The 62,482-nt window shown below is 48.0% G+C and overlaps 1 protein-coding gene across 1 annotated transcript; it reads left to right on the top strand.

The window, feature by feature from the left end:
- The first annotated feature begins 2,304 nt into the window (after window positions 1-2,304).
- LOC140398029 (cyclin-dependent kinase 6-like) lies at window positions 2,305-28,427 on the top strand. The gene is made up of 7 exons (XM_072486253.1): window positions 2,305-2,525; window positions 5,963-6,098; window positions 11,427-11,594; window positions 13,834-13,943; window positions 15,773-15,823; window positions 18,747-18,882; window positions 28,014-28,427. Exons 1-7 carry the CDS (start codon window positions 2,305-2,307, stop codon window positions 28,098-28,100), a joined length of 909 nt encoding a protein of 302 aa, XP_072342354.1. The 3' UTR covers window positions 28,101-28,427.
- The last annotated feature ends 34,055 nt before the right edge of the window (window positions 28,428-62,482 follow it).

The following is a 62,482-nucleotide window of genomic DNA, read 5'->3' as shown; positions in this document are numbered from 1 at the left end:
TGGACCAGAGAAAGTTAAAACTTGTGGCTTTGGGGTTGCTGAACAATAAATGAATAAAACAAGGCGGAAAGTCAAAGGGATATTGTCCCTTTGACAAAATTCCACAGTTTGAATTGGGATGCGGCTGACCTACCATCCGGATTTAAATGTTTCAACAATGTACACAGCTATGCAGCAGAATTCTCTGTCGGTGCGATCCATCTAGCATCGAAGAGCTACACGAGGATGGATGCAAGTTTGAAACAATTCTCGCCGGTCACCGAAACTTACAGGTCCAAAATATAATTCCAATTGTTGTAACCCACTTAGTAGAACACCTAAACCTCGCAAAGCATGTGGAAAGTGTGGCCTTCTGCATGCACCAAGAGAATGCCAAGCTTTCCATTAATTCTGCAAAGCATGTGGCAAAAAGGGCCGTTGACAGCAGCAATGCACGAGAGCAATAGCTGATGTAGCTACAGCGAGCTGTAGGCAAAAGCAAGTGCCAATGTACTAACGCTGCGTATTCTAAAAGACCTGTCCAAAGGCATGGAAGGCCATGACAAAATCCACTATTGCGCAACTTTCAGTGTACCAATTGATCACCGATTCACAGAGATCAGGGCCACCATGCTTGCCGGCATCAGCTCCTATCCCCAAAGATCACTGGCTTCGGGGACCTCCGAAGGGTCTCCTTTCAGCATCTCCGCTCCCCCACCTTCTCACCAGCATCGGGGCTCCCTAATCTCCGGCACCAGCTGTCTCCGCCCCTCCTCCCACCCCACCCCTAGGTGAGTGACACCCTGCTATGGGGTCACCAGATTCCCCTCCCGTGCCCATCCCATAATACTCCCCCTTTCAGCACCCTCACCATGCCCCCTTTCAGGCTCTGCCCCTTGGCAGTACTGACCTCTCACTGCCTCTGACACCCTGGCAGTACCAACTTAGCAGTACCAGGTTGGCACTGCCCTGATCGTGAGGGCTTCAATGTCCTCGGAGCCTCTCCCCAGCATGGCCATCACGTCTGGTCCCCAGTGGTGGAGACCAGTAGTGATTCCCGTCAGCCTCACGCTGCGCCGGCAGGTGGGAGAACACCAGGAGCCATAAGACCACAAGACATAGGAGCAGAATTAGGCCCCTCGGCCCATCGAGTCTGCTCCGCCATTCAATCATGGCTGATATTTTTGTCATCCCCATTCTCTTGCCTTCTCCCCATAACCCCGGATCACCTTATTAATCAAGAACCTATCTATCTCTGTCTTAAAGACACTCCGTGATTTGGCCTCCACAGCCTTCTGCGGCAAAGAGTTCCACAGATTCACCACCCTCTGGCTGAAGAAATTCCTCCGCTCTGTTCTAAAGGATTGTCTCTTCCCTTTAGTCTGAGATGGTGTCCTCTGGTTGTAGTTTTTCCTACAGGTGGAAACATCCTCTCCACGTCCACTCTATCCAGGCCTCGCAGAATCCTGTACGTTTCAATAAGTTCCCCCCTCAGCCTTCTAAACTCCCAACGAGTACAGACCCAGAGTCTTCAACTATTCCTCGTACGACAAGCTCTTCATTCCAGGAAACATTCTTGTGAACCTCCTCTGGACCCTTTCCAAGGCCAGCACATCTTTCCTTAGATTGTCCGGCTTCAAACAACCCCAGCATTATGATTTACACATGCTAATCTGGCTCTGGACCAGTGAGAGCGTGAACCAGATTACATCGGCTGCGCGGGCCGGGAGCATCGCGCGCTGTTCGCCGTCCATCGCAAATCCCATTTTGCGGCTCTCCCGCTATTCTCACTTACAGAGATTTGCGCCGGTCACAACCAGGCCAGAGAATCGCCCCTATTGTTTTTTGGGAAGAATGAAAAATAAATTTGAAGGATCCCACTGTCTCCCATACTTGGAGTTTTTTGTCAATTAACCCTTTATATGTAGAGATTATATTTCTTCAATAGGAATTGTACATATCCTGACTCACCTCCTCTCTTGATTTTTTTGAATAAAACAAGGAGGAACGTCAAAGGGATATTGTCCAAATGTCCACAAAATTCCTCAGTTCATTTTCCTAGAAAAATAGACTTACGCCGCTTGGCTGTTAGAATGTGATTAGTAATTGCCTGTGTAATACAGGCACAGCTATCAAAGATAAACCAATATCTTAAGACAATGTTGATATAGCATATAGATAATCTGATATCACTAATATTTCAATGTCGTTCATACCATTTTCAGAGTTTGACATGAAAGTACACATTTGTCAGGACTTTGCTGCTAACAACGTTTGTTAACACCAGGTGGTGCTGTTCAGTCTTGGGACTAATTACCAGTCCGAATGGAGAATAGTCCTCCTGTGCGATACGAGCTGATAGCCGAGATTGGAGAAGGAGCTTATGGAAAAGTGTACAAAGCAAGAGACCTGGAAAATAATGGGAGGTTTGTGGCACTGAAAAGAATTGAGATTCCCAGAACACAAGAAGGCATCCCTTTCATAGTAATTCGGGAGGTGGCCTGGTTAAAACAGTTAGAAGTCTTTGACCATCCAAATGTCATCAGGTGAGATTACTCATGCATTCAATCCGATGAGGTTTTGCTCCTGTGTATTCCCCCACCCCCCCGAAGTGTTTATCCTTTGTCCAACGTTTTTGATCAATAAGATTGGACAAGCAAGCTTGAGATCAGCCATACACTAGAATATAGAATTGAATTTACAGTGCAGAAGGAGGCCATTTGGCCCATCGAGTCTGCACCGGCCCTTGGAAAGAGCACCCTACTTTTAAAAACAATAAATTTAGAGTGCCCAATTATTTTTTCCAATTAAGGGGCAATTTAGCATGTCCAATCCGCCTACCCTGCACATCTTTTGGGGTTCTGGGGGGCGAGACCCACATAGACATAGGGAGAATGTGTACCGCATGGATGGTGACCCAAGGCCAGGATCGAACCCGGGTCCTCGGCGCCGTGAGACAGCAGTGCTAACCACTGCACCATCGTGCCGCCCTTAAGAGCACCCGACTTAAGCTCACACCTCCACCCCATCCCCGTAACCCTGTAATCGCCCCCTAACCTTTTTGGACAATAAGGGTAATTTAGCGTGGCTGTTCTCAACCCATCTGGAGCTATTTTTGAGAAGAGAGGAGAGGGCCTTCAACTGATTTATAGAATCCTTAAAAGTGCAGAAGGAAGGCCCATCGAGTCTGCACCAACCATCCAAAAGAGCAGCCTATCTAGATGCGCACCTTACCCAACCTGCCCTGTCCCGTAACCTAATCTGCACATCCCTGGCCACTGAGGGGCAATTTAACATGGCCAATCCACCTAAACTGCATATCTTTTTGGACTGTGGGAGGAAACCGGAGCACCCGGAGGAAACCCACGCAGGCACGGGGAGAACGTACAAACTCCATCCAGACAGTGACCCACCGCTGGAAACGAACCCGGGTATCTGGTGCTGTGAGTCAGAAATGCTAAACCGCTCTGCCGCCCATATTTGTAATGTTTCCTGCATATAATTTAGCAGAGACAAGTGCAACTTAATCTTTGAAGAAGGATGAGGGTCATGGATTCGTGAAAGGATAAACATCTTTAAAGAAACCAACATCACAGTAGTAAATATGGGTAGGAGTTTATGGCCATGTCGTGGTGGGGTCGGGCTAAAATATGCGGTGCTTAAAAGTCCATTGACTTTGACGGGGCTGGAACGTCCTGGTAGAGGGGGGGCGGGGTGGGGGGGGGGGGGGTGCGGTGCTGTAAAATTCCATCTTTTGCCTCTGATTTGCATATGAGTTTAATAGTATGTCGAAAAGTTCATGATTTGAAAACCCAAGTTTGTTGTCTGGATTTTTTTTTTAGAATTGAAGGGGAGGATCTCCTGAAATTATAGAAACCTATTTGATTTGCTGAAAAATTGCTAAAATCAGACCTCAGTTCTTCCTTAATCTTTCATGCTATGTCCAGCCCAGCAAGGGGGAAAATTGATCTGATCTCTGGACTAATCCACTGTTTGTCTTCAAAGCATTGACCGAGGTTATGCAACAATGGCTTAAAAGTAGCAGTTCTTCCATAATTTTGTTCATCCCGATGGAATGGTCAACCTCAGAGTTTCAGTCATAAACTGTGGGTCCACACTTGTACTGCCACACCTCCGTACAATGATTATTCAGCTACCAATCACTGCCAGTGTTAAAATGTCAGTTCTCCACTAGTTACTCATTTTCAAGTAGGTCAAGTGTTACCTGATGAAGCCCAATGATGCACTGTTCTGCAGAGTACTGCTAGTTATCCAGTTCATCAAGTTGCTATCGTATCTACTTTATCATTACTACATCTACTACTACATCTACATCATCTACTTTATCATTACCACAGCGTAGTCCGTTCATCGTGAACAATTTTTTTTTTCTGCAAGCTTTACGACTTTTACTGAAACAAACGAGAAAGAACATAGATTAAAACATTTTTTTCCGGAAACTAGTACCTTGAACTACAAAACAAAACTTTCCCCTCTCAATTTTACAGAACCAAAAATCCCATTCCTGATTATACTTCACTCTTTCCTGGAAGTGGACACTCCATTCTCCCAGAACCAGTTCAGAATAATTCTTTGCTCCCAGTTGTTCACTTCCATTCTTTTCCTTTGGGGGCCCTGAGCCCGAGAACTGACTTTCACAGTGAAGGTTCTCCAGGAGATCCTCCCTCCATCTCAAGCAATGTGAATCATCTGGTCTTGTTTTAAATCCTCATGATTTGGGCCTTTAAAAAAAATAAATTTAGAGTACCCAATTATTTTTTTCCAATTAAGGGGCAATTTAGCATGGCCAATCCACCTAACCTGCACATCTTTTGGGTTGTGGGGTGAGCCCCACACAGACACGGGAAGAATGTGCAAACCCAACACGGACAGTGACCCGGGGCCGAGATTGAACTTGGGTCCTCGGTGCTGTGAGGCAGCAGTGCTAACCACTGCGCACTGTGTCACCCGATTTTGGTCTTTTCTAAGCACAGGGTCCCACCCAGATTCGTGAAAGAATGCAGTGGCCTGCCAAGTTTCTCAGCCCACTCCTCCCCCTTTCATTGCGAACAGGTTTTGCAAACTTTGTACTAATGGACAAGTTTCATGGGTTCTCAGGGAGACGTATTGACCTCCTCGACTTGAACTCATTGCAGATGCAGGAAACAAAGTTTTGCTGCCTAAAAGGAAATGGATGACATTATTCCTTCTCAACCTTGAAGTGCTACCCTGCGTCTGTTGCCAGTAATCGGCAGTTTATGAATAAACACCCTAGGTCAGTGGTTTTTCCGCCATCTCATCCCCCCAAAATGGGGAAACATTTACATGGGTGCATTTTAAAGGTTCAGAATAACTGCTGTTGGCCTTTGGAGCACTTGACCCAGTTATAACAGACATCAGTTAAACCAAGTCAATGCAGATCAGTCCGTTGTATGAGGCTTGAGTGATACCATCCCATTCATTTGGTTAGCTGGTTTTGGTGATGACCGTTGCAATTCACCCTGCATGACCCTGATTTCAGTAGGTCATCAGAAGCTCACAGGCTCTGTTGAACACAACAGAATGTTAAGCAGAAGTTGGATAAGCACATGCGAGTTAACGCAATAAAGGGTTTGCTGATAGAGTTAGAAATAAGAGTGGGAAGAAGCTCGTGTGCAGCATAAACAGTTCAGGCAAAATGGCCCGTGTTTGTCATCTGAATTCTACAAAACTGAATTTTTGGTCGTTCCCCTCAAAGCCACTCACCACCCCGACTTAGAAATGTATCGTCGTTCCTTCGCTGTCGATGGGCCAAAATTCTGGAACCCGCTCCAGAATTTGGGCCACGAATTTCCAAAATCAGGCACTTTCCTAACTTTGGTTTGTTTCTTCACAGTGACAACTTGTATGTGATGCACCTTTGACATAATAAGGCCTCTCAAGAAGTGTTATCAAACAAAATGGAACATTGCTGCAGTGAAGACCTTTTCCTCTTGTCTTTCAGGTTATTTAACGTAGATCTTGGAGCTCAGACCGATCAACTAATGAAATTGACACTTGTGTTTGAACTCATTGAGCAAGATTTATCAACTTTTTTGACGAAAGTTCACAAGCCAGGGCTTCCGCATAATAAAGTGAAGGTAGGCCTGGGTATAATACACTTTGGAACAGTTTTGTCCTTGAGCTCTCCTATATGTTGGAAGGCAGTGAGGAATGATTGAAAGTGATGATTATTGTTCAAGGAAACAAAACCTTCACATGCCTTCTCAGGTTTAAGTGACCCCAATTTGGAGGAGATCGGGGCTGGATTCTCCGTCGGCAGGATCCTCTGCTTCGCCGGCAGTGCAGTCGCGCCCTCGGATTTCCTGACGGCGTGGGGGTGCCCATAATTGGAACCCCTATTGGCCGGCTGCCAGGATAGAGGATCTCCCTGCCGGCGGGGGCGCATCGCACCTGAAGACGGGTGCGGCAGGACACAGAATCCCCCGCCTCCGGATCTTTCTGAATGTGTCAGTCACAGGTGACTGTGGACTATTGCTCATAGTAAACTGTGCTGGCTTTCCAGTGCGCTTATGAGCACAAGGGTTTTGTCCCCCACATTTTATGAGTAGACAGACAGGCCCAACAAATCTACATGACTTGAAAGATCGCGGGATTTGTGCGGGTTCTCTGCAAAAATGGAATGTACGTACACCTAGCAAACTCTGCGACCAAACAGAACTCCACCTGCAAAGTTGGCCACGCACCCAACTCCTAAGTGTTTCCCTCCTGGCTGTACTTGTGAAGGAAGGGATGGAGGGGGAGGTTGGAGGAGTGATGGGCTCATGGTTCCCAGATTTTTAGGTGCACTGGCAGCTGACTGAGGTCCGTGCAGATCAGTTGTCCAGCATGGCAGCACAGTGACTAGCACAGTTGCTTCACACCACCAGGGTCCCACGTTCGATTCCCGGCTTGGATCACTGTCTGTGTGGAGTCTGCACGTTCCCCCCGTGTCTGCATGGGTTTCCTCTGGGTGTTCTGGTTTCCTCCCACAAGTTCCGAAAGACGTTCTTGTCAGGTGAATTGGATATTCTGAATTCTTCCTCAGTGTACCCGGGATGTACTTCCTCAGACGCCGGAATGTGACGACTAGGGGATTTTCACAGTAACTTCATTGCAGTGTTAACATAAACCTACTTGTGACAATAAAGATTATTATTATGATTATTATCTGGTGTTGCTGCAGGGAGCGGACCAGAGAAAGGAGGCCCAAAGAGTGAAGGAGACCGGGTGAGGCTGCAGTCCAGTCGCAGGCAGCCTGTTCGGAAGGCAGGCCTCGACTGATGTATCCGTCAGATGTCTGAAGGACTGTACCCTATTCATTTCTCAGGGGGTGCCATCGGACAACGCCACGACGTACTACGAGGTGGCCTGAAGCCTCGGTTCAGGTGCTGCAGAGCCTTCACTGTTGAAATAAAGATGAGGCCCTCGACATTCAAGAGTCTGTCTGCCTTCCAGACATCCCTGGGAGATCTGCGAGGAACAACGTTCGGCAAGTTACTGACACTTAGTGCCAGAGCTGGAGAGCTCTTCAAATTTGGAAAGTTTGCGGTGGAGCAAAGGCACCAAATATCTTGAGAATTTTTCTAAAACGCTTGGTGTAGCCGGCGTGCGTGTGGCTGTGAAGATGATCTCTTCGGGACCTGAATGGGCTACCTCCCCTTTGCTGCCTGGCGATTTGTCACTCTGGCGTGCGAATGAGCAGCACAATGGAAGCCTACCACAGCTCATCTTGGTAAAACCAATCACTGCGTGCTGACTGGAGGATGGTACCCCAGTGGACGGAGATATGATCAGTGCCAAGGCCTACCCCAGTCCTGCTGTAGCTGACGGTGCCATTTTGAAACGATCAAGTCCATGCTCTGAAAAGTTCACGGTAGCCAGGCTTCGGTTTGTGGTTTTGTGAAAGGGAAATCGGGTTTAATCAATTTATTGGAGTTCTTTGAAGAACATATGCTGTGGATAAAGGGTAACCAGTGGATGTACTGTACTCACATTTTCAAAAGGCATTAGATAAAGTGCTGCACAACAGACTTGTGAGAAAATTTAGATCTAATGGAATAATAAAAGGGTAGTAGGAACACAGATATGAAATTGGTTGACTGGCAGGAAACAGAGCAGTGGTTAATGGTTATCTTTTCAACACTGGAGGAGGATATATAGTGGAGTTGCCCAGGGATCAGTTTTAAGACCCTTGTTCTTCCTCAAGGACCACGACCTGGACCTTGGAGCACAATTTCAAAATATGCAAACAAAACAAAACATGGAAGTGTAGTGAACCATGAGAGCGATAGTGCAGAAGTTAAAAAAGACATAGCCAGCTTGGTGGAATGGACAGAGAAGTGTGGTGATTCATTTTTAGTAGAAAGATTGTGGTACCGTGGTTGCACTGCTGCCTCACAGTGTCAGGGACCCGGTTTCAATTCCGGCCTTGGGTGACTATCTGTGTGGAGTTTGCACATTCTCCATGTGTCTGCGTGGGTTTCCTCCGGTTGCTCTGGTTTCCCCCCACAGTCCAAAGATGTGCAGGTTTGGTGGATTGGCCATGTTAAATTGCCCCTTAAGTGTCTAAAGATCTGTAGGTTAGATGGGGTTGTGAGGATAGGGCGGGGGCTTGGGCTATGTAGCGTCCTCTATCAGAGGGTTGGTGCAGACTCAATGGGTCGATGGCGCCCTTGTGCACTGTAGTTACTCTGGAAAGATCACGGAGAGAGAATGTAAAGTAATGGGGCAACTCTAAAGGGAGCATGAGAGCAGATGGACCTGGATGTATCTGTGCATAAATCATTGAGGGTGACAGGATGAATTTGGAGCAGGGTGAATAAAAGGATACGGCACCCGAGGCTTTCTCCATAGGGGCGTAGGGTAGAAAAGCAAGGGAGTTAACTTTGTTTAAAACACTGGTTGAACCTCGGATTGGAGTATTGCACCCACTGGAATTCTGGGATTATTCTTTCGGAAACCGTAAAGGCATGAGGAAAAGGTGCAGAAGAGATTCACAAGAATGGTTCCTGGGATGAGGAACTTCAGTTAAGAAGATCGATAGCAGAAGCTGGGACTATTTTCCTTGGAAGGAGAAGATTGAATGAGATTTGATAGAGGTATTCAAATCATGAGCTACCGAGCAGGTTGGAAGAAACCATTCCCATTGATGGAAGTATCGAGTACCAGAGGGCACCGATTGAAGGCAAATGACAAAAGGAACAACAGCAACATGAGGAAACCCTTCTTCGCGCAGCGAGTAGTTCGGATCTGGAATGCGCCCCCTCAGAGTAATGTGGAGGCAGGATCAGTCGAGGCATTTAATTGGACATTTCTCTGAAGAGGAAGGATGTACAGGGACAGGGGGAACAAGGATGTGTGGCACTGGGTGGATTTCTCCATCAAAGGGTCAATAGAACATAGAAAATACAGCACAGAACAGGCCCTTCGGCCCACGATGTTGTGCCGAACCTTTGTCCTAGATTAATCATAGATTATCATTGAATTTACAGTGCAGAAGGAGGCCATTCGGCCCACTGAGTCTGCACCAGCTCTTGGAAAGAGCACCCTACCCAAACTCAACACCTCCACCCAACACCAAGGGCAATTTGGACATTAAGGGCAATTTATCATGGCCAATCCACCTACCCTGCACATCTTTGGACTGTGGGAGGAAACCGGAGCACCCGGAGGAAACCCACGCAGACACGGGGAGGACGTGCAGACTCCGCACAGACAGTGACCCAAGCCAGAATCGAACCTGGGACCCTGGAGCTGTGAAGCAATTGTGCTATCCACGATGCTACCGTGCTGCCCTTAAGAACAAATAAATCTACACTATATCATTTTACCGTAAAATGCGGACACATTGAGCGGTATTTACCGGCTGTTCACATCGGTGGGAAATTCCGGTGCCACATCGTCACGCTGGCCTCCGGGTGACGAGGGGCACTGTCACCGGGAAATCCCGTTGACAACGGCGGGGTCGGTAGATCCCGCTGGCGGACCGCCTCCGCTGGCGGAAAACACACAGCGGGGTGGTCAGTAAATCGCCCCCAAAGTGTTGAAAGACCTCCTTCTGTGCTATAACCATTCTATAATTCTATATTGAGAAGATACATTTTCTCATTGTGGCAAGACCCACACCTTCTCACATTAGATGTGGATGAAAGATCTGTGGAATACACGACAATCCGGGGGAAATAGCTGGTCCCTGGGAGAGAAGCTCGGTAGTCTGGAACTCTTTTCAGGCAAGGTACATGACAAGCACATAGTAATGTGCAGCTGACCGCATGAGATCAGATTGGGATGGTGGCCGTGGCTGGACTCCACAAATCGACAGGCGGTGGTGTTTTCCACCACCCACCCCGCGAGGTATTTGTGGAGGTCCTGCTGCCGTCAATGGCTTTTCCCGTTGCTTGCACCCTCCACCGTGTCCAGGGGATATGCGGGTGTTGCCATTGTCAGGACCAGAGATCCCGTCAACGTGAAGGGCAAAAGAATTTTGGCGTGGGATCTTGGGCGAAATTCTCCCCCAACGGCGGGATGTCCGCCGACTGGCGCTAAAGACGGCGCCAATCAGACGGGCATCGCGCCGGCCCAAAGGTGCGGAATGCTCCGCATCGTTGGCGGCCTAGCCCCAACATTGAGGGGCTAGGCCGACGGCGGAGGGATTTCCGCCCCGCCAGCTGGCGGAAATGGCGTTTGTTGCCCCGCCAGCTGGCGCAGAAATGCGGCTCATGCGCGGGAGCGTCAGCGGCCGCTGACAGTTTCCCGGCGCATGCGCGGGAGTGTCAGCGGCCGCTGTCAGTTTCCCGCGCATGCGCAGTGGGGAGAGTCTCTTCCGCCTCCGCCATGGTGGAGGCCGTAGCGGAGGCGGAAGGGAAAGAGTGCCCCCACGGCACAGGCCCGCCCGCGGATCGGTGGGCCCCGATCGCAGGCCAGGCCACCGTGCGGGCACCCCCCGGGGCCAGATCGCCCCGCGCCCCTCCCCAGGACCCCGGAGCCCGCCCACGCCGCCTGGTCCCGCCGGTAAATACCAGGTTTGATTTACGTCGGCGGGACAGGCAATTCCTGGGCGGGACTTCGGCCCATCCGGGCCGGAGAATCCAGCGGGGGGTCCCGCCAACCGGCGCGGCCCGATTCCCGCCCCCGCCCAATCTCCGGTACCGGAGACTTCGGCGGGGGCGGGATTCACGTCGGCCAACGGCCATTCTCCGACTCGGCGGGGGGTTGGAGAATGACGCCCCTTGTTTCCCACTGAAGTATTTGACTCTTGCCATCCCGAGTTCCAAACGGCGCATAATTAGCGACACTTCACAACTGTACCGATGTGTGACAATGTAGCAATGTTCTCCAGTAAATGCGGTGAAGTTGTACAGTAACTTTCTTTCAAACAACCTCACTTTATAGTACTGTCTTTAACTGTTTTATCATTGTATATTTAGGACATAATGGTACAACTATTTAGAGGCTTGGATTTTCTCCATTCAAACCGTGTGGTGCATCGAGATTTGAAGCCACAAAACATCCTGGTTTCAAACAGTGGCCAGGTGAAGCTCGCTGACTTTGGTCTGGCCCGAGTGTACAGCTTCAACATGGCACTGACCCCAGTGGTAAGTTCTTAAAAGTGTATTGCTGCATTTTGTCACAATGGTGGTCCCTTGGCCTTTCAGGTCGGCAGGAGCTCATGTAGGCAGGACTTTTACAATCATAAAGGTTTAAGATTGACAGCGATCTTCAATCCATGAAATGGACACATTGGACATAATGCAGCTCGTCACAGTGGGAACCATGGCGACCGGGCCCACTTAATTATAGAATCGCTACAGTGCAGAAGGAGGCCATTCGGCCCATCGAGTCTGCACTGATCCTCTGAAAGAGCACGCTATCTAGGCCCCCACCCCCGCAAACCTGTAACCCCGCCCAATCGTTGGACACTTAAGGGGCAATTTAGCATGGCCAATCCACCTGACCTGCACATTTTTGGACTAGGAGGAAACCGGAGCACCCGGAGGAAACCCACGCACACATGAGGAGCAACTCCACAAAGACAGTCATCAGAACCCGGGTCCCTGGCGCTATGAGGCAGCAATGCTAACCTGTGTGCCACCCTGCTGCCCATACTTCCTGATTAGTGCAACACACTTCATTAAACAAGCAGAATCATATCTTTAGGAGGTGCAAGAATCCTAGTCGAAGCAGGGTGCTGTGTTAGCCAGTTTCTTGAGCTCATTAATATTGACACGCCTTTTTAATAGACATTGTGCATTAATGATCAGCTAGACTGTTTGGGGCACAGTGCTTGGAGCTGCCTTGAGGTACTTTCTTTCCTATTAGTTCCACACCCTGGAAGTTCTACTCCCGAGATCGCACAGGCCACTGGGCGCACAGCTGACTGGAAAACAACGCTTTTTCAATCATTTAATTAAGTTGGAAGGCAGAAGGGACTGATATAGTTACAAGTCAGGGTGGTGTTTGGTTTGGACGGGAACTTGTCTCTGTCTTTAGCCACCCCCCTTCACGAAAGGTCACACTGGCAAGGATTGTGGAGAACTGTTATAGACCAGCACTTCAGGTAACTCAGCTTCTCTTGCGGGGCAGTGTGCAGCATACATCACAATTTCAATATATTGTCGATAATTGGCGAAAAGGTAAAACAGAGTAGTGACAAGCATGTCACTATGTTTGAACTGGTGTGTCCAGAACTTGTCACTGCATCAGAATAAATCAGCATTCAGTCTGAGGATCCTTGGGTGGGATTCTCTGATCCCGCGCCAGGTCGGAGAATCGCCGGGGCAGGGCGGCGAATCCCGCGATGCCTCTCTGCCGCCGACCGGAGAATCGGCGGCAATGGCATAGTCGCCGTGGCGACGGTCGGGAGCCGCGCTCGACGGGCCGAATGTCCGCCGGCGTCGTTCGCGTGTGGTCCTACCTGCCGGGACCTCGCCGTTCTGTCTGCGGGGGCCGTCCTGATGGGGGTGGAGGGGGAATCCGACTCCGGGGGGAGCCTCCACGGTGACCAGGCCCACGATCGGAGCCTACCGATTGGCGGGGGGGGCTATTCCGGGGGGGGGACACCTATGTTCCTCTCCGCCAGCCCCTGTAGGTCTCCGCCATGTTGCGTGGGGGCCGGCGCGGAGACGTCAACCCACGCGCACGCGCAGTCCAGCACCGCCCGGATCGGCAGCTGAAGCTGCGTGAAGCGCTGCAGTGCCGTGCTGGCCCCCTGTGCGGTGCAGGATCGCTGCTCCTAGCGGCCACATGATGCTCCGGCGTTTACGACGGCCTCAACACTCAGCCCCATTACTGGAAAATCCCGCCCCTTATTTCCTGGTACCTCCTGCCGTAGGTTCTTTTGCACCGTACACCGTGTTGTGTAATGGGGTCACGAGAAACAGATTTACAGCAGAGTTTAACACCTTGGAGGGTTGAAAGACTCAAATGGGTCATCAGGGGTGACAATGAATTAAAAGTAACCATAAATACATGTACTTGGTTTGTAAGAATTCAATGGTAAACCAGAATATTAGTGACAATTTTCTTCCTTTTATTAAAACACTTTAAGATTTTATCCCTTGAAGTTAGTTCCCTTGCTGCCCGAACAATGAATAAAATCTCTAGTTGGACTCTCAGGAATGAGAGTGTTTGATTTAGTCCCACTGCTTAAGTTTGCCTTCAGTGTTATAGAGATGGAACCCCCCCGCCCCCCCCCCCCCCCACCCTCCCCTTCCGAACAGTATCATAAGCTGAGTTCCCCCTCCTCTACCTATCTCCATTATTAGCAGTGTTTATACCAGAGCAGGGAACCTGTTTTGAAGGTGAATCTTTCGAACTAATCTGTCTCTTATTTAGGTCGTTACGCTCTGGTATCGAGCACCAGAAGTCCTTTTGTATTCAAGATACACGGCAGCTGTTGACATTTGGAGCGTTGGCTGCATATTCGCTGAAATACTTCAACTCCAGTAAGATACCAAGCAGCTAACCGATGATAAATGTAGGGATTTAGTTAGAACTTGGTGCCCATGAATATTCCCATTAATACTTTGGTGCTTTTAAAATGAATCTGGCTGTTATTGATTCGTATAATATTCCAAGCCATGTAAAAATAGTGGTCTATTGTTGTAATTGATGTTGGATAGAAATGTTAAAGATCATGAAGGGACTGGATAGTGTAGACGGGGAGAAACTGTTCCCGCTCGTAAAAGGATCAAGACGAGAGGGCACAGGTTTAAAGTGATTTGCAAAAGAAGCAACTGTGATAGGAGGAAAAGCTATTCCACACAGCGAGTAATTCCGAGTGGAATGCACCGCCTGGAAGTGTGGTGGAGGCTGGTTTAGTCGAGGCATTCCGGAGGCTGTTAGATGATGACTTGAATGGAAACAATGTGCAGGGGTCCGGGGGAAAGCCAGGGGAACAGCACTAAGTCATGATGCTCATTTGGAAAGTCTGTGCAGTCACGATGGGCCGAATGGCCTCCTTCTGCACCATGACAATTCTGTGATTCCTAAATTCTTGCTCTGTGCTGGGGAAGATCCATTCACATGGGCGGTATTGTTTGTTACCATATTGTAACCCAGTGTAATCCCACCTGCTGTCATAGTACAACACATTTTAATCCCAATCTGTCATAGCTAATCTGTTTGCTGTCATAGAATGACACCATTCTTTACTGTATCCTAAGTGCCTACCTAACTCCACTTTCTGTAACAACGTGCACCCCTATTTTTCTCATTTTGTAATCATTTTTAGCCCATTCTGGCTTAATTTAACCTCATATAATCCTGTTGCCGTCCATTCCGTAATCTTATGAGGCACTGTTCTCTTCCATGTCTAGTCTCACTGAACACTGCATAGCTCTTTTCGTAACCCCATCATTTGCCACACTATTGGGTGGGGTTTTCCAGTGTTCTCACCAGTGGGAACTTCCACTCTCACTGAAGGAGACACACCCTCCCCCTCCCTCCCCCCCCCCCCCCCCCAGTGGCAGGTGCCCCCAGCGGCGGGATGGGCGAGCCACGCAAAATACCCTAAACATTGGCAAGGCGGGAAGATCCCACCGGCGGCCAGCTGCCTCCGCTGCCAGAAAACACGCCATGGAGAAAATTCCCGGCCATAATCTCTCTGTAACTTTATCATGTAACTGGGTTTGTGCCCCATCGTAACCCCATTCTGTGCTCCAGTATAACCCTCGTGTAACTTCATTGTCTGCCATATGTAGCAAATTTTGCAAAGGCGAGAGTGTACTGTTGGGTCAAAACATCAATAGTTTGTTTTTTGGAAGGATTGTGTGAAATTTGAATTTGAGCAATACATTAACTGCTGTCAAACTATTCTCACCTGGGCTCCACTTTATGGGCCGCTTGTTTTAAAAACTAGATTAAAGCCAGCCAAAGTTTCTGTTTGAAGAAAATGAGCTTCTGACCACTGCCTCACAGACTATGTGACGTCCCGCTCTGAACAAAAGGTTAACACAACGGCAGTGCGTGTAAATCAAATCAATCCACTATTTCTCTCAAGCAAAGCGTCCAGTGCTTGAAAAAGATTAACTGTTGGGAGAGTGAAAGGGGGTGAATAACACTGAAAGATGAAGCCTAGTTGGTAGAAATTACATGACATGGAGTGCAGCGAATGATTGACACCACGTGGAGCAGTGAGAGCTCGATTCTCATTCAGGGATTTGATGATGTTGAGATTAAAAGAAAGATGTGGTTTAATGTCTCCAGGGGTTGAAGTCGAAATAATAGTGAATGGATCTCACGTCGTTTGACATCTTTCTTTTTTAAATTTCAGACCATTTCTTTGTGGAATTTCAGATATTAATCAGCTTCAAAAAATATTTGAGTAAGTATCATGCCCGGCACACAGATGGTGAGTGATCCACGAAGAGAAAAGCAAATGAACTGCGGATGCTGGTATCTGAAACATAAGTAGAAAATGCTGCAAAATCTCAGCAGGTCTGGCAGCACCTGTGGAGAGAGAAGGGAACTAACGTTTTGAGATTGGAGCTAACGTTTCGAGTCTCTTTGTCAAATCCTTTTGTTGTGAATGATCCATCTGGTTTAGAATGCAGGGCTTTTAAGTTACGACTGCTGACAAATGAATTGTTGGTGGCGTTTTACCAATTCCCTGGCCATTCAGCAGTTATTAAATTTTGACAGCGAGGCTTGCAGTTAACCAGCAGTAACCCTCATAGCTGATTAACAAGATTATGCATAATGCCCTGAGTGTTGGGTGGGGTTACTGGGTTATGGGGATAGGGTGGAGGTGCGGGCTTGGGTAGGGAGCTCTTTCCAAGAGCCGGTGCAGGCGCGATGGGCCGAATGGCCTCCTTCTGCACTGTAAATTCTGTGATTCTATGCAGAGTAAACCGAGGTTTGGGACTAATTTGGACCACTCTTCAAAAGAGCCAACCCAGGTTTGATGGGCCAAATCACCTACTCCTGTCCTATTTGACCACAATGATAGAGTAAATCTATCTCATTGGACAAAGCATTTCATTATATGATCTGACACAAATTCTAAGCCCAAAACGTTAACTTTTCTTAATAGAGATGCTGAAGGTCCTGCAGTTTATCCTTGTTATCTCAGCAGCATCTCATCTACCTATTTTGCTTAATGAGATTTAACCATTCACTGTGATGTGCTACCCCCCACACCACCATCCACTACATTCAACATTCACTGCACGTGCTGCTGGAACACTGTGGCAGCCGTGTGAACCATCTACAAAATGCACTGCAGTAACTTGCCAAGGCTCCTTCGCCAGCACCTGTAACCCCTGCCATCTCGTGGAAGAAGGGTAGCAGATGCATTGTGAACAGGAAGGTGGTTGTGGTTGGAGATCAGTCATTTCAGATCCAGGACATCACTGAAGGAGTTCCTCAGGGCAGTGTCCTAGGTCCAGCTGCTTCATCAATGGTCGGAATTCTCCGGCCGCTCACTGGTGCTAGCAGTGCTCCCCCTCCCTTGGGTTTCCTAGCGGTGGCTCCAATGGGAAATTCCCGCTGACAGCGGCGGGAGCAGAGAAACCCGCCGCCAGCAAATGGCGCGCCTCCGAGAAACCCACGGCTGGGGGACTGGATAATCCAGCCCTTAACTTTCCTTCCATTGTAAGGTCAGAAGTGAGATGTTGCTGTTGATTGCAAAATGTCCAGCACCATTCGCTACTCCTCAGATACTGAAGCAGTTCACGTGCATATGCAGCAAGACCTGGACAATATCCAGGCTTGGGCTGACAAGTGGCAAGTTACATTCGTGCCACACAAGTGACCATCTCCAATAAGAGAGAATCAAGCCATCGCTCCTTGACATTCAATGGCATTACCATCACTGAATCCCCCACTATCAACATCCTGGGGGTTACCATTGACTAGAAACTGAACTGAAGTAGCCACATAAACACTGTGGCCACAAGAGCAGGTCAGAGGCTGCGACTCCTGCAGCGAGTAACTCACCTCCTGACTTCCCCAAACCTGTCCATACAGGGCACAAGTCAGGAGTGTGGTACAAATTCTCCCCTTGCCTGGATGAGTTCAGCTCCAACACTCAAGGAGCTCAACACCACCCAGGACAAAGCAACCCACTTCATTGGCACCCCATCCACAACATCTCACTCCCTCAACCACTAACGCACAGTAGCAGCAGTGTGTACCACCTACAAGATACACCGCAGGAACTCACCAGGGTTCCTTTGATAGCACCTTGCAAACCCATGACCGCTTCCATCGAGAAGGACAAGGGCAGTACACACATGGGAACACAACCACCTGGCAGTTCCCCTCCAAGCCACTCAACATCCTGACTGGGAAATATATTGCATTCCTTCATTGTCACTCGGTCAAATTCCTGGAATTCCTTCCCGAACCGTGGGTGTACCTACACCACATGGATTGCAGTGGTTCACGAAGACAGCTGACCACCACCTTCTCAAGGGAAGTTAAGGATGGGCAGTGACCAAGTCAGAAGCCCACATGCCTTGACTGAATAAAAAAAACACCTGCAAGTTCCCCTCCAAAGCCACACCTATCCTGACTTGAAACTATTATCATCGTTGCTTCACTGTCGCTGGATCAAAATCCTACACTTCCCAATGTAACAGCACTGGGGGTGTATCTGCCACACATGTACTAAAGTGATTCAAGAAGGCAGCTCACCACCACCTTTTCGAAGGAAAATGAAAGCTGAAATTGCCAGCGATACTCGCACTCCGTGAATGAATATTGAAAATGCTGGCCAGCGAACACTCTTGTATGTTAGAGTGTTTAACAGCTGAATTGTTAGAGGTAGTTCTTTTAAAGATACAAATTTTACAATTGGGGCAGCAATAGAGGAAAACAGGATAAATGTCTCTTTCCCCAATTACGCCCCATTATCACATGCAATGCCGCACCCCATCCACCCAGCACCAGAATCGCCAGAATTTCTGACGGGCCAAGAAAGCAACAGGTGGATCTAGATTCCTGCCCAGGTTCTGCTGCCACTCACGTCAACTAAAGCTGTAATTTAAATCTAAAGTTATTCGTAATGAATTAAGTAAAGGTCATTGCACGGTTCTGCATTCGTCTGAGCATCCAGCTGACTAAACCCAGGGAGCGGTGGACAGGGAAATGAATGTGCGAGGAAGAAAGCCATTGGCTGCAGTCGACATGATGATTTAGGGAGCTTCTCGTACTGAAAGCAGACGCTCACTAAACACATCATTAAAAGGTATTCAGTGTTTAATGAGCTGCTGGTAGTTGGATTAACCTTAGCCTTATCTTTTCAGTATGCTCGGTCTTCCTGATGAAGAGGAATGGCCTGCTGATTCCCCGCTGCCCTACAGCTCCTTCACTGCCAGGCCACTGAAGCCCATTGAAGATTTACTGCCTCAGATTGATTCATTAGGAAAAGACCTTCTCCTTGTGAGTTCGCCTGTTCGACAATTCAGTGTTCTGTTTAAATAACAACACCTTATATTTATCTCGTGCCTGTAACATAATGAAATGTCCAAAGGCGCTATTGCTGGAGCATTGTCAAGCAAAATCTGGCCACAAAGCCACACATGGAGATGTTAAGAGGTCAGATGACAAAAGGTTTGGTCAAAGAGCTAGGTTTTAAAGGGCATCGTGAAGCAAGAAAGCGAGGTTAGAGGCGGAGCAGTGTAAGGAGAAAATTCCAGAGCTCAGGTCCTCGGCAACCAGGTCGGCATGGTCACCAACGATGGAACGATTAAAACTGGTGGGGTTGCTCAAGAGGCCAGAATTGATGAGCGTAAATATCAGAGGTGTGAGGCTGGAAGCGAGATTTGTAAAGATAGGAGGGAGCGAGGCCATGGAAAGATTTGGAAACTAGGATGAGAATTTTAAAACCTTGCTGGATCAGGAGGCAGTGTAGATCTGAGCACAGGGACGGTGGTTGGGGAATACTATTCTCTTCCTTTGTTTATTGTGCAGATAGGATTTCTACCCCCTCCTCCAGGCCTACGTTCACTTTGGGCTGATTTCTATGTGCCCCCGGGATGGGGCATGTAAAATGGGGCAGGCTCATTCCTATAATATGGTGGGGGGGGGGGAATCAGGTGGGTGCTGATATTAGCAGCCTGCCCTTCATATTGAAATGAACACTCAACCCTGATCACATCATGTCCACACTGTATAATGATCCTGAAAGTGCAGAAATGTGGCACGAGCAGGTAATTTTCGTCAAAATAATGTTCATAGCGAAATTCCGAACCTTTATTTTCTTTCCTGTGGATTCCTGTGGAGTCCGTCAGTATCCCATTGCCAAGTGCGCTCTTTGTTTTTAAAAAAGATATGTTTATTCAAAATTTTCAACCAAACACTCCAGAAAGAAAGAAAGAAAAACAAAATTGTACATAGGAAATCAAACAAGAATACATTAACCCCATTTAACCAATCAAGTGCTCTCTTTGTGACATGTGTATGTGTCAGTATCAAATCTGATGTGATGTCTGGGTGCTGATCCTGACTGAAGAGAAGCGGCAGCTTGGTGAATGACCCCCAAGGAGCTCCTGCAACGGGAGTGGTCCGTAATCTCTTATTGCAAGGGTTGTGAGGTGGCGGTGAAGCTGCTGGCACCATGTCCGAGGCTGGCTGTCTGACCCGTCTTCCTCGCTCTCTAGCTCCGCACTGACCTTGTGAGCGGGGCATGTGTGTGTCACGGATGGTGCCAATCTGAGCAGGTTCCTGTCCCTCAGCACTCCCTCAAGGTCCTCTGCCTGCATAAGGATAGCTTTGTATTATACGCTGTTAATAACCAATTGCACTTTGTGTGGTTCATTTGGTCGTGAATTTAGAAAGTGCCTTTGAACAGTATGCATTGGGGAAGTTGGGGGGCACAGAACGGCTGCTGAGGCTCCACTCCGGGGCTGTGTCCAGAAGTTTCCCAAACGTGTTAACCCCAGCCACCCTTGAACTCCCAACCTCCCCATAGGGTGGCTTGTCCTCTCCCCCAATCAGGCCTGTTCCACCCTCAGTGTGCTGCATTTCAAATGCTCCAGATTTACGTTAAATCCTTAAGCACCCTTATCCTGCGCTACCTGCACATGCCTCAATAACTTGCCCTTCTGCACTCTTTGGCATTTCATCTCTGGCCTTTCATTCATCCTCCTTGCTTTGCATAACCCTTGCAATAAGGGATTATGGACCACTCCCGTTGCGGGAGGTCCCTGGGGGTCATTCGCCAAGCTGCTGCTTCTCTTCAGTCAGGGTCAGCACCCAGCCATCGCATCAGATTTGATACTGACACAGACACATGTCACAAAGAGAGCACTTGGCATGTTTGGCCTCACTCTTAGTGGCACAGGCTCTTGATCCGACACTTGGACCCCCTCTTTAAACCCCCCCCCTCTCTTTTCACCCTTAAAAACCTTCGCAAAACCCATCTTTACCACCAAACATGCCGTGACTGATCTTCCAAACTGTCTCCATTTCTTTCATTTTTGGTCTACCCCACCCACCCCCCACCAAACTCCAGTTGTTCAAACAGTTAATAATACAACATGGTGCTTTTTAAATGTCACACTTTGAGCAGACCCCAGTTCCTCATAGTTATTTTCAGTATTCAGCTTCTTTAGGGCCCTTTAACTGGGAGATGGAGACACCATTTGCCGTTTTTATAATTTGTTCACATTTGGAGGAGAAACTACGAGTTTAGTGTCCAGCTGGTGTCGGAGTCCATCTGGATTTCATAAGTGGTTCGTGCTGGAGGAGAGCAAGAAACATTTTTTTTGTTTTGTTTTGGAGGCGATACTGGTCCCAGAACCAGACAGCGTCAAAATGGTCGAGTCTCCCCAGGCTGTCTGCAAGGGTGATCGGATGCTGCAGCATCCAGGCGAGCCACTGGGGGGCATCGCCGAGCTGCATAACGAGCCGGGTCCTCTTGCAGAGGGGAAAAAAAAAGAAAGGGCACTGCAACATTTCAGCTTTCGGGTCGATTCTCCGTAACTGATCTGCACCAGAATTGTAAATCACCAAAATAATAACGATAACCAACTCCAGTAAATCAGGACACAATTGGGGCAGAATTTCATCTGGCTGCCTGGTTAAAATCCCAGTGGGCCGGCAGAGGGGACGACGACAAAGCAAATTGGAAAGGGAACCATCCCATCGACTCCTTACCCCCCCCCCCCCCCCCCCCCCCCCCCCGAGTGATGTCAGGTGTTTCGCACTTCCACCATTGTGCATCTGCTGGCTGCTGATCGGAAAACCTGCCGCTTTCTCCATTTTTAATTCCAAATATCGGTGGGCATGGCCTGTGGTGGGCAAATAATGGGAGCGTCCATGGTCCCATCGCCGTGCGCCATGGCACGAAAAGGACGCTAAGAATATTGCAAGTGCCTGGAAGAAATTTCAATGCTGAACACGCAAAATGAGTGATGCCCTCTGCAAGGTGATGCAGTATGGCAGCAGTGGGTCACCTCGCTTCCCATCTGGGTTCCAAGTGCGGCCCAGGGGACATTATGTTGACCGTCGCCCACGCGCAGGGTTGCCAATTTCCACCAATCTCCATCCGCGTAGTTCTTCCCCTACTGGTGCGACTGAAGCCATTTGCTCGTAAAATCGGGAGCAAGCGAAGTGAGGTGTGCGCTGACTGCTCACGACATTGACTGTGAGAGCCGTGCGTCCAAAGTGTAAACATCTCTTTTACTGTTTGAAGTTGATGGCAGCTCTATTAATATATAAATGATGAAGCACTTTCTATAACTCGTTATGAAAACATTTAGCGTGTATTAAATCTTATTCACAGGGCCGTGGTTAGTGAACAAGCCCAATTTCAATCTTCCGGCCCACTGAGATGAAGGAGGGTCACTCATGCGGCCCACTCACAGGCTGAGGTTGCCCATCATTACATTATGCTCCCTCTCCCCTCTCTCTCTCTCTCGCTCGCTGCCCCGGCTGCTTCAGATCTTTGCCAGAAAAGCCACCACAATGTTCCCTTTGTTGTCCTGAAGCCAGACCACCAGGCCTCACTGCTACAGGCGACGGAGGCCCGCTTTAACATCTTCTCCTTCCCCTTGAGGCAAGTACATACCTCCCCAGGTGACTCACCTGATGAAGGAGCTCTACTCCGAAAGCTCGTGATTCCAAATAAACCTGTTGGACTTTAACCTGGTGTTGTAAGACTTCTTAGTGTTAATGTAAGCCTATTTGTGACAATAAAGATTATTATTATTAAATATGAACTTAAATAATTAACTACTAAAGATAAAATCTTAATGTAAAAGTGGAAGCAGATAGGATAAACAAAGTCGGCAGTGGCATATCTATTTCTAATGTAGATAAGATTTAAATGCGATCCAGGGCTGTGGTATTGAACCAGGTGGGTTGATACCATTTCTTGTTCAATCTGGATTTTCACATGCAAAATGGACACCTGTTTTAGAGTGATATAATTCCGTACAAACACCAGCTGCCTCTCTCCCTTTCTGGAATCCTCACCCTCGTCCAGAAGCAAATCCCCCCCGAAACGGGGGAGGAAAACCCAGTTCTTGCATACAGTCTTCCATGAACATCACCTGCTCTCAACTCACCCTGAAGCTTGCCCTTATTTACTCTTAAAGGGACCTGCATTTTTTAAAAAAATGTTTTTTTTATTGGGTTTTTGAACAAAAGTATATTTGCCGTTATGTACACAGGATATGATATATATATATTAGAAGAAGAGAAGGGCACACACACACAAATCACAACGGGAAAGAAAAAAAAAAGGTAACAACACGAGAGAAATATAAAATCAATTATTTACACACAAGTAGGCACCTGTTTGTGGGGGGGGGGGGGGCAGATATACATCTGGGTGCCGGAGAGACAACCACGGAAGGCAATACTAGAATGGGTCCGGTGCTGCTGCCGTTCCTTGCCTCTCCCGGACGGACCTCGCCGCCGCTGTCGTCTCGCACCCACCTCCGCATCAGCCGACCCTCCCGTCTTCTGCCCGCATTCTCCTCTTTCTCTGTTCCTGTGGATGCCAAGTTTGTTAATGTTTCCCTGCCTCTTCCCACCCCCCACCCCCACCACCTCCCTGGCACTCCTCTATTGTTCCCTGTCTCTTCCCTCTCCACCCCCCCCCCCCCCGTGGTTCACCTTTCCTTTCTCTTAGATTTAGCTGTCCCGCCCCCCCCCCCCCCTCCCTGTCTATCTCTCCCCCTCATGCTTTGGCTACTTTCCCCTGGTTCTTGGCTACCTGGCTATTCTTCTGCTTGTTCGTTGGCCACAAACAGGTCGCGGAACAATTGGGTGAATGGCTCATTTGATTTTCTCCATTTGGAGAGATTCCGAGAGGTCGGACAGCCAGTCTGCAGCTTTGGGTGGTGCTGCTGACCGCCAGCCGAACAGGATTCCACAGCGGGCGATCAGGGAGGCAAAGGCAAGGGCGTCTGCCCTCCTCCCCAGGAATAGATCTGGCTGGTCTGAAACCCCGAAGACCGCCACTTTCGGGCATGGCTCCACCCTCACCCCCACCACTTTGGACATTGCCTCGAAGAAGGCTGTCCAGTATTCCACAAGTCTGGGGCAAGACCAGAACGTGGGCATGGTGGCCGGGTCTCCTTGGTTCACATTTATCCTCCACCTCCGGGAAGAACCTACTCATACGGGTTCTTGTTAAGTGGACTCTATGTACCACTTTTAGTTGCGTCAGGCTGAGCCTTGCGGGGACCTGCATTTTTAAAGTTGTCATAAGTATCAACTTTTATGTTTCCTAACCATCTTGCCAGAATCCTCAAGGCACTGAGTTGGCCCAAGTGCCGAAAATAATGTGAAAGCCTTACTTTCAAAGCCTCTTGCTGCTATAAGATCTGAGGCTTTTCCAAAGATTAATAAGCAAGATCTTTATTGTAGGGCTTAATACAGTACCTTCTGTTGGAACATTAATTTCAGCACAAAGTTTCAGCTACCAAATCTTACTTAATACCAGCAGGTACGGAACAAAATAAAAAACCCATTGAATGCCTCTTCTCACAAGTACTGTACAATTTGTACCATTGTGGACTCCTAGTAACCACTTAATCAGCGGTAAAGTTCCCTAACAACAAAGAAAGCCTGGAGGCAACTATCAGCCATAATATTAAAATCTACATCATTCAATCATGACCATTCCTACGCATTCTGTAACTGGATCCCATGGCCTCGGTCAAACAGAGGGGACTTGGCAAATTTGATTACCCATCATGTTGAGTCGACCTTGCCTCTGAATCAAAGTAACAAAGGTCATGGATTAAACTGTACTCTGGGGCCTGAGCACATAATCGAGGTCGAAGGTATTCTGGAATGTTGCGAGGGGGTTAGTTCTGTTGCTGAAAATTTCCAATTTCCCTAGAAGCTTGATCCATCAAGCATGGCATCTGTTGCTTTACTTAAAACCTTAAAGAGTATGGAGCGCTGAGGGAGGGAAATCGTCATGAGAAAAGAAAAGCTGAGAAGGAAGGATGAAGAAAACATTTCCCGAATTTCAGTAATTGTGACTTTACTAATTTAATTTCGTTGGCAGTCGAGAAATATGAGACGAGCTGAAAAATCAGAAACCATATGTACCATCCAAATTTTCATCCAACATTTAAGCAGACAACAAGCAGGCGGAATCTGAAAATGTGACAAAAAATCCAATATTTGTTCGTCCAATTCTGGAGCATGCAAAAGATATCAATAACATTGACATTCGTTTGGTGGTGACAGAATTTGAGTATTGCTGAGACATGCTGTTGAAGCTTTTCGTTTTGCACTCATCAGGACTGATTCGCAAAATACCAATTGTTTAGGGAATAACAATGTATACTGTATGAAAAGAGAGTTCTCATTGGTTGGCAAGTGGGCTCTATATTAGTCGAGGCATTGTCATGGAGAATGCACCAAGGAACAGTTAACTGCCAAGCTTTTGTTTCAGTTCAAATCAAACATGTTAATTCTGATAGATCAAGATATTGGCATGAGGAACGAGCCAGGGAATGGCCTTGGTTTTGTTGAAAAAGACACAATGTGTGTGTATGCCCTTTCTGTCATAAAAGGACAGGGCTCCATATGTGAATAGATATGGATTCTACCACACATAGCACGGTACGGTAGCACAGTGGTTAGCACTGTTGCTTCACAGCACCAGGGTCCCAGGTTTGATTCCTGCTTGGGTCCCTGTATGTGCGGAGTCTGCACGTTATCCCCGTAACTGCGTGGGTTTCCTCCGGGTGCTCCGGTTTCCTCCCACAAGTCCCGAAAGATGTGCTTGTTAGGTGAATTGGACATTCTCAATTCTCCCTCAATGTACCCGAACAGGCGCTGGAGTGTGGTGACTAAGGGATTTTCACAGTAACTTCATTGCAGTGTTAATGTAAGCCTACTTATGACAGTAATAAAGATTATTGTTATTATTAAGTAAGCCACACTGCAAGAGCGTTAGAAATTCTTTAAATGGTTGCCCGTGTAATCCTTAGCACAATCAGAATTGTTTAGCAAGTGCTGTTCAATCCTGAAAAACATCTGATGATGCACAATGTGTTTTGGGTTTTGCAAGCATGGGCTGGTTGGGTACAATTAGTACTTTGCCTGTTTCATACAGTTGAAGGGATGTGCTGTTTGATACGATGCAACAGTCATTGTGGGACACATACCAGGCATCACACAGGCATTGAAATTCATATACCACATTACTAATTGGAGTGATAGGCAGAACATCCTTTTGGCTTGACAGCAGCATCTCGTTTGTGGAGAATACGGCAAGCTTCACCGGTTGCTCAAACTTTTGAGATACCTTACCCCTGAGGTAGACTGGGTACTTTTCAGGATCTTTTGAGGGCCTTGGGCCCTTATTGCCCCTTTTGCAGTTGGTAGTCTTGCAAATCTGTCCTGATGAAATGAAATGAAAATGAAAATCGCTTATTGTCACAAGTAGGCTTCAAATGAAGTTACTGTGAAAAGCCCCTAGTCACCACATTCCGGCGCCTGTTCGGGGAGGCCGGTACGGGAATGCAGGATGAAAAGTTTTGATCGCATGTTTCTTTTTTGAGCACTAATTAAGTTTGAAGCGATCCAAAGACACCTTGCACAATTCTGTACGAATCAGTCTGGTGTAAGATTTGGAATGGGCATCACCACAGCAAAAGAGAGAAGAAATAGACTAACAATGTTTCATAAAATATGGAATGGACTGGTGGGAATTGACAGAAACAAGTACCGTCTGTCCTCTGGCAATGACAGAACATGAGGTAGACATTGACACAATCTACAAAGACTATTTTTTACCGAGACTGGGAATTTCCGCTCCTGTTCGTGTCGGGCGGGTTCGGTGGCGAGAGCGGAAAATATCGCGAGAAACCCAAAGGCGTGTTTCACATTGACATAAAATCAGTAAGTGATTGTCCCCTCCCCCTATTAGTGGAGGCTACGCATCCCGCTGTGCAAGGTCAGGAGCCTCATTGTAAGAATTTACAAGATTATCGGGCCCATATGCTGGAACCACGCCAAAAGAAAAATCCATCCATGACCGTGTGGTGTCAGGGTGGCGTGAAGCATGACTGGGCTCAGAAGGTGTACACCCGGCGAGCAGTACTCCCAGGGGCGCTCAGAGATGTGTGCAGTGTTCAGGGGGGAGAGGGTCATGCAAGGCTAATGACAGGAGGTTCTAGGGCAACACCAGTTTGATGCCAGAGGTTGCCAGGTGGTGCACCTGGGTGGAAAGTGTTTCCAGGTTTGCTACCTGTGAACCTGGGCAGCCTTTAAAAATGGTGCTCAGATCATTGAGACGCCGATTTGATGGCGGGGCGGGTGAATTAGATACCGCCCGCCGGCAATCCACCGTGAAGCCCATGCCTGCAACATCTTCCCTCTACGTTCCGGACTATACGGCGGAAAAAGCCACCGTTGCCGCCTGCAAGCCCAACACTACTTTTCCCGCCCAAAGTCGGCCTCGGCAGATATCGGAGAAAAATCAGCCCAGTTTTTCAGCAATCTTTCCTCCCAAGGATAATCCCACAGTGGAACAAGCTACCAAAGGAAATAGTCACAGCCCCCCATCACTACAAATCTTCTAACTACCCATCTGTAGATTATTTCCATTTCGGCAAGCCAAAGCAGACGGAATGCTTCTCGTTCGACCTGACCTCTCTAGAATGAGACGTTTAAGAGGAGGTGGACATAAAAAGTTCCAGAGCACGAGTTGAAGCAGGGTAGGTTCCCCCTGGTGTGCTGAACAACAAGTATCACCCAGCCAGCAGCACCAAAACAAATTACCTAATGGTTTATCCCAGTTTGGGTTATTTTGTTGTCTGCAAGTAGCGGCTGCTTCTACAACAACTGTGGCTACAGCACAAAGATAATTTGCTTGGCAGACATGGAGAGCAGGATAAGCTTTCCCTTCCATTCAGCTGCATTTGTTCCCGAACCACATTAGATTTTATTGTTTTCATCAGTGAAGTATTCTCTACATCAAAAGATGTGAGGAAAGTGATTGTTAACATTTAGCCCTGGCTCACTGTTTGCTAATTTTATCCGATTATGTGCTTTTTCTTCCAAATGGGCCACTTTAATCCTCTTATTTTTTTCAGAAATGCCTGCACTTCAGTCCAGTCCGAAGGACGTCCACCTATGAAGCACTTGCCCATTCTTATTTCTGTGATGTGCCAGGTCATTGAGGTCCGTAGCCACAAATGAACAAGAGGGCCCTATGCGTTGATCTAAAAGGAGGCTAATCTCTACTTAAAATTAGCACTAACTATACAGAAATAGTAGGGAGAAGTAATGTGACTACAATAGGTGTACAATAGTTAAATCAGTTCCATCTAATACAGCTGCGAACCATAAGTGAAAAGTACTTCAGCGAACATAAAGCACTTTGGGACACTTAGAGGTTATGAATGGTGCTATATAAATGAAACTTTTTAACATTTGAAACACAGGCAACTGAAGAAAATTTTCCAGTGTTTTGATTGCTAAATGTTCGGGGTTTTAGTTTTGAATGATCGTGGTTGAGGCACAGTGTGTTATCATTAATGGAGCGTTATGCTTATTAATCTTTGAGTGCCACGTGGCAATCCTAAGAGTGACGGGGACGTTTTTGTTTTGTTACCGCCGTGGCAGAACCTGCAACTGACAGACCTGTGAAAGGTTGGCTTTTTTTTTTAAACCCTGAAAATGCACACAGCAGCAAAACACAACAGAAGCGGCAAGTCTGAGACCGTGAGACCCCTGAAGACTTTGTAAGGCATAAACGTTAGCAATTGGGATCATTGATATTTTCTTACACAAAAGGGAAACGGATTGAACCAAAATGCTGGGGCTTTTGGGGTAACGACACTCCGAGGAAAATGAATACCGTTAGCCCATTTCAATGATTTAGATGAAGAATACATCAAGGATATAAGATTTAGAGAAACAAGGCAGCAGGCAGGCACACCCCTGTTATATGGCGGTTATTCAAATAGAGTGCTTTTAGTCCTAACCTTGCCCCCACCCTTCCCACAGTGCGACATGAAAATATAGGGAGACTGAATTTCCCTGGCGCACTTTCTAGGCGAGGGGGGGGGGGGAATTTCAGCTCCTTGCTCCATTTATCAAAAGGTAACGGAAGGAGTATTATGCCGTCATTGAAATTAATTTCCCCCCTACCCAGTGTTGAAAAGAGCCTCTGGTTTGCAGGGTTGGGGACGGGGGAGCAGTATATTGAAAAGCCTGTGGACCCTACTGCAAACAATGTCAGAGCAGTCGGTCGGTTAATAATGGTGGAGACGAGACTTCAGAAAGATGTTGCAGCAATGCTCCACTCCCAAAAGCTTCCAGCGGAGGTGGAATGATGCTCGCAGCTTTTCTTTTCTTTTCTTCACCAGTATTTCAGTGTGACTTCTTTTTGATTTTTCAGAGTCCTGGCTGAAGAGCAAATCATATTAGCATTGTCCCTACAACTGTCATGGATACTTCTTTTAATATAAAATTTTCCACTGAAGCTTTTAGAGAAGTTTCCCGTGTAAGTTCAGTGATATTGGACGATGCCACTGTGCATGTGGTGGCTGTACACAAATATTGTATTGATTGTGGAAACATAGTTTACAAATGAAATACTTGTATTTCTAGCGATGCTGCTGCCCACATAGGTTTTGAACTAAGTTTCAGAGAGTAGAAAGACCACCCAGGTTTGATCGTCGCTGTGAGTCAAGTTAACTGGTTTGAGCTGGACCAGTGATTCCGATGCTCAATATCTTGAGCACGGAGGAGGAAGTCAACAAAAGATCCTTTTGGAAGGGCGAGAAAACTGTACCAAACTCCGGATAGAAGGCAAGGATGTGGCACTCAATGATGAATTGTTCCTTCAGAGGGCTAGCACAGACACAGCGATGGGCTGTATGGCCTCCTGTGCTGTAAACGTCTAGGGTTCGATAACCTGCCCAAAATAGCAAGCTGTAGTGGCTTCAGACAGTCAGTGATGGTATATTCCTTGCTAAATTTAAACTTCTTTGAAATAAAACTTATGAAAAAAATGAAATGAAAATCGCTTATTGTCACAAGTAGGCTTCAAATGAAGTTACTGTGAAAAGCCCCTAGTCGCCACATTCTAGCGCCTGTTCAGGGAGGCTGGTACGGGAATCGAACCGTGCTGCTGGCCTGCCTTGGTCTGCTCTAAAAGCCAGCGATTTAGCCCAGTGTGCTAAACCAGCCCCATATGTCTACACTGGAAAACAATCTGTCATTTTTTTCAAATAACTTCTCAAAGTGGATGCTCGGCAAGATTGTTTGCATTGCTTCTTAGGAACTATGTGGTAGCCAGAACATTCATAGTGGAAAGGTCATGATCGGGACTATGGGGGGGACGAGAGTTCAGTTGGGTCACAGCCCATTGCTTTGTATAAAGCATGTGTTGAATTAATAAAAAGTATATTGACTCCCCGAACCTGGACCAATGGACTGTGCAGTTTATATTTGCAAATGTACTGAACTTAAGTGGTTAACCTGCAGGTTAGAGATTTACCAAGTCTGGGACCAGAGCAATTAACCCTTGAATGCCTGTTGCTTAAAACCTAAAAGGGTCAAAAAGTTATAAAGGGTGAAATCTTTAGTATTGTTTCTAACAATTCAGAAAACAAATTACAGTATTTTTGCTGAAGAACTAATTGGGTGAAAATGGATACAGATGGAATAATGTGAGAATACTGTACTATTTCTTCCATTATGGTGATGCTTAAAGCCTTGTTACTTTGTACAATCTACAAATTCAAGTCAAAACTCCTTTTCGAACTGACTTCCCCTTGACCAGGCCCTGATCTCACTACAACTAACTTTCCAAGGGACAAACTTGACTGGCTGGGATTTCCCCTACAATGGCAGCCAACATGTGACGGTTTTGGAGTCCTTTACGTAGGAGGATTCAATTTTTGTTTTTACAACCATAACTGAGGTATTTACCGTTGGGCATGGGTTTCATTTTCTTTTCGTCACCATGTGTGACAATGTGTTAACTTACCACAATGTTTCCTCTTGATTTCTTTTCTTGGATATTGTCCAAGCAATTTTATGTCATGAATAAACTGCAGAAAAAAATGTGAAAAACATGTTGATATGCATTTTCTTTTCCTGGCAACTAAACATTTGTAGACCATGGGCTGGATTCTCTGCCCCGCGCTCCACATTTCTCCATTGACCGCTGGCGGGATTCTCCGTTACGCTGGCCGGTCAATGGGGTTTCCCATTGTGGGGCAGCCCCACACCGTCGGGAAACCCCCGGGCGCCGGCAAAATGGAGAATACCGCCGGCGGAGAATTCCACCCTTTTTGTTGGTCACTCTTCTGACAGTGAAACTAACGGATAGAAGAACAATCAATTCTGGTGTCAAGTAGTCAATTCGCGACAAAGAATTTGCAAAACTGCTTTTAATCCAGCTATCAATGAAGTCCAAGAACAACTTGGGCCACTGTCATAACCCCCATGAGGACCATGGGGAAACAATTACTGATTTCCCTGTGAGCCTTAGAATACGAGTCCCTAGGTAGGGGGTCAGAGGCCTACCACCTGGGGCTCGTTAAGGCCGGGGATAAAAGCAGGCCCAACTCGGGGCATGATCAGACCTATCCTCCCAGCAGGGTCTGCACTGGGAGTGAAGTAAAGTATGAACTTGCATGTATGTAAACAAATTCACCTTCATTATGACAAGTTTCCTTATGAGTCATTATAGCCACCTTCCTCAAGGGGAGGGCAGTGGTGGTGGGAAAATAATTCCATCTTTGCCGTCTGTCCCTCTATTTGAGGACAATGTCGATGTAGGATCTGCTATCGGTCTTCATGTGACTGAGCAGGCCGATTCTCAGCCCACAGATCTTTGGGCTCATGGGGCAGGACGTCCAACGAGGTAGTGGGACCCAGAGTATAGGATTTGTTTACAAAGATGTGCAGGTTAGGTGGAGCGGCCGTGCTAAATTGCCTCTTAATGTCCAAAGGTTAGGTGGGGGTTACGGGGATAGAGGTGGTGGGCCTAGGTCGGGTGATCTTTCAGAAGGTTGGTGCCGACTTGATGGACTGATTGGCCTTTAAAAAAAAAATTCCAATTAAGGGGCAAGTTAGCATTGCCAATCCACCTACCCTGCAAATCTTGTGGGTTGTGGGAGTGAGACGCACGCAGATACAGGGAGAATGCCAACTGGCCTTCTACACTAGAGATTCTATGGATGGTCTTTGCTGCCTCTGCTCCACCTCATCATGGAGGCGTTGGAACGCAAAGCATGATGCAGCTTGATCGACAAGTCATTACCTTCCTGAACAATTGGTAAGCTTCTCCCGATCATTAATGTCAATGCCTCAACACTTCAGGGAGAGTTTCAGAGTGTATTGGAAGTGGTTTCGTCCACCCCTGGAATGTTGGCCATTTGAGAGTTGAGAAAACGAGCTCACGGGGGAGACGATAATTCAAGGCAATGTTGCAGGAGTTTTGCTTGAATGCTTGCGGGCCTGGCTTCAAGAATGACACTAATATTTGTTGATGGTCCTACTGAGTCCAATAATCGAGGGGAGACATGCTGATGGAACGTATATAGAGTTCTTGTGTGTCACTGATACACAGGAATCGGGCAGTAGGCAGCGCGTCAGTCTCATAATCTGAAATTCAATTCTCAAAGGGTACAGCATGGGAAATAACACCAGTAACAGAAGGACTGAGTGATTCATTGTGTCAAGGGATGGGTAATAAATGTAATTTTGCCAGCATCCCCCAAAAAGATAAGATCATTGTACTCAAAAGTATTTTAGTTATGATATTAATCTAGAAGCTGATTTTGTGCTGCTGAAAATAATTTCCCCCCCAAAATTAAAAGGATCATTTAATGAGTACAAGAACCAATTCAAACTTTTAACAAGTGGATAATAACGGTGTTCTGTTTAATGAAATGCCAGTATGTGTGGAGAAGTAAATCATTTCCTCGGCATCTGAAATCATTGCAAAAGTTCATAGAGAAACTTGCTTCTTTTCAAATGTTACTTGAGTATAACTGCTTTACCCAGTTTAGTTCGACTGTGGCAGAATAGCAGAGATGCATAAAGCTGGTTAAACGTATGGGGCGAAATTCTCCGGAAACGGCGCGATGTCCGCCGACTGGTGCCCAAAACGGCGCCAATCAGACGGGCATCGCGCCGCCCCAAAGGTGCGGAATGCTCCGCATCTTTGGGGGCCGAGCCCCAACATTGAGGGGCTAGGCCAACACCGGAGGAATTTCCGCCCCGCCATCTGGCGGAAACGGCCTTTGTTACCCCGCCAGCTGGCGCGGAAATGACATCTCCGGACGGCGCATGCGCGGGAGCATCAGCGGCCGCTGACAGTTTCCCACGCATGTGCAGTGGAGGGAGGCTCTTCCACCTCCGCCATGGTGGAGACCGTGGCGGAGGCGGAAGGGAAAGAGTGCCCCCACGGCACAGGCCCGCCCGCGGATCGGTGGGCCCCGGTCGCGGGCCAGGCCACCGTGGGGGCACCACTCGGGGTCAGACCCGGCGGGGGGTCGGAGAATGTCACCCATGAAATGGAAAAGAATAGAGTGATATGTGGATCGGCGAGGATGATATGAAGCATGGTGACTGATGAGGACCAAAGAGGCCAAATGGGCCCTGTGCAAAATGTAGATCTACCAACAAACCTATAAAACCGTAAATACTCATTTAAAATAGTGAAATGGCACAGGAACATGATCAATTTCTGATACCAAGCCACAGAAGATGACTGAACAGATGATAAAATGCTGACACATGTTATAAATCGTCATTTTAATAGGAGAGAGAGCTGAAGGAATTTCAGAGTTTAATGGAGTAAACAGCTGAAGACACGGCAGCCAACAGATTGGTGAAAATTGGGGGTACTACAGCCAGTTTAGTTCAGTTGGCTGGACAGCTAGTTTTGTGACGCAGAGTGAGGCCAGCAGTGCGGGTTCAATTCCCGTACCGGCTGAGGTTATTCATGAAGGCCCCACCTTCTCAACCTTGCCCCTCGCCTGATCCTCAGGTTAAATCACCACCAGTCAGCTCTCCCCCGTCAAATGGGAAAGCAACCTATGGTCACCTGGCAGTATGGGAACTGCCTTACCTTACAATTAGTCAGAGGTTCATAGATTCTGGGGATGAAAGGGTTGACGTATGAGGAGAGATTGAACAATTTGGGCTTAGACTCATTTGAGTTCAGAAAGATGAGAGGGGATCTGATAGATGCACATAAAATGTTAAGAGGGATTGATGAAGTAAATGTAGGCCAAATGTTTCCCATGTGGTGCAATCTAGAACGAGAGGTCACAGCTATAGGTTGAGAGGTGGTTAATTTAAAACTGAGATGAGGAACTACTCGCAGAGGGTGGTGAATTTGTGGAACTCGCTGCCCCATAGTGCGGTGGAATCTGAGTAATTAAATGGTTTCAAGAAGTAGATAGATACATTTCTGATTTTTATTAAAGGGTCAAAGGGATATGGGGAACAGGCAGGGAGGTGGATTTGAGACCAAGAAGAGATCAGCCATGATCTGATTGAATGGCGGAGGTCGGTTCGAAGGGCTGAATAGCCAACTTCTGCTCCTAATTCCTATGTATCACAGATTACATTTCACATGGAATATCCCATCAGAAAAAAGCAATTCAACATAGAATTGTACACGGGAAAAACTGGAAAACCTGGAATAGGAGCCTCGGCAACAGTGAAAAGCACTGACAGATCTTAATGCTGTATGACCGAGGAAATCTTCACTTCCTGACTTCAATCCTGCCACACATATCCTTAAAAGCAGCAACAAACATGATTGGAACCAATATTTAAAAGCTTTTTTCTATTGCAAAACAAATAAATAATTAACTGCATCAAATTGGCTAACGGGGATAGGGTGGAGCTGTTGGCTTAAGTAAAGTGCTCTTTTTAAGGCTGGTGCAGACTTGGTGGGCCGAATGGCTTCCTTCTGCACTGTAAATTCTATGATTCTATGAAATATAAAACAGTAAATCAAATCCATCTTAGATAATAATGGCCTGAATTTTCTAGATAGCCTTTCCCCTCCTGCCTTCCAAAGGGTCGGCGGGGAACACCCGGCAGCCACTTCACGCCCGAATGAGCGTCAATCGGCTGCATGGGCGGGGCGTGCGGGAACCCAAAAGGAATCCCATTCGTTCAATTTCACACGCGCCCCTCCCCCACCCCCACCTCTCGCCTAAAATCCCCGGGCGTGAAATTCAGACCAATGCTGCAAGCTTCACACCCGAAATATCTTTTCTTAAAAGCAAAACACACCTCAAGTAAATTGAGGGAAAAAATGATTAACTTCAATGGTGCAATTTGTGCTTCCCAATTTAAGGGAAACTGCCGAAGGCTGCCTCGCAAAGTGTATGTGGGGCGCCAGCTAAAGCTGCAGGAAGTGAATGTTAGTCTTGGTATCGCTGTAGAATGAACTTCAGTTCAGTTCAGTCTGAATAGAATATCTCAGTGTGACGCAAGAGTGAAGAGCTAGTTTTATAGCAATACGGTGAAGACACTGAATATGGTGTCAAAATATGGTCGAGCCTGGGCATTCATAGAACATAGAACAGTACAGCACAGTACAGGCCCTACGATGTTGTGCCGACCATTTTTCTGAATCTAAGGTCAACCTAACCTACACCCCTTCAATTTACTGCTGTCCATGTGCCTGTCCAAGAGTCGCTTAAATGTCCCTAATGATTCTAACTCCACCACCTCTGCTGGCAGTGCCATTCACGCACCCACCACGCTCTGTGTAAATAACCTACCTCTGACATCTCCCCTATACTTTCCTCCAATCACCTTAAAATTATGTCCCCTCGTGACAGCCATTCCGCCCTGGGGAAAAGTCTCTGGCTATCCACTCTATCCATGCCTCTCATCACCTTGTACACCTCTATCAAGTCACCTCTCTTCCTTCTTCGCTCCAATGAGAAAAGCCCTAGCTCCTTCAATCTTTCTTCATAAGACATGCACTACAGTCCTGGCAGCATCCTGGTAAATCTCCACTGCACTCCCTCCAAAGCATCCACATCCTTCCTATAATGAGGCAACCAGAACTGGACACAATATTCCAAAACCAGAACACATCAACGTGGGCTTTGCATCTTGTGCTTCATGAGTAGAGGTATTACATTCTTCAAGACTTTGCAATGACTGTTCATGACTTATTTGTGGATTTGGATTTGTTTTGCTATTTCTTCACTGATTTAGGGTTAAACCGAGAGGACGGGCGTGATTCTCCATTCCCCAATGCGGAGAATCCCTTTTCAAGGCGAAATCGGGGACGGTGCCTGTTTGTCGCAGGTTTCGTATGCTCCGCCCCCTCTGAAACGGCGTCAACGCGTGCTGTTGGGACAGCCTCAGTGCATCAGCTCCCCCGATGCTCCGCCCCCGATGGGCCGAGTTCATGATGGCGCGGTTCACTCATAGTCGCAGCCGTGCGGGAACCCGTGCTGCTGGTCGTGGGGGGGGGGGGGGGGGGGGGCTTCCACGACGGGTAGGGGGACCAGTGGGGGATGGTCAGGGGGACACTATCTGGCGGGTCGGGTCTGTGCACGGCCGACACCATGTTTTACGCCGTGACTGCTGCAGGTCGCCGCTGTGCGCCTGCGCGGCCACAGACCCAGCCATTCTCCAGCCGTTTATTTCATGGAGGCCGGGGATTTTATGTGGCGCGGCTGCTAGCCCCTCACCGGTCGCAGCATTGGTGAGGGTGCGGCGCCGATTCTTTTGCACGTAAAACGTCACAGAACTTCCGTACTTGTCGGAGAATCTGGCCTGATATTTTGAAGTAGGGATGCACAATTAGCAAGTGCTGACCCGAAGAAAGGAAGTTGAAATGCAAATATAAATATTTTTTCCCCCTCAATATTAGCACCCTAGCAATCAGAAATAAAGCCATAACAACTTGCAATTATATTGTCATGCAAGAGTGACTTTAAGAACTGGATGTTTAAGCAATGTACCTTTAAGAAAACAGTGATGTCATAGAGTGGGTGGAGCTCAGCTCAGGTCAGCCATTTTGCAGGTTTTTAGTTCCAGTTTAAAAAGCAGTGTGTGTTTCTGTGTGTTTCCAGAGAGCTGCAAGTTTTGCAGTTTAGTTTTGCAGTTGGAGAAAGCAGGTTGTGTGTGTCCAGAGAGCTGCAGGGAAAAAACAAGGTGCTGGAGCTGAAATCAACCAAACTAATATATCTCTGCCATTCTACAGAAAATATATATATCCTTTAATCTGATGTGATTTTGTTTAAAGGTGTTAAGTCTCTTGGAAATTTGAAGGAACAGTTTAAGGAGTTATTTACTGTTGCAATATTTTCTGAGTTATCTTTGAAGTAAGGCGTGTTGAGAGATCCAATGTTTATTTAAGATGTTAAGTTGAGTTCATGGAATAAACAGTGTTTTGTGTTTAAAAACCCACGTGCCCATAATTGTAATCCCACACCTAGGGAAAAAGCCGCGTGCTAGGAAAAGCAACAAATCCATTAAAGAGAGAAGTTGGTTGAACCCCATGATACATTTTGGGGTTCTGAAAACGCCTCGCCCATAACAATATAGCACTTTTATCATGGTTAAAATGTCTGAAGACAATCTGACAATGGTCCATAGAAGGAGATATTAGAATAAGTGATCAAAAACGTGGTCAAAAGAAGTAGGTTCATCTTAAAGGGGGAGCAGAAAGATTTGGAGTGGAAGATCCGGAGTGAAGATTGGGCAGGGGTTTGTCATTTGTTTTCACGGTGGTGATGTACAACCGTAAAACAGTTAAGGCAGAACATTGTGACAGACACATTCATTGTTCTTTCCATGTAGTTGGAATAATGAAAGCTACAATCAATAGCTTGAAACCAAAATTACTCCTGAAGGGGTTTGGCAGAAAATATAATTGACAACCTCCCTCAGCCACCTGGACCAAGCAGTTTTTTTTGACCTCAACTAGCACTTAATTGTATTTAACAATCTTATTAAGAATTACTTTGGCAAAATGAATCTTCCACAATCACAGTTTGTGGTTTTTATGCACAGTCAGGTTAACAAAACTTGATGTGCTGGGCCAGCGTGCTGGGAAATAGGCACTTCAATTATTGGATTAGGTATATCTCGCTGTTTTACTCATTAAATGAGGCACTTCCACTAACATGATTTTGTTTACACTCAAGTCTCAAACTCTAATTCCTGTCTCAATATGGCATTCGTATGTGAGAAAGTATTTAATGTTTCAGACTAGTCAGTCGTGTCCTTCATTCACCTTTGAAGCACTCAAGTTGCTAACTATTGAAATAATCCCCAAAGGCACAGTTTCCAACTCATTCATCCTCAAATGCATACACACCAAAGTACCTTCTTTTATATTTTAATGACTTTGGAAAAAAGTGTTTTATTCTTAGCTCTAGCAGGGGACCATTACAATTGCTTGTTACATTTGGCTATACAATAGTGCTTGCCCATATGAAGGGTGTTTGATACAAATGCACTTTACCCTACATAAGAGGACATCTTGTTCCTTTAGTGTTCATGTTTTTGTGGAAGCATTCTTATGTACCCAAGTAGTCTTTCAATGATTGAAGTTGTCTTGTTTAATTCGGAAATAAACACTCTTTTATGGTTTAAACTCCAGGAACATGTTCATCAAACTATCAAAGCTGAGGTACTGTTTTATTACCAAGTATCTTAGATGTATCAGTGAATGAACTATGCTGGAAATTGGGGATGATAATACATATTATTCAAATCCACTGCTGGGAAAACTTGCCAAGTCACTGAAAATGTATCCTCCTTCATCCGTTAGCTTTAGTTGATTCATTGATTTGAAGTTTGTTACGTGAGGGAGATATTAGGAACTTGGGTCCAGAAATGAGATCCAGGATGTAGCAGGCAATTCAGGGGCTAAATAGACTGAGGGGTAAAAAAAAAACCCTGCTGGCATAGATTTAGAGGGATACGCCCACACCTGACCAAGTTACATTGTCCCAGTCAGACTTAAACAAGTTAGTGGGAATACACAGGATGCCCCAGATGCATTGTCCTTCAGGACACTCCTGATTAACCAGCCATTAGCCCACTGATGGCCACTTTGTCCGTCACTGGGAGGTTCGTTGCATATCAATAGCATGGCTCTGTTCTTTTGTATAAACAGGAGTGGGCAATCAAACAGCCAAGATAACAATGATAGGTTCAAGTCTGGAAACCCCAGAGAACCTTTGTTTGAGGGTTGTGCTGAGCTTAGACAAAGAATACTGTTTTGAACATGTACAGTGGAAGATTTTGGAAATCGATCGAGAGAAGTCATGAAAGTTGCCACCGAGGCAGGCTTTGAAGAAGGATTCTGAATGAATGTCCCTAACAGAAAAAAAAATTGCTTCTGAAATGTAAGCATTGACTTTGCCTATCTGTGTAAGTGCCATGAGAGCAACAAAAAAAACTCAAGTCTCAATCCACTGTTCAATACAGTTAGCACTCAGGAATACCAGTTTTACAGAGATGTTCTTTGAGAAAGAGCGATCTTTTGACACTGCTTTAACGAAAAGACCTGAATCCTGTTAGAACCATGCAGAAAATCTGGCTGTATTTCTTAAGAAATTGCTTCAGCTTGTTTCAGCTCACTTTCTAACCACACTCTTCTGAACTGCTTGGAAAGAAACAGCTAATCGACCTACAGACCTATCTTTTAACTGAACTGAGATGCTTGACTTCTGCTCACATCTCCAACTAACACTGCTTTACTGCAAAATGCCTAATACTTGGCTCTTCCCAGTAATTGCATCTTCTCACCAACCTGAAATCTAATTAACTCCACAGGGAATCCCCTTAATCCAAACAACATTCCATTAGCCAAGCATTTTACGATGCTTTAATTGTACCCAAGGCCCCCATAATTGTTCAACCCAGGATTTCTCTAAAACACCACTACCCCAGTCTTTTAGCCCTTACTGCACCAAATATCTACAATACAATACATCTGAAATTCCTACATTCATCACATGCCAATCTTAGTCGAAGTCTGTCCGTTAGGATTTGAGATACAGGACGAGGTTTACCGGCTGTTCACGCTGGTGGGAAATTCTGGTCCCACGCTGGCACACGGGTTTTCCAGCAACAAGGTGTCCTGTCAACAATGGCGGGATTGGTAGATCCCGCAGGCGGGCCGCATCCGCAGCCGAAAAACACGCGGCGAGGAGGTTGGAAAATCCCACCCAAATGGTTTACAGACAAACAAACTAAAATGCAGGGGTGAATACATTGGGCGGGAGTCTCTCAGCCCGGGGCCGGGTCGGAGAATCCCCGCGACCAGCACGAACCAGCGTGGTTGTTGCGCCACCGGTCAGGGGCCACTCTCCTCGACCGGCCCACCGATTCTCGGCCTGGGCGGCCGTTTAAAACCCCGAGTCCCGCCGGCACCGTACACACCTGCTCTCAGCTGACGGGAACTCGGCGTGGAAGGGCCGGGGAAGCTTTGCAATCAAGGCTAACAAATGTTAAACATTCTAATTGCAGTTTTTCTTTTGTACATTCCCTCCATTCTCATTCTTCAATTTTTCCAGTTTTAATTGTCACTTTATTTTCTGCCCACGTTCTATTTCTGCATCGTATTTCTCCAATTAGCTCCTTAGGTTTTAGGACTCCACCATTTTGCTTCTGGTTCCCAGGTGAAAGCCAGAACAGTGCAAATGTACTCATTCACTCCCCATGGAGGGCTAATATGTTTGATTGTGGAGTATTAAGCATTAGCATTACTTTTCCCAAATGCCAGTCTGCACCATTGAAACATTGCTCTTCACTCTAATCAGTGGATCAGCTGCCCTTTTACCGACCTTAACTAGAGGACTGCAGTGAAAAATAATGTTTTTTTGCTTTCCAATTAAGGGGCAATTTTCGCATGGCCAATCCATCTACCCTGCACATCTTTGGGCTGTGGGGACTGAGACCCACGCAGGCACGGGGAGAATGTGCAAACTCGCACAGAGCAGTGAAAAATAATAATGAACAGAGAGCACGACTTACTCTCATGTTACAGGTGCAACTAAAGCCTATTGATTAGAGGATTCAGATGCAAATCAAATGATCCCATTCACAATATTCATTGGAATCAATGGCTTCTTGAGAAAATAAATCTCTTGGCAGGGATCCCTACGAATTCATTAAATATACTCAATCTGCAATTTTTTTTAAAATAAACATTTTATTGAGGTGTTTTTGGTATTGTAACAACAACAAAATAAACAATGTACATGAAACATAGTGCAAAAGTTGTCTCCCTTCCTTACAGGTCCCAGCTTTATTAATCCCCTACTCTAAGCTAAACTAACAACCCCCCCCCCCCCCCCCCCCCGCCTTCTGCTGACGATTAATTTTTCGTGAAGAAGTCGACGAATGGTTGCCACCTCCGGGCGAACCCTAACAGTGACCCTCTGAAGACGAACTTGATTTTCTCCAAACAGAGAAAGCCAGCCAGGTCCGATAGCCAGGTATCCGACTTTGGGGACTTTGAGTCCCTCCAAGTTAATAGTATCCGTCTCCAGGCTACCAGGGAGGCAAAGGCTAGAATTTCTGCCTCTTTCTCCTCCTGGATTCCCGGGTCTTCCGACAGCCCGAAAATCGCCACCTCTGGACTCAGCGCCACCCTTGTTTTTAACACCATGGACATGACATCTGCAAACCCCAGACAAAATTCCCTAAGCCTCAGACATGTCCAGAACATGTGGACATGGTTCGCTGGTCCTCCCGCACATTTTGCATACCTGTCTTCCACCCCAAAGAATCTGCTCAAGTGAGCCTGATGAACGACCTTGAATTGTATCAGGCTGAGCCTGGCACATGTCGCGGTAGCATTGACTCTACTCAACGCATCCGCCCATAGACCATCCTCTATCTCTCCTCCCAGCTCCTCTTCCCACTTGCGCTTCAGCTCCTCGGTCTGCGTCTCCTCTGGCCCCATAAGTTCCTTGTAAATGTCAGAGACACTCCCTTCTCCTACCCACCCTCTGGAAACTACCCTGTCCTGAATCCCCCTTCGCGGTAGGAGCAGGAAGGTTGACACCTGTTTACGTAGGAAGTCCCGCACCTGCAGATACCTGAATTTGTTTCCCCTCGCCAACCCAAACTTCTCCTCCAGCGCCCTCATACTCGGAAAGCTGCCCTATATAAACATATCGCCCCTCCTCTCAATCCCTGCTCTCCGCCATACCCGGAATCCCCCATCCATGCTTCCCGGGGCAAACCGGTGATTATTACAGATTGGAGACCAGACCGATGCTCCCTCTGCTCCCACATGTCTCCTCCATTGCCCCCAGACTCTCAGCGCCGCCACCACCACGGGGCTGGTGGAGTACCGTGTCGGCGGGAAAGGCAGAGGCGCAGTTACCAATGCCCCCAAACTGGTGCCCTTGCATGAAGCCGCCTCCATACGCTCCCATGAGGACCCCTCCCCCACCACCCACTTCCTGATCATGGCTATATTCGCTGTCCAGTAATAGTTACTAAAATTTGGCAGCGCCAGCTCGCCCTCTCCCCGACTCTGCTCAAGCATTACCTTCCTTACCTGTGGGGTCTTGCCCGTCCAAACGAAGCCAGTGATCACTTTGTTGACCCGTTTAAAAAAGGCCCGCGGAATAAAGATGGGGAGCCACTGAAATACAAACAGGAATCTCGGGAGGACCATCATCTTCACCGTCTGCACCCTCCCAGCCAGTGACAACGGAAGCGCGTCCCATCTCCGACAATCGTCCTTCATTTGGTCTACTAGTCGGGCCAGATATAATTTATGCAGCCAGTCTCATTCCCGCGTCACTTGAATGCCTAGGTACCTAAAGCTTCCCCCTACTATTCTAAACGGCAGCTCCCCCAACCGCCTCTCCTGCCCTCATGCCTGGACCGCAAACATTTCACTTTTCCTCATATTTAGCTTATACCCTGAAAACCGGCCAAATTCCTCTAGAATCCTCATGATTTCTTCCATCCTCTCTATTGGGTCCGATACATACAGAAGCAGGTCGTCTGCATAGAGCGAGACTCTGTGCTCCACCCCCCCCCTGGACCAGCCCCTTCCAGCCCCTTGAGGCTCTCAGAGCAATTGCCAGCGACTCTATAGCTAGAGCGAACAACAGTGGGGAGAGGGGACATCCCTGTCTCGTCCCCCGGTGCAGTCTAAAATAGTCCGATGTTGTCCTATTCGTCTGTACGCTTGCCACAGGAGCCTGATACAGTAACCTGACCCAGTCAATAAAGTCCCCCCCAAATCCGAGCCGTCCCAGTACCTCCCACAGATAATCACATTCTACCCGATCAAAAGCCTTTTCTGCATCCATTGCGATCACTACCTCCACCTCCCTACCTTCCGGGGGCATCATGATCACGGTTAACAACCTTCTTACATTGGCCACCAACTGACTACCCTTAGCAAACCCCGTCTGGTCCTCCCCAATAACATCAGGAATACAATCCTCAATCCTGGAGGACAAAATTTTGGCCAGCAATTTAGCATCTACATTTAACAGTGACATCGGCCTGTAGGACCCACACAGCTCCGGGTTTTTGTTCCGCTTCAGAATCAGCGAAATCGTGGCCTGTGACATTATTGGGGGCAGCACCCCTCTTTCCCTTGCCTCATTGAACATCCTCATCAACTCCAGCCCCAATATCCTAGAGAACTTTTTATTAAAACTCCCCTGGGTACCTGTCCGGCCCCGGGGCTTTACCCGACTGCATGACCTTCAGACCCTCCACTATCTCATCCAACCCGATCGGGGCCCCCAGCCCTTCTACCAGCTCCCCGTCCACCTGTGGGAAATTCAGCCCCTCCAAGAAGTGCCTCATCCCCTCCAGCCCCGTAGGGGGTTCTGACCTGTAGCCTACTGTAGAAATCCCTAAAAGCCTTATTCACCCCTGCTGAATCTCCAACCAGGTTCCCATCTCCGTCATTTACTTTCCCTGTCTCGCTGGCTGCCTCCCTCTTTCTAAGCTGCTGTGCAAGCTTTCTGCTGGCCTTTTCTCCATGCTCATAGATCGCCCCCCCCTCACCTTTTTCAGCTGCTCCACCGCCCTCCCTGTGGTTAACAAGCCGAACTCCGCCTGTAGCCTCTGCCGTTCCCTTAAAAGCCCTGCCTCTGGGGTCTCCGCATACCTACTATCGATCTGTAGTATCTCCTTTGCCAGTCGGTCCGTCTCCGCCCTGTCCACCTTCTCCCTATGGGCCTGTTTCGAGATCAGCTCCCCTCTGACCACCGCCTTCAGTGCTTCCCAGACCACCGCTGCTGAAATTTTCCCCATGTCGTAGACCTGCAGGTAGCTCTGAATACATTTCCTCAGCTGCTCGCACACCCCTTCGTCACTCAATCTGCAATGTTGAAATGAAATGTTTCCTTCCATACTTATTGGGCAATTGACTTCATGGGCGAGATTCTCCGACCCCCCACTGAGTCGGAGAATCGCCGGGGGCTGGCGTGAATCCCGCCCCCGCCGGTTGGCGAATTCTCCGGCACCGGATATTCGGCGGGGGCGGGAATCGCGCCGTGCCGGTTGGCGGCCCCCCCCCTCCCGCAATTCTCCGGCCTGGATGGGCCGAAGTCCCGCTGCTAAAATGCCTGTCCCGCCGGCGTAGATTAAACCACCTACCTTACCGGCGGGACAAGGCGGCGCGGGCGGGCTCGGGGGTCCTGGGAGGGGCGCGGGGCGATCTGGCCCAGGGGGGTGCCCCCACGGTGGCCTGGCCCGCGATCGGGGCCCACCGATCCGTGGGTGGGCCTGTACCGTGGGGGCACTCTTTCCCTTCCGCCTTCGCCACGGTCTCCACCATGGCGGAGGCGGAAAAGACTCCCTCCACTGCGCATGCGCGGGAATGCCGTCAGCGGCCGCTAACGCTCCCACGCATGCGCCGCCCGGAGATGTAATTTCCGCACCAGCTGGCGGGGCACCAAAGGCCTTTTCCGCCAGCTGGCGGGGCGGAAATTCGTCCGGCGAGGGCCTAGCCCCTTAAGGTTGGGGCTCGGCCCCCCAAGATACGGAGCATTCCGCACCTTTGGGGCGGCGCGATGCCCGACTGATTTGCGCCGTTTTGGGCGCCAGTCGACGGACATTGCGCCGATACCGGAGAATTTCGCCCCATATCTGACATTCGGGAGTTTATTTCCAATGGCAACTTCAGACACATATCATCAGTCATTGCAATTCATACTGGTCTATTTGTGCCCAATTCAAGTTCTTGTTCTCTTTGAACTGAAATGCAGAGTATTTGGGATAGTGTGGCAAACAATTTAGCCATTTTTGACCTCCATATTAGGGGCCACATTTGAAAATAAGGAGTAGCTTGTTTAAGCCAGGAAAGAGGAGAATGTGTTTCTCTCTCCGAGGGCCATGAGTCTTTGGAACGCTCTTCATCAAAGGGGATTTTGTCCTCTGTCAGGTCCTCCACACCGAGGACTCCGCAGGCCGCCCTCAGAGCCAGGTGCCGCCGGTATGGATGTTGTATATTTCACGCCGGCGGGACCGGCCGAAAACGGGCGGCCGCTCGGCCCACCGAGGCCCGGAGAATCGCCGGAGGGGGGGGGGGGGGCGGGGTGGGCACTGCCAACGGCCCCCGACCGGCGCAACGTGAACCCCGTCCCGTCAAAAAACCAGCGCCGGGAAATTCGGCAGCCGGTGTCGGAGCGGCGGGGCGGGATTCACACCGCCCCCTGGCGATTCTCCGATCCGGTGGGGGGGGTCGGAGAATCCCGCCCGTGGAGTGTTTCCAATTACAGAGGCTGGTGGGAAAACACACCGGGCGGGATTTTCCCATCCCGCGGCAGAGTGTCCACGCCGTCGTAATCGCTGTTCCGTTTTATGAAGGCGTGAATGGGCTGCTGCCAGGAGTAATTCTGGACTCAGCATTTTAACTGCGGCCGCTCGGCCCATCCGGGCTTGAAAATCGGCAGGCCGGCCGTGTAGAGCAGCCCCCGGTGGCGCCGCGCCAACCATGCCGGCGTCAGGGCAGCTTGGCCCGGCCGCGGGGATTCTCAGGCCCGGCCCAGGGCTGGCAGAATCCCGCCCACCAACGTTTACGGGCCCACGAACATTAATTCTGCGCCACGGTAGCACAGTAGTTAGCACTGTTGCTTCACAGCTCCAGGGTCCCAGGTTCGATCCCCGGCTTGGGTCACTGTCTGTGTGGAGTCTGCACGTTCTCCCCGTGTCTGCGTGGGTTTCCTCCGGGTGCTCCGGTTTCCTCCTACAGTTCAAAGATGTGCAGGTTAGGTGGATTGGCCATGATAAATTGCCCTGAGTGTCCAAAAAGTTTAGATGGGGTTCCTAGTTTGCAGGGATAGGGTGGAGGTATGGGCTTAAGTAGGGTGCTCTTTCCACGGGCCGGTGCAATTGTGATGGGCTGAATGGCCTCCTTCTGCACTATATTCTGTGATTCTATTTCATGCTGCAGCAAGCCTGATGGCATATCATTTCTGGGCACCTTATTGAAAGGACACCCAACATCACTGGTCCACTATTGAAGAAAGAAGATAGACCTCCTTAAAATGAAGATGGATCTCCTGGAGCACTTAGACTGGAAGGTAGACCTCCTGAGAAACAAGATGAACCTCCAAGAATATATTGAGGCTGGAGGATGGACACCCTCCGGGGCACAGAATCTGCAAGGTGCACCAGCAGATGCTCCCCCACCCACTGCTGTGGTGCCCCAGGGTCTATGGTTGTGGGTGGCCTCCACCCTGAACTTATGAGTCAGCCCCAGGCATTGTTCAGGTGAACCCCGAAATCTGCACTCTACGTAGTTCCAAACGTGTTTCTCGCCGATATGTTTGCATGCCGGCATCGCTGAGAATCTGGCATTGGGAGGTGGGGGAGAGGGCGGGGGGGAGGGGGGCGGGGGGCGGGGGGGGGGGGGGTCGATCCTCATCCGCATGAACGGAATGCAAATGGGGTCCATGTCGGCCTTCGTCAGGTTTTCCAACCTGCTATGACAGGCACCAGAGGATACATTCACAGTGGCGTGAAACCAATTTCTGGGCCTCGTGCCATGTTCATCCCCTACACCCACCATCAAACTCACCAGCGGGGGCTTGAGAGAATTCCACTTGGAGTCTTTAAACATTTTGAAGGCAGGACAAGATAGGTCATTGATAAATAAGAGAGTGAAAAATGATCAGGCATTGGTGGGAATGTGGATTTGATGTTACATTCAGATCAACCATGATCTAATGGTGGATCAGGCCCGAGGAGCCAAGTGGCCCACCCCTGCTCCCAATTTCGGCGGGATTCTCAGAACCCCCCGCCGGGAGGCGCGAATCCCACCCCGCCGCCCCGACGCCGGCTGCCGTATTCTCCGGCGCTGTTTTTCGGGCGGAGATGGGATTGCCGCCACGCCGCTCAGGGGCCGTTGACAGTGGTGCCCCCGCCGATTCTCCGGGCCCCGATGGGCCGAGCGGCCGCCCATTTTTGGCCAGTCCCGCCAGCGTGGGTTATGTATGGTCCCACACGGCGGGACCTGGCAGGTAAGTCGGCGGGAGCAGTCCTCGGGCAGGGGGGGTGCGTGTGGGGATCCGACCCCGGGGGGCCCCCCCCACGGTGGCCTGGCCTGCGATCGGGGCCCACCGATCTGCGGGTGGGCTTGTTCCATGGGGGCACTTCTTCCTTCCGCGCCGGCCGCTGTAGGGCTCAGCCATATTGCCCGGGGGCCGGTGCGGAAAAGAGAACCCCCCACGTATGCCCGAGAATACGCCGGCCGGCCCGCGCATGCGCAGAATCACACCAGTTGGTTCCGCGCATGCACGAACACACGGCAGCCCTTCGCCGCTGGCTGGAGCAGCACCAACCCCACCGGCTTCCACCTAGCCCCCTAGACAGGTGAGAATTCCTCACCTTGGGGGGCCATTGACGCCGGAGTCGTTGGTGCCACTTTTCCCACATGTGTGGGGATTTAGTCCCCAGAAGGGAGGATCCCTGCCATGCATACGTTTGAATTTTTACCATTGAGTACGCAACAGAAATAATCTGGAGTTCACCATTAACTTGGTCTCTTTACCTCATGATAAATAAACACATCACATGACTTGGATTGAACACTACAAATCAGTTTTAGTAAGAAATAATGTTAATCAACAGAAAGAGCAAAAACAGCAATATTAAGATGCTTATTGTATGTGTTTCAAACTGTATGGCGGCGATTTTCAGCCTGCGTTGACGTAGGCGAGAATGGCGATGCAAGCGGAAAGTCCCACAATAACCGGAAAACATGATTCTCGCTGGCAGGATCGCATTTTCCCATTTTCCTCCCAGGCAGTTCCAGGGCGGCCACTCTGGTGAACACCATTAGGGGGAGGAGTCGTCACAATTACTTATGGGTGTATGAAACATAGATTCAAAGTCACTTAATAAACCTCCTGATCAGGCAATAGAAACATTGCTCTAGTTTTAATAGTTCTGCTACCTGGAAATAGTGGACCTTTTACCTTGGGGTTAATACAATTAACTTGTTTTTAAGTGCAATGTGCATCGATTTCAACTGGGACATGCTAATATGAACAAAATATGGAACCAATTAACTCTTGAAACAACAGTGCAATTTTTGATAGTGGTCCCTCTTGAGGTGGCACACGGCTATCTATCTATTTCCTTCTAGCCTGAGGCAACCTGCTCACAAGTCTGGGCCTGCAGATGAGGAACTGTAAGAGACAAAAGGCATATTGACAGCATTGTCAAACCTAGTCAGCTCATGTATTTCATGTCCCAGAAAACCAAACTTAAACAATTGATGCCATAGCGGAAGCGGTGAGGCAGCAGTGTCACTCGAGGGGGATGTCTTACGAGTACGGGGAGAAGGCCAGCTGTCTGTTAGCTCATCAGCTGAGGAGGAAGGCTGCCTCCCGGGAGATAATTCAGCTCAGGGACTCGGGTGGCAAGATAGTTCCTGCCCCAGAGAAGGTTAACGAGGTATTTGAGGCCTTTAACCGTGGGCTATATCAATCGGAGCATCCGGGGGAGGATTTGATAATGTTACAATCTTTGGATAGGTTGACCTTCCCGGAGGTGGAACAGGAGAGAAGGCAGGAGCTGGAGGCGCCGATTGGGCAGGCGGAGATCATGAATTGTATTTGTTTAATGCAGGTGGGACCGTGTCGGGATGGGTTCCCTTTGAATTTTACAAACAGTTTGCTGGTCTGTTGGTCCTATTCTGTGGGATATGTTCAATGATTCTCTGTCCCGGGGATGTTACCAGCCTCGCTGATGCAAGCATCGCCTTTTTTGATTCTGAAAAAGGACAAGGATCCCACGGAGTGTTGGTTATACCGACCTATTTCTCTGTTAAACGGTGACGCTAAGTTGTTGGCTAAGCTGTTGGCGACTTGTTTGGAGCCCTGCCTGCCGGGGGTGGTTCTCCGAGGAGCAGACAGGATCTGTTAAGGGCCGGCAGTTGTCGGCCAACATTTGGAAATTGTTGAATGTGGTGTTCTCGCCCTCCTCAGTGACCGAGCCAGAGGTGATTATTTCGATGGGTGCGGAGAAAGCATTCGCCAGGGTTGAGTGGGGGTACTTCTTCACGATTTTGGGACGGTTTGACTTTGGGCCAAAATTTCTATCTTCGATTAAGCTTGTGTATAGGGCCCCCACTGCGAATGTCCGTACTAATGCTCTGAGCATGAAGTACATTCAACTGAACAGGGGCACACGGCAGGGGTTGCGCATTATCTCTGTTGTTTGCCTCAGCGATCGAGCCGCTAACCATTGTGCTGAGGTCGTCTACCAGTTGGATGGGGATAGAGCGTGGAGGGAGGGAACATAGAGTTTCCTTATATGCGGACAATTTGCTGTTATAAATTACGAACCCACTTTCCAATGTGGGGGAGATAATGGAGGTGCTCGGGATGTTTGGTTGATTTTCGGGGTACAAGCTAAACCTGGGCAAGAGTGAAGTTATTCCGGTGAAACCCCCCCCCCGGGGAGGGGAGTGGATCTGGGGGAGGCTACCGTTTTGTCTCACCAGGACTAGTTTTCAATACCTGGGAATTCGGGTGGCCCATGATTGGGCCTCGTTCAATAAACTTAATTTGGCCAGTCTGGTGGATGGGGTGAAGGCTGATTTGAAGAGGTGTGATGCCCTTCCTTTGACCTTGGTGGGGACAGTACAAACTGATAAGATAAATATTCTCCCAAGGTTTTTGTTTTTATTCAAGTGTCTCCCAGTCTTTCTTTGAAAGGCTTTCTTTGGTAGGGTCAGTAAGTTAATTTCTACTTTTGTTTGGGCGGGTAAGACCGCTGTGATTTACAGGTATTTCTGTAAAGGGATAGACAATTGGGAGGGGGTGACACTACCTAATCAGCTGTGTTATTACTGGGCGTTAAACGTTTATCCCACTGATAAATAAAACATGGTACTATTGCCACTGTGCTATTAGAAAGCGCACCCCCACCCCACACCCCCTTAATTGTCTCAGTCACCAGGGCTTTGTCCTTGGTAATGCACTCTACAATCTGTAACTTACTCTTGAGCACATTGTTTGGGCTTTGTCATGAACTGGTGACATTTGTTTTGTTCAAGTAGGATCGAAGTCAAGTGACGATGATGTATCCCCGTATGCAACATATTCAGAGTTATTTATGCGCCGGCAATTCACATTTGCAAAGGATACCCTGTTGAAGATTGACAAATTACTTTTAGAACTCAGCCAGCGTGGCTGTAATCACCTGCTCGAGCACAAGAGAAAATCCTTCTCTCAGGAGTGTGGAACTCGGAAAATGCAGGGATTCATTTGCCAGTGCTGAATCTGAATCTCACTGCTCCTCAGCACATCTTTCCATATTAATATACTGCTCCCTTGCAACTGCACTAAGAACAAGAACAAAGAAAAGTACAGAACAGGAACAGGCCCTTCGGCCCTCCAAGCCCGTGCCGACCATGCTGCCCGACTAAACTACAATCTTCTACACTTCCTGGGTCCATATCCCTCTATTCCCATCCTATTCATGTATTTGTCAAGATGCCCCTTAAATGTCACTATCGTCCCTGCTTCCACCACCACCTCCGGTAGCGAGTTCCAGGCACCCACTATCCTCTGCGTAAAAAACTTGCCTCGTACATCTACTCTAAACCTTGTCCCTCTCACCTTAAATCTATGCCTCCTAGTAATTGACCCCTCTACCCCGGGGAAAAGCCTCTGACTATCCACTCTGTCTATGCCCCTCATAATTTTGTAGACCTCTATCAGGTCGCCCCTCAACCTCCGTCGCTCCAGTGAGAACAAACCAAGTTTATTCAACCGCTCCTTATAGCTAATGCCCTCCATACCAGGCAACATTCTGGTAAATCTCTTCTGCACCCTCTCTAAAGCCTCCACATCCTTCTGGTAGTGTGGTGACCAGAATTGAACATTATACTCCAAGTGTGGCCTAACTAAGGTTCTAAGATCCCAAGCTGAATTCAGCACCGAGCTCACTGGAGAATTTATAGTGTTGTTAAAATCTTCATAGATGGCAGATTTGACTGAATCTAAGCTCAGGATTTAGTAAATCAGTACAAGCCAGCATTTCAGTTCAGAGATTTCTTGTTAAATCGGTGGTCACCTTCAAAAGCTGATTGGCACAAAATAAACAATTTACAGATACATATGGTGGAAAATTACGTCTGGCCTTGTTCATGGCTGGAATTGTACACAGTGTAATGAACATGGCTTTAATGTCTTGAACGCATAATAAAAATGTCGAAGCCTTTCATTCAGTAATATAGATCAAGGCCCAGTCAGTTATCCTGCAAGCAAATGGCTGAAATATTTTACCTACATTCAGTCTCGGAAAGTGATAAGGTTTTGCTGTGTCTTAATAGAAACCGGCTTGAACTGTAGCACAAATATATATTGCACCTGTTAAAGAGCAGCTATAGTAGATGTATTAGGAAACAGTGATCACATTTAACACATTTATTGTTTCCTATTGTTACCTGAAATGTGTGGAACACTGAGGTTTAGAGGAAGGTGGATGATAGTCCAACAATAACTTACATTTATATCGCACCTTTAACATAATAAAATGACCCACGCCGCTTCTCACAGGAGCATGATTGAAAACTGACATTGAGCTGCATAAAGAGGTATTAGGTCGTATGACCAAAAGCTTAGTTCAAGAGATAGGCTTCAAAGAGTGTTTTTTGAAAGCAGGAAAGCAAGGTAGAGTGGTGGCAAGGTGTAGGGATGGTATGTCAGAGATTAGAGCCTATGTAACTTGCAGTCAACAAAGATGGAGCGATTAAAATCAGGGATGCTCAATGAGCTAGAATTAGAGGAGTGTATATATTATATTAGACTTGGTATTGTGTAATGTGACAATGATCTCAGAGCAAAGACACCCTGAGGGAGCAGTGATCAAAATATGATTGGATTTTAATTCAACTCTGAAAGAGAGAAGAGTGGGTCTAAAGCCAGCCTGTTAAATATAAATAAGGGCAACTATGCGAGCATGAAAGCAGAGATAGCTGAAGTAAAGTGGGATGTAAGGCTAGAGGAGAGGTCAATAGAGAAGTAATGGCAGACATTTAAACCGATATTTGAGAATACTCTTATGTATATTCCTACAATATGGAATATTTCTAAGGAGAGGATCCACCGTCCGTGGTTATCTAAAGGAGTTAAGGAAAGCGTCAAACTTAAAACAGAAACATACAATTGCACAAAGGTGAGTGGCAGGTCAGATGATTGGTAAGAATGTAGGCTCGAACTCTGCCTCAACCGCCTTTGGAGGGAGAGAGTTCCAAAGTCTCACAATCCTCATAGAAAACCCGATCATTCCAGGTATTAGTCCATTCAACCTTCTCTGAACTGCTTCTAATGCATTTACATATTTCCTTAAATGGGGAAACCAATACTGTACACAATATTCCAGATATAGTCTCATTAACTAAAGCATAACCTCCATACTCGTATTCAATTCCCCTTGGCAAAAATGATAACATTATATTGGTTTTGCTAATTACTTGGTGACCCTGCACACTAACCATTTGCAATTTGTAGCCACCTAAAGTGGCCAACTCCCGATTTAAAATGACGAATGGCAAAGGCTGATAGGAAAGTCAGCCAACAAGACAGAAACCAGCGGCTGCAGGTTTGCTGTGTATTTACCTCTGCAAAAACCAGACAACATCGATACCAGCGGCCATCAGCATAACAAAGTAGCAGCCATCTGCATACTGATGAGCAATCCCCGGGAACAATAGGTAACATTCTGGACACACAAAGGAAAGCCAGACTCCTCGGCGCCAGCAGGAGCCAAAACAAAAGAGGTGAACGAGCACCTCGAGACCGCCCATCGATCAGGGAACCGCTCCAGTATTGGAGAAAATCGAACCAAGCGATTGGGACAAAGTCCAATCACTTGGGACCAGGTATAAGGTCTGCCCCGAAAGACGGGAGGGCCTTGGGGACTATAAGAGTTGAGCTCCAAGTTCAAATCGCTCTCTCTTCTTCCTGCCCGGGTCACCCAGCAACACAAACCAACATTGACCGTGACCTGTGCAGTGACTCCAGTGATCACAGAAACCCATAAGTCTTAACTCAATGCTCGCTACGAGATAGGCGCTCCTAGCTACCAATCCGTACCAACTTCGAATCCCGCAGACTCAGAACCCGAACGAAAGGCTATTTGTTCCCCTGACCTGGTGGGTCAGTCCAAAGTTAAGTATAGGCCTGTTAGTTGTAGAAGTAGTTTAGACGTAGAATTTGTGCATGAGCAGCGATTACTGTGTATAATAAATGTGCTTTGATTTAAATCTTACTAATCGGTGTATTGGGTTATTGATCATTACTCGGACTTGAACCTCGTGGCGGTATCATAAAGATACCTGGCGACTCAAGAGCAAAGGTAATAAAACAGAGCAACTGAACCAAGGAGAAAATCAGCAACAAATTCATGCACTAGGACATCCAAATCCCTCTGCACCTCAGAGCTCTTCAAACTCTTACTGTGAAGATAAAATGCCTCTTTTTTTAAATGGACGACTTCACATTTTCCCACATTATACTCCATTTGCTACATATTTTCCCAATCACTTAACCTTTATATATCATTTTGTAGCCTTCTAATACCCTCTTCACAAGTTACTTTCCTACCCATCTTTGTATCATCAGAAAATATAGCAATAATACCTTAGTTCCCTTCATCCAAATGTTTTTTTGTGAAAGCAACTGCAAATGCCTGCCCAGTAAATGGCTGGTAGGAATGAGAAATATTTGTGAAGCTGAATGTGAAGAGTTTTCGTGGCTCAGGTAAAGGTCATACTAGTCAAAAAAGTGACTAGTCACAAAGTCATGGAAACCAACTAGTCTGATTTTCTGCTACCAAGGATTTTAGCCACTAAGGGCAATTTAGCATGGTCAACCCACCTAACCTGCACAACTTTGGACTGTGGTAGGAAACTTGAGCACCCGGAGGAAACCCACGCAGACACAGGGAGAATGTGCTGTAAGTCACTAAGGTTCCTCAGACAGCAACAGGCAGTGACCCAAGCCAGGAATCGAGCTTGGGACCCTGGAGCTGTGAAGCAACAGTGCTAACCATTGTGCTACCATGCCACCCGTGTAGAAAGAGGATGCTGCCAACTAGATTATTTGTATGATGGGGAGGATAGTTAAAATAGAAAAATTGAGGCACACAGAGGCATATTATGGGCTGGATTCTCCACCGCCCTCTGGTGGTAATGGAGTTCCTGATGCAGCGAAGAATCCAGTGTGAGGGAAACGACGGGATCGGTGATGTTCCATTTACCCGCTGATGGTGGCACTGAGGTTTTTTAAAATTCAAAATTCATTTACAGGATGAGCTCACGCTGGTTAGGCCAGCAATTATTGCCCATCCTTAGTTGCCCTTCAGAAGGTGGTGGTGTGTTGCCTTCTTGAACTGCTGTAGTCCTTGTAGGTAAACCCACTGTGCTGTTAGGGAGGGAGTTCCAGGATGTTGCCCCAGTGACAGTAAAGGAACAGTGATATATTTCCAAGTCAGGCTGGTGAGTGACTTGGAGGGGAACCTCCAGGCGGTGGGGTTCCCAGGTATCTGCTGCTCTTGTCCTTCTAGATTGTAGTGGTCATTGGTTTGGAAGTTGCTGTCTGAGGAACCTGAGTGACTTACTGCAGTGCATCTTGCAAATGGTACACATGGCTGCCACTGTTCGTCGGTGGTGGAGGGTTTGAGCCTGGGAGGTGTCAGGCAATGGAGGGATTTAAAAACCAGGATGAGAATTTTAAAATTGAGGCGTTGCTTCGCTAGGAGCCAAGGTAGATCAGCAAGGACCGCGGTGGATGATGGTGGAGTAGGGCTTGGTGTGAGTTAGCAGATAGGCAACAGAAAACTGGATGATGTCGAGTTTACAGAGGGTTGAATGTTGGAGGCCGGCCAGGGTTGCGTGGGAATAAGCAGGTCTTGTGGTAACAAAGACCTGGTTGAGGATTTCAGTAGCTGATGTGCTACGGCATCGATATTACAGAGATGGAAATAGTTGGTTAATATATATTCAGAAACTGTACATAAAGAAGCTTGAGAGCTCAGGAATAGCTGCATACACTAAACGGGAAGTGCTGTGAACACACAGGTCAGGCAGCATCTGTGAAGAGAAGAATAACGTTTCAGGTCAATAAATCTCTTGGCAGAACTGGAAGAAGTTAAATATAGAATGAAGAAAAAGGGTGGAGTGTGAGGGTGGAAAAAAGAACAAAGGGGACAGACTGTGCTAGTGTGGAGGCTGGGAGGGATGAAATAACAAAATAGATAATGCGGTTTGACATGCTGAGGTCTGCCTGTTCTTTTCTGGAATATAGATCGAGTATCTTCCAACACATACAATTTACGATGTGGAACTTTCAATACGGTATAAAGTTAATTTTCTTCAGAACCTCCCAGTTCTTAATGACTCTGGACAAATACATTGTTGTGTGAAAAGGGAATATCCAGGCTGCTGGGCTGCCCTATTGCCATGTCCACTACTGCCTAGTTTAATGCGGCAGGCCCTCACAAAATCAAGGACTGACAGGGTAGAGCCTGGCAACTCCTCATTGCTCAGCAGTGCCATCAGGGAGGTGGTGGTTGCTACCGGTACTGCACTGCCCCCAGTCCCAGATTTGCGCAGGACCCAGCCACGTGAGCAAAGGCGGGATGGAGATTGCGGGGTGAGGGTCGCAGGTGTAGGGAGTTGGTAGCAAGGGCAGGGCGGTGGATCCCAGCAGGCCTCCTCCTTCGCAACACCAGGTCCCTCCACAGACTCTATGAATGCCTTTGAATGAAGCCCCCAGCCCCCCAGAGGTCCGTAAGCAACCTGGCCGGGCTTTACTTTTCAAGCTTCCATCAAAGCGAGTCCCCTGCCTGCCGCTGGGTGAATACCAGCAACGGCGAGATGAGGGCCTTAAGCGGGCATTGATTTCCCATTTAAGGTCCTTAATTGGTAATGGGGCAGGAAGGCAGCAGATTCCCCACTCGCCACCACCCTGCCCAATCGAATGCCACCCGCCACCACCATGTCACATGGGAGGGCATTAAATTCCGTCCAACAAGTAGCCTAGTACTGCATAACCACTTCCTTACCTTGCAGGTCAGCTGTTCGGGAGAGAGAGGGAGCCAGGATCTTGGAAACAGCGCGGGAGTTTCAAAAAGCGCGGGAGCTGCGAGGCAGAGGGGACAGTTTAAAAGGGCGCGCTGTGGGTGAGGTAAGTACTGCATAACCACTTCCTTACCTTGCAGGTCAGCTGTTCGGGAGAGAGAGGGAGCCAGGATCTTGGAAACAGCGCGGGAGTTTCAAAAAGCGCGGGAGCTGCGAGGCAGAGGGGACAGTTTAAAAGGGCGCGCTGTGGGTGAGGTAAGTACTGCATAACCACTTCCTTACCTTGCAGGTCAGCTGTTCGGGAGAGAGATCAGTTTTGGGAGCAGGCCTATTGGCTGACTGTAAATCAGGAAGGATACAAAGGGTATGGCTGAAGTGCCTTTAGAAACAGAGAGCTGAAGGCAAACAGAGTGTATCTGAGTTTGGGTAAGGCTGAGTTCGGGTAAGAGGGGAGTGACAAAAAAAAAAAAAAAATCAAGTTAATTAAGTAAAGTAATTAACTAGTTAAGGGAATTTGGTGCTCACCTGAAGGAGGTGCAGAGAAGCAGACCTGTGAGGGAGTCTCTGGAGCAACTACATCACAGCCAGCAGGTAAGTGTTTGGCTTGTAACTGGTAAGTGATTTCTCTCTCTTTGACTTTCTCCTAGCTGTGTAGTGTAGTTCAAATTTAACTTCAGGTTTAAGTCATGGCAGGTGAGCTCAGACCCGTGTCATGCTCCTCTTGTGAGATGTGGCAAGTCAGGGACCCTTCTGGTGTCCCTGACTCCTTCATCTGCAAGAAGTGTGTCCAACTGCAGCTCCTGTTAGACCGCTTGACGGCTCTGGAGCTGCGGATGGACTCACTTTGGAGCATCCGCGATGCTGAGGAAGTTGTGGAAAGCACATTCAGTGAGTTGGTCACACCGCAGATTAAAATTACTGAGGCAGATAGGGAAAGGGTGACCAACAGACAGAGGAAGAGTAGGAAGGCAGTGCAGGGATCCCCTGCGGTCATCTCCCTCCAAAACAGATTTACCGTTTTGGAAACTGTTGGGGGAGATGGCTCACCAGGGGAAGGTGGCAGCAGCCAGGTTCATGGCACCGTGGCTGGCTCTGCTGCACAGAAGGGCGGGAAAAAGAGTGGCAGAGCTATAGTGATAGGGGATTCAATCGTAAGGGGAATAGACAGGCGTTTCTGCGGACGCAAACGAGAATCCAGGTTGGTATGTTGCCTCCCTGGTGCAAGGGTCAAGGATGTCTCGGAGCGGCTGCAGGGCATTCTGGAGGGGGAGGGTGAACAGCCAGCTGTCGTGGTGCATATAGGCACCAACGATATAGGTAAAAAACGGGATGAGGTCCTACAAGCTGAATTTAGGGAGTTAGGAGTGAAACTAAAAAGTAGGACCTCAAAGGTAGTAATCTCAGGATTGCTACCAGTGCCACGTGATAGTCAGAGTAGGAATGACAGGATAGCTAGGATGAATACGTGGCTTGAGAGATGGTGCAAGAGGGAGGGTTTCAAATTCCTGGGACATTGGGACCGATTCTGGGGGAGGTGGGACCTGTACAAATCGGACGGTCTGCATCTGGGTGGGACCGGAACCAATGTTCTCGGGGGGGTGTTTGCTAGTGCAGTTGGGGAGGGTTTAAACTAATGTGCCAGGGGGATGGGAACCGATGTAGGAAGTCAGTGGGGACAGAAACAAAAGGCAGGAAGGGAGAGTGTGTAAAGCATGACCAGAGAAAGCAGGGCAGAGAGCAAGGAAGGTCTACATTAAACTGCATTTATTTCAATGCAAGGGGCCTGACGGGCAAAGCGGATGAACTCAGGGCATGGACGGGCACATGGGACTGGGATATTATAGCTATGACTGAAACATGGCTAAGGGAGGGGCAGGACTGGCAGCTCAATGTTCCGGGCTACAGATGCTATAGAAAGGATAGAACAGGAGGTAAGAGAGGAGGGGGAGTGGCGTTTTTGATTAGGGAGAACATCACGGCAGTACTTAGAGGGGATATATCCGAGGGTTCGCCCACTGAGTCTATATGGGTGGAACTGAAAAATAAGAAGGGAGAGATCACCTTGGTAGGACTGTACTACAGGCCCCCAAATAGTCAGCGGGAAATTGAGGAGCAAATATGTAAGGAGATTACAGATAGCTGCAAGAATAATAGGGTGGTAGTAGTAGGGGACTTTAACTTTCCCAACATTGACTGGGACAGTCATGGCATTAGGGGCTTGGATGGAGGGAAATTTGTTGAGTGTATTCAGGAGGAATTTCTCATTCAGTATGTGGATGGACCGACTAGAGAGGGGGCAAAACTTGACCTCGTCTTGGGAAATAAGGAAGGGCAAGTGATAGAAGTGCTAGTGAGGGATCACTTTGGGACAAGTGACCATAATTCCATTAGTTTTAAGATAGCTATGGAGAATGATAGGTCTGGCCCAAGAGTTAAAATTCTTAATTGGGGCAAGGCCAATTTTGATGGTATCAGACAGGAACTTGCAGAGGTAGATTGGGGGAGACTATTGGCAGACAAAGGGACGGCTGGTAAATGGGAGGCTTTTAAAAATGTGTTAACCAGGGTGCAGGGTAAGCACATTCCCTTTAGAGTGAAGGGCAAGGCTGGTAGAAGTAGGGAACCCTGGATGACTCGAGATATTGAGACTCTGGTCAAAAAGAAGAAGGAGGCATATAACGTACATAAGCAACTGGGATCAAGTAGATCCCTTGAAGAGTATAGAGATTGTCGAAATAGAGTTAAGAGGGAAATCAGGAGGGCAAAAAGGGGACATGAAATTGCTTTGGCAAATAATGCAAGGGAGAATCCAAAGAGATTCTACAGATACATAAAGGGGAAAAGAGTAACTAGGGACAGAGTAGGGCCTCTTAAGGATCAACAAGGGCATTTATGTGCAGAGCCACAAGAGTTGGGTGAGATCCTGAATGAATATTTCTCATCGGTATTCACGGTGGAGAAAGGCATGGATGTTAGGAAACTAAGGGAAATAAATAGTGATGTCTTGAGAAGTGTGCATATTACAGAGGAGGAGGTGCTGGAAGTCTTAAAGCGCATCAAGGTAGATAAATCCCCGGGACCTGATGAAATGTATCCCAGGATGTTGTGGGAGGCTAGGGAGGAAATTGCGGGTCCCCTAACCGAGATATTTGAATCATCGGCAGCCACAGGTGAGGTGCCTGAAGATTGGAGAGTGGCGAATGTTGTGCCCTTGTTTAAGAAGGGCAGCAGGGAAAAGCCTGGGAACTACAGACCGGTGAGCCTAACGTCTGTAGTAGGTAAGTTGCTAGAAGGTATTCTGAGAGACAGGATCTACAAGCATTTAGAGAGGCAAGGACTGATTCGGGGCAGTCAGCATGGCTTTGTGCGTGGAAAATCATGTCTCACAAATTTGATTGAGTTTTTTGAGGGAGTGACCAAGAAGGTAGATGAGGGTAGTGCAGTAGACGTTGTCTACATGGACTTTAGCAAAGCCTTTGACAAGGTACCGCATGGTAGGTTGTTGCAGAAGGTTAAAGCTCACGGGATCCAGGGTGAGGTTGCCAATTGGATTCAAAATTGGCTGGACGACAGAAGGCAGAGGGTGGTTGTAGAGGGTTGTTTTTCAAACTGGAGGCCTGTGACCAGTGGTGTGCCTCAGGGATCGGTGCTGGGTCCACTGTTATTTGTGATTTATATTAATGATTTGGATGAGAATTTAGGAGGCATGGTTAGTAAGTTTGCAGATGACACCAAGATTGGTGGCATAGTGGATAGTGAAGAAGGTTATCTAGGATTGCAACGGGATCTTGATCAATTAGGCCAGTGGGCCGACGAATGGCAGATGGAGTTTAATTTAGATAAATGTGAGGTGATGCATTTTGGCAGATCGAATCAGGCCAGGACCTACTCAGTTAATGGTATGGCGTTGGGGAGAGTTATAGAACAAAGAGATCTAGGAGTACAGGTTCATAGCTCCTTGAAGGTGGAGTCGCAGGTGGACAGGGTGGTGAAGAAGGCATTCGGCATGCTTGGTTTCATTGGTCAGAACATTGAATATAGGAGTTGGGACGTCTTGTTGAAGTTGTACAAGACATTGGTACGGCCACACTTGGAATACTGTGTGCAGTTCTGGTCACCCTATTATAGAAAGGATATTATTAAACTAGAAAGAGTGCAGAAAAGATTTACTAGGATGTTGCCGGGACTTGATGGTTTGAGTTATAAGGAGAGGCTGGATAGACTGGGACTTTTTTCCCTGGAGCGTAGGAGGCTTAGGGGTGATCTTATAGAGGTCTATAAAATAATGAGGGGCATAGATAAGGTAGATAGTCAACATCTTTTCCCAAAGGTAGGGGAGTCTAAAACTAGAGGGCATAGGTTTAAGGTGAGAGGGGAGAGATTCAGAAGGGCCCAGAGGGGCAATTTCTTCACTCAGAGGGTAGTGAGTGTCTGGAATGGGCTGCCAGAGGTAGTAGTAGAAGCGGGTACAATTGTGTCTTTCAAAAAGCATTTAGATGGTTACATGGGTAAGATGGGTATAGAGGGTTATGGGCCAAGTGCGGGCAACTGGGACTAGCTGAATGGTAAAAAACTGGGCGGCATGGACTGGTTGGGCCGAAGGGCCTGTTTCCATGCTGTAAACTTCTATGATTCTATGATTCTAGTAAGTTCTGAATGAGACTTGCCACCAGCTCCCTCTGCACAAAATAAAAGCACCAGTTTTATTTTTGTGTGCTGAACACAGTTGATGCTTGCACTCTTGAAAAGTTGGCCTTTTTTTTGCACATCCACGATTTTAATCATTCCAATACTGGCGGCTGTGCTTTCATCTGACTAAGCCCTAAGCTCTGGACAATTCCCACCCTATACCTCTCTCTCCACCTCCCTCTCTTCATTTAAGAAGCTCAGAGAATCATAAGAAAGGTTACAGCACAGAGGAGGTCGTTGAGCTTGTCCTGTCCATGGCGACTCCCTGTGAGTACAATTTAGCTGGGGCCACTTGCCTCCCTTTGTCCTGTAGGTTTGGACATTTCCTCTCTGTAGCGCACAATGACTTACGAGAGACGAATAGAGATGAAGTCGATGAGGCTTTATTAAGCGTGACTTGTTCCCCGCAGTTCAGCAACAGACTGGAGCTGCGGGGAGAACTCCTGGTTCTTATACTCCGCCTTCAGGGTGGAGCTAGAGATCAACAGCCAACCAGGACCCGGGATCTGTCAGCCAATGGCATCACGGCTTCACAGTCCCACATGACCCCTAATGCATACTACCACATTCACCCCTTGTTAAAAATGAACCCGGCGGGGTGGTGCTTCGTATGGTGGTAGGGGTTTACAAGGCTGGTCCTGGGAGGAAAAAAACTTTTTGCATGTCATTACAGTGCCCTACACTTTGCCCTACACTGGTTTGTGAACTATTTACAATATTCGTAAGAAGAAAAAGAACATTCTTGTTAAAGTCCACAACATTCTTGTGTTACACCGATGCCACGAGTCGAGCGGGCGGTCTGGTCTTCCTTGTCGATCGCCTCAGCCCCGGTGGTGGTGCAGGTGCTTGTTCCAGCGTTGTCGTCTCAGGGAGCTTTACGGTGTCTGCTTCTGCTTCACTCCTGGTCGGACATGGGAGGAGGACCAATCCTCCCGGGAAGGGGGCGGTCGCGGGGTGCACCGGTGGCAGGGAGGGGGTGATTGGTGTCGGGGGGGTGTGCGTGTTGCCGGCGGGCGCCAGGTCTCGCAGGCGTACTGCGGGTTCGCGTGGAGGAGGTGAACCCTCTCGACCAACGGGTCCGACTTGTGCGCCCGCACATGTTTCCGGAACAAGATGGGTCCTGGGGCCGCCAGCTAGGTCGGCAGCGATGTTCCAGAGGAGGACTTCCTGGGGAAGACAAGGAGGCGCTCATGAGGCGTTTGATTAGTGGTGGTACACAGCAGCGACCGGATGGAGTGGAGAGCGTCCGGGAGGACCTCCTGCCATCGTGAAACTGGGAGATCCCTGGACCGTAGGGCCAGTAGGACGGTCTTCCAGACC

This window comes from Scyliorhinus torazame, chromosome 21, assembly GCF_047496885.1.
Source record: "Scyliorhinus torazame isolate Kashiwa2021f chromosome 21, sScyTor2.1, whole genome shotgun sequence".
NCBI classification, from domain to species: Eukaryota; Metazoa; Chordata; class Chondrichthyes; order Carcharhiniformes; family Scyliorhinidae; genus Scyliorhinus; species Scyliorhinus torazame.
Note: the sequence above shows the minus strand (reverse complement) of the source record. Positions and strands in the feature narration are given on the sequence as shown.

Excerpts from the sequence above, each read along its gene's own strand:
- LOC140398029 (XM_072486253.1), top strand. The coding sequence starts at position 2,305 with ATGGAGAATAGTCCTCCTGTGCGATACGAGCTGATAGCCGAGATTGGA. Across the intron at positions 6,099-11,426 it reads TTCCGCATAATAAAGTGAAG|GACATAATGGTACAACTATT; the intron begins GTAGGCCTGGGT and ends TTGTATATTTAG. Across the intron at positions 11,595-13,833 it reads ACATGGCACTGACCCCAGTG|GTCGTTACGCTCTGGTATCG; the intron begins GTAAGTTCTTAA and ends TCTCTTATTTAG.